Below are 72,089 nucleotides of genomic sequence, written 5' to 3' on the forward strand. Positions count from 1 at the left end.
TAAGCCGGTGAAGCTTCTGTATTCCCGGTACGCTACCCCCCTCGGCTCGAGCTGTCCGCTCGGGTAAGCCAGGTCTAGAACAAACACCCAGGTTCTGAACCTAGTATAACAAAGCCACATGCCGGATCCCTAGTAGGAACGTTTGTTTGCATCACGTGCATCTGACTTTGGAGGCTCAACACAGGGGTTGGGTCTGTCTAGGACAGGTGCACCAAAAATGAAAATGACCATCCTGATGCATCTTACTTGTTACTACTTGCGCATTAATTTGATTCGGACTTGTGTGTTGACTGACTTGTGAATATCAGGAATAATATTTTGAAATTGAAAAAAAAGAAATAGCGGTTAGGGAATTGATTGTTTATTTTTGAAAAGAAAACAAATGCCCAAATACTGTCAAAACTCTGCCGAAATTTTGAGAAAATAAAAAAAAATGTCTTATTAGTTTGTTTTATTAAAAGAAGAAAAGAAAAAGAGTCGTTGTTCTATTTTGTTTTTCAAAAATAAAAATAGAAAAAAATATATAGTTTGTCTTGCCATGAAAATGAAAATGAAAAAGAGTCTTATTTTTTTAAAATGGTTTTTTTTATTATTTGTTTGCTTATGAAAATGCAAAAAATAAAAAAATAAAAAAAAGTCTTTCATTATTTGTCGCAAATATATATATATATATATATATATATATATATATATATAAATCCGAAAAGTTTTTTTTTATTTCCAAAAAATATATATATCTTTATTGGTTGCAAAGAGTATTTGTCTTGCCAAGAAAATTCAAAGTAAAATTCCAAAAAATATATGTCTTGCAAAAAATAATATAAATATCTTTATTTTCCTTTGTTGATAAAACAAAAAATAATAAAAATGTTTTTTTTAAAAAGAAAAATCCGAAAATATTTTGATACTTCTTTCAAAATTGAAAAGAAAATTCAAAATTCAAAAAATATTTTTTAGAAGCATTTCTTTTATCAAAAGTAAAATTCCAAAAATATTTTCTTTTTTCTTTAGAATAAGAAAAAAAAACAAATGGAAATTCAAAAAAAAACTTCCTTTTACTTTTGAAATTCTCAAAGTTCAAATCAAAAGAAAAGGAATTTTTACAAGTCTTTCTTTCAAAAAGAAATCAATCAAAAAAAATATATATATACTTCCTTTCTTCTTTTGAAACAGTTCTTTCACAGTTCCAATTAAAAAAAAATATATTAGTTCATTTACTTATTCGCGAGGCCCGAACTACGCGGGTTTGATTCTCACCGGATGTGAGATACGTAGGCAACCCTCATCGGGTCCAACCCCCTTTTTTGCTAAAATAGTCAAAAACCAAAAAAATAAATAAAAAACGTGTCAAAATTTTTTATTTTGTCATAAATAAGTCTAGTGGTGTCCAACCTCCCCTTTTGCTAAAAATAGCCAATAAAAAACATGTCAAATTTTAATTTTGTCATAAAGAAGTAGGGTGACGCTGTTTTATCAAGACATAGCCGAATGTTCCCGAAAGGGACGCCGGAAGGCTGACTTTGCATAAACTGCCACCTTTTGGGTCATGTTTAGGATTTTTGATCTAGTTGACCCACACAGCCTTAAAAATCTTCGTCCCCGAGGTGCTGAAGGGCCGTGTTTACAACACCCGGCTTTTATTGTAATTTGAAAAAAAAAACAACAAAGAGTCAGCGGTTAGGTGAATACCATTTGAATTTTTGGTCAAAATAAAGCCGAGCCAGCTTCGGCCGCGTCTTAAAACCGTTCTTGCCGAAATAGCCTTAGAGTATCTTTCAATCGTCAAAAGGTTATTTTCGTAAAAGAACGGACAAGTTTGTAAAGTGTCAAAATAATCCTCCCCGGCCTCAAAATTCATGTGAGATTGGGAAGGGGGCACATTTGCAAAAATAGCCGTTTGGTTGCATTTGTCAAACGGGGAAAGGAAGCTGGCCTTTTTGTTTTGAGGTTATAAATCTTTTGGCTAGAATATATGGGTTGTTTGATTTTTGAGTTTGTTGGTCATCTTTCAACCTTTGAAACCCAGTTTATTTTATTATGAAAATTGATAAAAAAATGTGTCTCATTGTTGTTACCTTTCATTTGGTCCGAACTACGCAAGGTCTGATTCATGCGGGGTCATGATACGTAGGCAATCTCCATAAGATTCGACCACCACTGAAAAAGAAAAAAAAAGGGAAGAAAGAAAAATAAAGGAAAGCGCAAGTGCATCGCATCTCTGATAGAACGGTTTAACTGCTTAGGTGCATTGCATCTCTAATATATGATTATCTGTCAAATGCCCTGACACTAACGTGATGGCTTCCCTTTGCTGTGTTCATATATAGAAAAGTGGTTGGTTGTGGTAACTCCTCCCTGCAAAGCAAATGACACAGAACCTCAGAACAGGGTGGGTCGGTACTGATGACCGACAACAATTGGTCGAACAGAACAACGGGTTGGTAGAAGAAGTGAAAATGCTGAGACAACATGTGGCAGACATGTATCAGGCATGGATAACTGGGAAAGCACCACCCCCACCACCGCCAAGCTTTTCAAACTCTGGCATTACCCATCCCCCATACTCTCCATCCCAACCCACTTATGACAGCTTTCCTAGCTACCCGAGTAGCTCCATCACTCGTCCACGCTACTCCCCTCCCCAATGCTACTTCTCTCCACGAGATTCCCAAAGACGGGCTTCACTTTCCAAATACCCAGCTCCACAGAAGGCCTATCCACCCTCACAAGCCTACCGGAAGCCCCCTGGATCAGGTTTCCGGCCCAATCAAGCATTTAGGAACGAAAGGTTGCTGAAACGAGGAAAGGCTCTCACCCCTATCGGAGTATCTTATGCAAGTCTGTTTGAAAGGCTAAAGCATGCTGGCTCGATTGAGCCACTCCCCGCATGTACTCCAAATCCACTTGCAAGGAGCTTTGATCCGGCAGCGCGATGCGCCTACCACTCCAATGTCATAGGGCACAACATTGAGAGCTGTCATAGTTGGAGAAGGGAAGTAGAGAAAATGATCCAAGAAGGGCGGGTTGTGATTAATAACAGTGACATGGTGCACTCGAGCCCCCTCGAGAACTTGCCAACGGATGTTGATGATATTGAAGCTGGTAATGGTCTTGGCAGTATCGATGCAAAGCTCAGTGGCTAAGATGCCAGTCTTGATAAAGTGGAAGGACGCTCTGTTCCTTGGTTAACAAGAGAGAAGCTTGTGGTGGCTTATTTTGTTGACATTTATGTTGTTCGGATTATTAGGGTTATAAGTCGGATATTGTCTTGTCCAGTTTGTTTTAGGATTTTGTTCTGGATTGTTTTGTTTGTTTTGTTATTTAAACCATTTCACCGGTAGTCTAATACAAAATCCGGTCTTTCTTTATTTCCAGTCATCTCTTTGTTTAGGCCTTTTATCATTTTTGTTCAGTGCCGATTCTAGTGACATGACATGCGCACACAGTTTGGGCCAAACCTTAAAAGTTAATCGTAAAACCCTGGAAAGGCGATCAGACCATTTAAAGGAAATAAGAACGGTTTGGGATTATTTGAAGCCCGAGTCATGTGGAACTGGGGCAAGTTAAACACAAAGAAAACCGTTAAAATCAAGAGGGTCATTCATGATAATGAGAGTGTCACCCAACGATGTTTTAGAAATAACAAAGGGAAAAGCAAATGTTTAACATAATTGTCAAGCCCAGCACCGTCGGAAGAGACTATAAATCTATTGTTTGTTGTGTTGTTTGCATTTGGCATGTTTTGAAGACTGGAATGACGAAGACATTTTGTTCTGCTACCTAAACACTTTATCCTTCGTTATCCCTTTTGAGCCTTACTTATTTTTCTTTCATACCCCTCGTTCGGAATCAGTAAAAATGACTAGAAAACGCGAGCAAGGCAAAGAAAACAACAAAACGAAAAAGAAAAGAAAAGAAAAATGATAACAAAAAAAAACAAAAGAAAGTCAAATGAAAAAAAGAGGAATTGGGAACTACGTTTGACCTGATTCCTCAAAGAGGATACGTAGGCGCTTTACGGCTCGGTCATAGTTTTGAAAAATGAAAAAAAAATCAATTAAATTATCCCCAAGCAAGAAACTGGGGCAAAGGTTGCGTTTGTTGTAAATAAATCTAATTCCGAAGGTTGTAACTAATAACCCAAAATTAATGCATTTTTTGAGCCTTTAATACCCTTTTTTTTCCTAGCCCTATCCAAAAACCCACATTACGGTCCAAAGAAAGACCTTTTGATCAGTCTTCAAAAGATGCCAAGACAGACAAATGAAGAGTCTTACCGGTGAACATAACATTCCGTTCCACAGCAGAAAGGACTCTAATCCCCAGCAGAAAGAGTCATACCGGCGACACTCCAAATCCCCAGCTGGAAAGTGATACAAATGAGAGAGTCTTATCGGTGAAAACCTTCACAGGCACCATAAGGCGATGAAAGCTGAGAGAAAACCCAAAAATGAGAGAGACTTGATAGTGAAAACCCTTCGAGCACTACAAGTCGAATAAGATTAAGAATCAGATGGGGAATCGCCAATTGAAGATCTTGAAAGATGATTGACGGTAGAGGATAGGCCACATACGCATGTCATAGCCATTAGAGTCGGTATCTGTGTTTGATAGATTTTTATTTATAGTTTCTTTTGTAAAAGAGTCATCATTTCCTTTGTCTTTTATTTTGTTTCTTTTATCTTTCTCCTTTCATAAAAAAATTCCCCAATAGAGTCTGTCTGGTCAGAACAAGTATGAAATGACTTCAAAATATGCCATCAGCTTTCCAATTAGGCAAGATAAGTTCTGACTAGTACATCCAAGTGGTATAGTCAGCGAGGAACAAGCGCGAGGCCAGTGTCAAGAAAGATATCCCCAGCAAAAGGGAATTGACAAAAGAATTGACAAGTGTCGAGAGGGATATCCTTGCCAAAACCAAGGTTATAAACCTCAAGGCCAAGGCCCATGAACAGAGCAAGGAGAGCAGTGAGCATAATTTGGCGAAATCCATACTAGACTAAAAGGTCGAGGAAATGCCAGTTTCCGAGCTATGCCACAAAAGAAGAGGGATAGCCCCAGCAGAAAGGGATAAATAATATCATCCCCAACAAGTTGTGGAGCACAGAGCAAGGAAGGAGAAAGGGAAAGCCATCTCAGTAGGAATATCACAACCAACCACCATGTTTTAAACTAACAAATTTTGTTTGAAACAGGTAAAGAAAATGGCATTGATGCCAGAATGCACGCCGCAAGGGATATTATCAAACTGGGGCAGAAAATTTTCCTTCCGCTTAGAAAATTTTCTGGAAGTCGGGTACCCATGCGGGGAAGAATAAAGATAACGCCAATCTCAAGGGAAGTGGTCTTAGAACCAGTGTTGCCCCCAACATAATAAGTTTCTATGGAGGAAGTTGTTCCCCAGCAAAGGGATGAAACTTGAGCTCAGTGAAGCACTAGTTCTGAAAGAATCAGAATCCCCCAACAGTGTTATCCTCGACAGCGTTATCCCCAGCTGATAACATTTTACCCCCCAACAGGTAAGTAAATAATTCCCCAACAGTGTTATCCCCAGCAAGTATTTGAGGTAAGACATTTTCAAGTCTTAAGGATATTTTGGGTTCATCCGCCCTCGAATAGGATATTTTGGGTTCGTCCGCCCTCGAATAGGATATTTTGGGTTCGTCCGCCCTCGAATAGGATATTTTGGGTTCGTCCGCCCTCGAATAGGATATTTTGGGTTCGTCCGCCCTCGAATAGGATATTTTGGGTTCGTCCGCCCTCGAATAGGATATTTTGGGTTCGTCCGCCCTCGAATAGGATATTTTGGGTTCGTCCGCCCTCGAATAGGATATTTTGGGTTCGTCCGCCCTCGAATAGGATATTTTGGGTTCGTCCGCCCTCGAATAGGATATTTTGGGTTCGTCCGCCCTCGAATAGGATATTTTGGGTTCATCCGCCCTCGAATAGGATATTTTGGGTTCATCCGCCCTCGAATAGGATATTTCGGGTTCATACGCCCTCGAATAGGATATTTTGGGTTCATATGCCCTCGAATAGGATATTTTGGGTTCATACGACCTCGAATAGGATATTGTTGGGTTCATCCGCCCTTGAATAGGATATTTTGGGTTCATCCGCCCTCGAATAGGATATTTCGGGTTCATCCGCCCTCGAATAGGATATAATGGGTTCATCCGCCCTCGAATAGGATATAATGGGATCATCCGCCCTCGAATAGGATTTTATTTTCAAAGATGTTGTTGAAGTCAGGAGCCTGCCTGAAGAGAGGAATGACGCTTATTTTTAAAGTTGTTGTTGATGTTGGGAGCCCGCCCAGATAACAGAGGCATACATTTCAAGATCAAGTCAGAGGACAATAAAACAGAGGGTTACAATAGGAATCCCTAGCAGGAAACAATAAAAATCCCCAGCACCGGAAACAGAAGGTTGCAACAAGAGGTCACAGTACAAACTCAAGTACATGTGTCAAAAGAAGAAAAGCACCGGAAGAAATGCAAGCAGACAAGGAAGCAAGGCAACAAAAACAAATTGTACTCTAGCCTAGCTTCTTGTTTTCTTTTAAGCATGGTGTAACAAGGAGATCGGTAAGCAGTGGTAATAGCATGCAACAACAGTAACAATGCAGTCCCACGGTAGTCCCAGCTACCAAAATTTCCCGAACTACATTGACCTGATTCCTGTTTAGCCCAGGATATGTAGGAAACCTTTGAAGCAAAGGTTCGGTCAAATCTTTTTCAAAAAATGCTTCAACGGAGTACTCGGATGGGCAAAAATCGCTCGCTTTATCTTTGCACGAAAACCCTTCGTGTCTCCGGGCAAAGAGGGGCAGCTGTAAGCACGTGATTTTTGCCCAATATGAGAATTACTCCCAAAAAAAAAATTCAAAAATAAAATGATTTTTCTTTGGTGTGCAATTTTGTGATATTTTGAAGAATTATTTGTATTTGTCTGTGCGTGTTTATTCGCTAAATTAATAAAAAAATACAAAAATATGTCGCATTTTGCATGTAGGATTTAATTCTACAATTGTTAGTAATTAAAATTGTTTTACAAAAATTAAAAATTACAAAAATAGGCATCGTTTGCATTTTTAGCATTTAATGTCCAAATATACAATTTTATGCTTAATTAATACTTAATTGTGCGTTAATTGTTATTGGGAGTTAATTTGCGCCTTTATAACTTAATTTAGTTCTTAATAATAGTTTAAGTATTTTTATAATTTAGTTTTAGAAAAATAAAAGAAGAAAAGAGAGCGAAAATATAAAGAAAGTCGGAATTGGGCCTCTTCTTCAATTTCAAGCTATAGGCCCAAAAAATGGCCCAATCTTCCCTACGACCCAGTCCATTTCGAACTGGGTCGACCCAGTCCATAACCCAAAAGACCCAAACCCCTTTGTCTTACATTTTACAACACAAAACAAAAGAAAAAAGAAGAAAAAACCCTAAAAAAATTTCTAAACCATCCCCCCCCTCCTATCTTCTTCTTCTTCCTCAAGCTTCAAGAAAGCCAACAATGGCCACCCTATCTTCTTCCTCTCCAAAACCTCTCTGGCGATCCTCCATTAAATCCGACCACCCATGGATACATCGTCTTCATCTCCTTCTTCTTCGTCCGAAATTCCTAGCCCTATCCGCCATTGACGAAGTTCGTCGAGCTCAAGCTTGAGCTCGACGTCCATGGCTGACCATGTTGCTTCTTTTCCTCCTTCCGAGCACGTCGAGCTGCTGCTGTGGTTGCTTAGATTTTTTTTCCGTCCAAACACCACCTCTGAACGACCCCCAGCCACGCCGGAACAACACAAAACGAACCAAGATGCCATGGCTGTCCGCTCACGCATCTGCTACTGCTGCTCCATCGACGCTGCCGCTGCTCCTCCTTCCTCCGCCGCTGCTTCTGATTTTCGACGTCGTGCTGCTGCTCGCCGCTTCGTACTGTTGTTGACGACGCAAGGCAGTCCGGTTAAAGTCCGGCAAAGGTCGAGGGTTTTTCGTCAAGTGAAGATCCTGTACGTCGTGAGTTCATCGTCAAGTTCGTTGTTTGTTTGGTCGTTGTTCGTCTTTCGATCCGGTTAGTAGTTTTTGAGTTTTATTTTGTCCATATTTTGTTTTGATATTTTCGAATCTAAAATCAACAAATGTTTGTTTTGTTTATCGTTTGAATTAATTTTTAGTTCATGTTCATGTGTTATTTGTTAAATTAATTTTCAGATTTTAAAATGGAAGTTTAATTAGTTGTTTTCATATTCATGTCATGTTTGTATTATTGTTTAAGTGAATATTTGTTAGTTTGATGTTTGTTAGATACAAATTGAAATTTAATTAAATATTTCTTCAATTTGTTTCATGTGTTTATGTATTGTTAGAAATTGTTAATATTGTTAAGTTCAAGTTTAAGTTCATAATTGTTTCTTCGTCGATCTTGTTATTTGTTTAAAGAATTTAGTTGTGTTAAAGGAATATATTGATTTAATCGTTTAATCCGTCATGTTTGTTGTGTTAAAATAGATTCATTCATGTTCATACTTTGTTTGGATGATCTTGAATCCGAATTTTGTATAGTTTGATTTCTTGTTTACCATTTATGATTATTGCTTGAATTGTTCTCATAATCTTGTTTAAAGTTTAATATAAGAATTGTTTGTTGTAATGTTGTTAGAGTTGATTTTAAGTTCAATATTATTGAATTTAATCTAAATGTACTTGTTTGATTGTTGTTGTTGTTTAAATCCGAAAATAGGTTTTGTTGCTAAAATATTGTTCAATCAAATTTTAGTTGTTCTTTGTTGTTCAATTTGTGTTCATGTGATTTGTTGTTGAAATGTTGTTAAAATCGTGTTCATGTGATATTGTTGTTATGATGTTCATCCGTGTTCATATTGTTGTTTGAACATTGTTAGAAATTGATCATATTGTCTATATTTTGGTTAAGTTTGATTAATTGATGTGTTATAGCTGATGGGTAGTTTGGTAATTTATAGTACTTTCGGGGGTAAAATAGTAATTTGCAATAGGGTCAGAGGGGTAGTTTAGGAATTGTACATTTTGTAATTGTTTATATGAAGCATGGGGGACAAAATGAAATGGGGTGGGTTGTGATATAGTTGTTTAATCTAAAGGGGGGACAAGATTTAATTTAAAGGGGAATCTTGCATTATTTTAAATGAAGCATGAGGGACAAAATATAATGGGGTGGTGTGATATGTTTATTTAATGTAATAGGGATGAGTGGAAAGATAATAGGTTGGGTAGAGAAAAAGTATGGATTTTAATTAATTGAAAGGTTTATGGGATGGGTTATAAAAAGAAGTCTTGAAATCAGATATAGAGAAAAAACAGACAGAAAAACATACACAGATAGAAAAAAAACGGGAGAGAGAAACAAATCTGAAAATAAGAGAGAGAAAAGGGCTGAACATTTAAGAGATAGAAAATTCCGAAAAATATTTAAGCTTTCAAATAAATAAAGAAATCAGAATTAATTGTTGTTTCATAAAAGCTGGAAGCTTTTGTTTTTTTTTGGATTACTACTCCACCGGTCTGTTACTGGGTTGTTACTGTTGCTGGGCTATTGTTGCTGTGTTGTACTGATTTTACTGCTGTTGCTGATTCTCATATTCATTTTCTTTTGCTTCCAATATCAGGTACACAACTGAAAAGCTGTTTATTGTAATCCGAAATATGAAGCGTGAATACATATGAAGAATGAAAATTTGAAGTTTTAATTTCGTTTTTATTTCTTTGTTCCTTTTGTTGATTGTATTTAAGCTATTTCATGAATTACTAAATAATAACTGGAATAAGAAAATAATATCATAAGTTAGTCTGTAATAAATCAGTTCGGCAAAATAGGTTAATTCACTAGTTATGAAGGCTTCAAGATTATAGGTTGATCATGAACAAGTAGCTAAATTTAGCTAAGACACGAATTTAAATTAAACATCGTAAATTAGGCATTAAGGCATGACTTGAGCTTAAGCAAGATTAAAAGAACGTTTAAGTCTAATAAACTTTCTAATAAGCTTTAGTAATTATGGTTAAATCTAGTTTTCAAATGATTGTGAATAATTAATCTCAATAATATTTTTTTAAAAAAAATAACAATGCTGAGTTTTAATCTAGCTATATTTGTTTATTTTGAATATTAGTTGTTGAATTTTTATTTTATTTATAATTTCGAAATTAAGAGTAAAATTCCTTTTTCATCAATATTTGTATTAATCAAGCAATTAGCATGTCATGTCTTCTTAAAATAATAAAAAGCTAGTAATTAATTAGGATTTTCTTTCTTTATTTTAGAGACTAATTTTTATAGAAAAATGTAGTCGTTTTAAAGATTTGTCCATTTAAAATAAATGAGATGAGCCTCGCTTAATGAAATGTATAGATTGCGGGGCCCTCAATAAATGTACATTTAATCGCTTAGAATTAGGGAGGAGCCGTTTTAGCAAATTTCACGGCCCTACCCAAAATAATGATACGCTAGTCGCTCTAGGCGCGTATTTAATAATGTTATTTTCTTAAATACGGGTGTGCATTTATGTAACCCAAATCTAAATCTCAACGGAGTCGAAATGTGTCAATAATCACGGGTGCATTGATTGCGACGTGATTTGAAATATGTTTTCACAATGTTGCAATTCTTCGTAAAATAATAACAATAAATAATAATAATAATAATAATAATAATAATAAAAGCGGCTAAGGGATAAATTTGCACATAAGTTTATAATACGTATTATATCAGATAATCAAGCCAAATATAACAGTTGAGCGACCGTGCTAGAACCACGGAACTCGGGAATGCCTAACACCTTCTCCCGGGTTAACAGAATTCCTTATCCGGATTTCTGGTTCGCGGACTGTAATACAGAGTCATTCTTTTCCTCGATTCAGTATTAAACTGGTGACTTGGGACACCCTAAATCTCCCGAGTGGCGACTCTGAAATACATAAATAAATCCCGTTTCAATTGTCCTTTAATTGGAAAAACTCCCTTGCACCCCTCGCGGGGGCGGAAAAAGGAGGTGTGACAATAGCTGGCTGACCTCCCCTTACCTGGCCTCAACCTCTAGGATGGCCCCTACCTGCTTCCCTTCGCCTCTGGGCGGCCGGACAGCCGGTGCTGAAATCATGGGCTGCTGACCTTATTGCACTGCCTTGCCCCGAAGCCTAGGGCAGAATCTCCTCATGTGACCAAGATCTCCGCACTCGAAATAGCCCCTCGGTGCAGTGATCTGCTGCCCTAATGTTTGATCTTGATGACCTGTAAGCCTATTGGAAGAAGCCTGAATAGCCGGTGGGCAGTATGAACTCTTCGATATGGCACTAAAATAGGAGCTGGAAGAACCTTGGTGGACTGAGTACCCACTAGAAGAACCCTGAATGGCTGGTGGGCGATAAGAACTCTCTAGTATGGTGCTGAAATAGGGTCGCGCCGGAGCACCTCGAGGAGGTGGTGTTGCTGAATATGGGGGCCTAATAGGCTGACCCCTCCCAAACTGACCTCTGCATTGCATAGGCTGATGTATAGCCAATTTATCCAAAGGCGTCATAGTCCGAAGGCATCATCCTCATAGCCTGAAGACATCATATCATGGCCTGAGGATCCCTTAATATTGCGCATCATTATTCAAAGGCGTCATGGTTCAAAGGCACCATTCTCATGGCCCGAGGACATCATTTCATGGCCTGTGAATCTCTTATCTCTTGATTCATGGCCCGGGACGTCATGGTCTGAGGACGTCATCTTTACCGTCCAAAGACAACCTTCATGGTCCAAAGGAAATTTGCATTATGTTTAAATTCTCGCAATACTCTATATACTCGCATGCATTGTGTTTTAAGTTTTGCAGGTAATCTAGGAAGTAATCGTTCTTTAAACAGGATCCACCTTCGGTCCGGTTTCCGCTCATACCCTCCCGGTTTCCATTTGTGCCTTACCATTATTTCAAATGTAATCGCCTCCCATCAATTACTCGCCTTTACCCCACGACCATTCAGATACCTACCCTGTGATACATCCAGATTCATAATCATAATTCCGCATAAACCCGTCCGATACTACCCTTCACAAAAGAACCTTTTCTGAAACTTGATACCATTCCTATAACAAATCCATCGGCCTCGTTCACCGTTGGGTCCAGAACTATACATGACCTGATTCCTATAAAACTGGGGATATGTAGGCAGCTCAGAGACCAGGTTTCGGCCTCTATTTTTCAAAACATCTCATTCGGTCAAAATCGGTCATCATTTCTTTATCTGAAAACTCTTTCACCCTTTCCGGATAAAGAGGGATAGTTGTTGATACCCAATTTTTTCCTCATATATTTTAAAACTAGTGAGGGTATGCCCGGGCCTAATGACTATTTAGTTTTGTTGTTAATATTATTTTTAGATATCACTCGCTAAAGTATTTAAATCCGCCATGTTGGTTCTGCATATGGGGATATATTATACCTTCAAGAGCTATTTACAAGGTTGGCCATTCTTTTTGGTGAATTAATGAGCAACCCTATCTATAGGTATTACAACATCCAGATTAGACCATAAATCCATACAACCTCTTATTTTCTTCGTCTCTATTTATTCACTTTTGCTAAAGGTATGTCTTCCCAATTTTTTGATTTTACTAGCTAAAGTGACATATATTGTTTATTTTAATTATTGTATATCCCTGATTATCCATAGCACTGAGATTTTAAATTCAATTTACTTTTGAAAATTTGATTTTATGGTTAAATTATTCATGAGTTTTGAGCGCCTCTATTCTCTCTATACTCCACCACTGTGACCGGATATCTTTACTGCAAATATCTTATCTATCTCTGTAAGGCTTAAGCTAATTAATTTTCCTTACTTTTTCTTTAGTATGTCTTGAATATCAAAATATTTCTTGGCTATTGAAGGTCTAGTCAGAAAAAAAAAAATTGTTGCTGCCATGATTTGCCTTAATAGCTTTCTGGGTTAGTTTAGTTCGTATACCATTTTTTCCCTTTTTTCTTTTGCTGTGTTTAATTTTTGTTATTAAAGAGTTGATTTAAGTCTAATGCTATGAAGAAATAGTTGATTTAGGATGAAGTTGAAGGGCATACTGGAGGAGGAACTTCTTGCTCAAGCTTCATCCTCACGAAACTCATCAATATAGTCAAAAGAATCGAAATAATACCTTCCAAATCTCTCCCCTATGTTCTTTATATGCTGAATTTTGCGTTTCTTGGTATTATATACTGGAAATGTTATGGATATGGTTCTCCACTGGAAGAGTTGCTTCACATCGAATGCTCAAAATGGAATCTTTAGCCTCATTCCAATGTCTATGCTCACAAATTCAATATTTTGCTCATGACTCTCAAAGTTCTTTTTCCTCTAGACATTACCAGAAGTTTCCAAATAGTTCCATTGAATGCTTTTCTGATGACCCACAAAGTTACTTTTCCTCAAGAATCATTCTTACCCCTAGAATTGTACATAAAACTATATCAAATTGCCGTTCTGACATTCTTGCATTTTCATTTTTCTTATGGCGTGGAAAACAACATAACTACTTTCATGATAGAGCCACATTGACCCATATGATTAGTATTGTTTCTCGGTTGACGCAGAGGTTTAGAACAGTGAAAGGGATAGTTAAGGAATTGGAGGAGGTTAGTTGTGTAATAAAGCCACAAACTTTGATGTTTTTGTTGAGAATTTACTAGTTTGGTGGAATGTATGATAGGGTCTTCGAGGCGTTTAAGGAAATATTGAGTTGTGGTTATACTCCAAATACTTTTTCGAGGAACATTGTAATGGATGTATTGTTCAAGATTGAGCGTGTGGAGGTGGCACTTAGAGTTTTGAAAATAACCCAGGTTCCAATTTTTTTAACTTATAGCATTGATGTGTATAACTTGTGTAAGCTCAATGATTTGGTTAATCTTCAGGATGTGCTTAAGATTATGTTGAGGAAAAGCTATTATCCTAATGAGGAGACATTTTCTGTGATTTTGAGTAGTTACTGTAAAGGAGGTCGGATAACAGAGGCAAAACAAATATTAGGTCTAATGATAGTTTTCGGTGTTCCTGTATCGGATAGAGTTTGGGGTATATTAATAGATGGATACTGTAAAGATGGCAACATGGATGCTGCGACTCACTTGCTTGAGAAGATGGTAGAGAGTGGGTATTCGCCAAATGTTGTAACTTGCACGTCGTTGATCAAGGGATTTTTTGAGTCCCAGATGCCAAGCAAGGCATTTGGGATCTTGGATACCATGGAATCAAGAGGATGCTTCCCTGATTTGGTTCTTTGTAAGGTGTTAATAGATAACCTCTATAAAATGGGGAGGTATGAAGATGCAGTTAATGCTTTCTTCCTTTGCGGGAGCAAGGACTAACACCTGATTCTTATACTCTTTGTTCTTTGATTACAACTGTCTATCTCTCTAAGAAATATGTTGAATTACCTCTGCTCATAACTGGCTTCGAGATTCAACCTGGTTTAGTTGCATGTAACTCTTTTCTTAGCTATTTATGCAAAGCTGGTTATCCTGATGGTGCTATTGAGTTTTACAATGACATGATAGATAGAGGTTTCGTAGCAGATAAGTATACCTTTGCCGGATTACTAACTGGATTATGCAGCTCAGGTAGGATAAGAGAGGCAGTCAAGGTGTACCGTGGACTTGTTAGAGATCACAGTGGGCTTGATTCTCATATAATTACTGTGATAATAAATGGGCTAATAAAATCTGGTAAATTTCACAAAGCTGTTAGCTTAATCAAGAAAACTGCTTCAGAAAAATCCCAACTAGATGATGTTTCTTACACTATTGCCATTAGTGGACTACTTACTGGTGGTCAAGTTGGAGAAGCATATACCTTGTTTAGCCAAATGAAGGAGGTTGGCCTAGCACCAAGTAAGCAGACCTATAATCAGATTCTCTCAGGTTTCTGTAAAAGAAGTGATGTTTGCATGGTTAAAGAGATCCTACTTGAAATGCTTGATGCTAATACTGAAGTTGACCATTACAATCTGAGCTTGATGAAAAATCTCCTTTATAGATCCCACCGCCATTCTCCTTCACTCTTAACTCTATTAACTAACATTTCAAATTCCGGAATCCTTCCAAGGGAAGCATACAATGAAATGATCAATGAGCTGGTTCATCATGTAAATGTCAGAAGTGTGCATGCGGGCACGTTTAATAACCTTGATGTTTGCACATCCAGCTCAAATGAAACTCAGGAGTTGGTTGTTGCAGTCGGTTGAGATGACTTGATTTGGCAGTTTATTCTATCTATAGCAAAGTCATCTACTTTAGTTCATCAAGAATCAGAGCTTACTCTCTCGGAATATCAAAGATGACGAGTGATCTGAGAATGAGGATTCTGTATAGGTACCTCCTAAACTCCATCTAAATGACAGACATGTTCAAATGGACTACTGTTATGTTGGGTTGCTAGTTTTAGCGTTTTCTTTACAGTTTTTTTTCCTCCCCCCCCCCTTTTCTGGGTCACTCAATTTGGTTCTAAAGGAGTGGTCACTGTTTATAGGATTTGAAATGAAGTGGGGAGGAGAGGGGGTTTCCGGGGGATTGTGTTCTGTGTGAGTAAAATATTGCAATTCTTACAAATATAAAATTAATCTCAAGTTTTGGAGATTTTTCTTCTACTTTTGAACAGTAATTTGGCCTTTTCTATTCTTATTGATCTGAGATGAAATAGGTTGCTGAACTCCTACGAGCTAGGTATCTCCTTTTTAATGTGCGATACAGAGCGTATACTTTGGTTGTTATAGAGATCCATAAATAAAGAAGGCTTTAAAAGGAGCTTATAAGCCAAATTTTTTGTGAATAGACTCTTGGAAGTTTGAACTCACGACACTGCACTATGTTGTCTCACTGATCCTGTTGATTTGTCTGTTGATAGATTTTTTATGAGCGAGTGTTTTAATCATAGGTGTTGATACAAGGGATAAGATCATTATATGAGCTTAGAACTTCACATTTGCAATAGAAGTATTGAAAAACTGCAAAAGGGACCTAGAATTAATCTCAACTACAACATTCTGTTTGGGCTGTATATTGTGTCATTACTACATTGAAAAAGATCAATATGTAGAAAATTTTAAACTTCATAGATCAAATAAGCTTCATTTTGGAAATTCTTTCTTGTTAGGAGTCCGTCTGACTTTCTGTGAAGTGATTTCAACTATAATATTTACCGTTGACATAATTTGTAGTGATAGGTATCTGATGAAAGCACCAGAGATATGACTACGAGTGTTGTGAGCACGTGATTTTTGCTCTCACGACAATTACTCCAAAAGAAATCAAAAAAATAAAATAAATTGTCTTTGTGTATAATCTTTAGAATCTGCATGGCGTTTCAGATAGTTATTTATAGTTTTGTCTGTGATTGTTTATTTTTAATTAAAAATACAAAAAATATGTTGCATGAATTTAGGATTTTATTCTGCTATTAGGAATTAATTAAATCATATTTGGAATGAAAATCACAAAAAAATATTATTTTTGGTAATTTTGTCAAATTGTTTAATGTTGTGATTTTGTTTAATTAATATTTGATATATGTGTTAACTATTGCTAAGAATCAATTAATGTCTGTGTAATATAATTGTTGTTTTATAACTTATTTTTAGGATTTTGGTAAATTCGGAATTAAAAAGGAAAAGAACAAAAAATAGAAAAGAAAATTGGTCTGGGCCATTTCATTTTTGGGCCAAAATCAGTCCCAAACGAGACCTATACCCGGTCCAAACCTTCAGCTCTCAAAGACGCATTAGACGATGTCGTTTCGAGATCAACGAATCTTGACCGTTCATCCATCCTCATCCAACGGTCCAAGACCTCACCCCATAACTCGGCCCGTTTTCCCTGGATCGACCCAGTCCCCCACTAAGACCAAAACGACCCTGTTTTATATAAGTGAAGTGATCCAAACCGTTGATCTCATCAGATCTAACGGCTTGGATTTACTCACCCATCACATATATATATTTTCAAACACACCCCACACCCCCCTAAGCTACCCCCTCTCTTCGTCTCTCTCAACAAACCAGACGACCCCAAGAACCCTAGCCGGCGGCCACCCCTCCCCTTTGCCTGAAACCCGGCGGCGGCAACGCCGGTGACCACCAAAATGACACCCCTGAACCATCTCCCCAACCACAACACGAATCCATGAACCATTTGCTTCGAATCACCCCACATCTTCTCAAATCTTCAACCGAAGTTTCGAGCTGACCATGAAACCACCCCAATCCACCCCTAATTAACACCACACCACCACTAGGCTTCCCTCATCCCTAAACCATCAACAGATTCCCTCGAATCTTCGATCAAAGATCTCCCCTCCAAGCCCTAGCCTGTCCCCTTGATCCCAGACTAACACCCAATAATCTCCTTTACCTCCTCGTCCTTAATCCCTAACCAAATTGGCTCGAACATGAGTAAAAACCGTCGAATGACGGATCTAGGGTTTCAACGGTTCAAGACGTGTCAAAGCTTCAGGGTCGATTGGTTTCTATTCAGTATTGTAGGCCTATTTCTCACGAAATAGACGTATAATACTGACTAGGACTCAAGTTCGAAAGGGCATACTGTTGAAATCCGAGAAAAGAACAGTAAGTTCTTCATAATTTCTTTTGTTTCCTTTTATAGTTTTGTTTGTCTGTTTTAAATTGTATCTTTGTTTTGATTTGTTTCTTGTCACTTGTTCAGTACTTCTCTCCTTCTTATCAGACCGTTTATTGGGTCCAAGTTCTCTAATTGTTGGTTATATGCTGTAAACTGTTTGGTCAATTTATTGATTAGTTCATTATGTGTGAGTTAGTTTAACATGATAGTAGTTTTAATCCTAGCCTTGATTTCATAGTCCATTTCAGTAGGTTTCTTTTGTTGTTTTGTTAAAATAATGTATGTTAGACTTTCTGGCATTGGTTCAGGTTTGTCCCATATATGTGATGTGTGGCTTTTTGTTCTTTGATATTCATCAATCTTCGTTAAGTTCAGTATATCGCAGGATTTCCTTCACTCTATTTAGCTTAATTTGGAATTATGAATTAATCATTCCCATAATGTGCCACTGGTGATTGGAAGTTTGACCTGGATAGTTCAATAGGTTTGTGTTCTGATTCAGGGTAATGCTGTTATTGGGTTTTCTGTTAAGTATCAATGAATTTTGATTTCAGCTTCAATGTTTTGGTAAGCTCCTTTGTTTGTTGATGTGATTTTGGTTTGAAGTTCAGTCCAGAATTTAGGAAGTTTGAATTGGTTATAACTGCAGTTTTAATGTAGATTTCAGAGTTTAGTTTGAGATTTAAAAACCTAGAAAAGGGGGTTTAGAGTGAGTGGACTGTCAATTGAGTATGTAGTGAATCATTAAATTAATGAATAATTTAATCAAAAGAGGGAATCTTAGTGCAAATACATCATGGCTGACATCTTTAAAGGTGGGAAGTCAGATGTAGGATGACTTAAAATAATAAAAGCTGAGAATGCACATGGAAATAGGTAGTGAAACCTGTTGTACAGTAGGATAGACATTACTTTTTTGAACTTTAGGAAATTTTTAAATAAGAAAACCCATGCCTAGACAACAAAAGGTGGAAAGGACAGATTAGGAAATATACTTTAAGTCTGGGCAGCCTGTTTATTTTGAAGGAGGAGGGCTATAAAATCAAACGAGAGGAAGAAGGAGAGGGGGACTGAAAAAATTGAAAAGGGAAAAAAGTTCAGATTGAGAGAAATTTTTCAGGGGTCAAAAAACACAAAGAATATTAGTGATTCTTAATCAGTCTGTGAGAGTTTGAGTTTGAAGTTTGGTCTTTGAAGTCAAATTCAGGAATCAAACTCAAAGGGTTTATTCTTAGACATATAAGAGTTCACTTTCAGTGTTTTTTTGGGGTCAATGTATGAGAGATTGCTGCTTGTTTTCAATTGGGGTCCATTGGTTGATGTTCAGTTGAGTTTGGGTTTTTATTCGAGTAGTGTTGTTCGATTTTCAAAACACTCCTGGTTTTTATATGTGTTTCTGGGTTCAAGCTTGACATAGTTGGGGTTGTTGAGTTCAAATTGCTGCTGTTAATCTTCCCTGCCTCGACTGACTCTTTTTCTTCATTGTAATCTCGAATCCAGGTACACTTTTGTCTCCAGTTGAATGTGGAATCTTGTTTCAAGTGTATAAATGATCCAGAAAGTCAATGACAAGAAACTTTTGTTAATCTGCATCTATTGAGAATTGTTGTAGTTTTAATATTCCAATTAGATTACTTATGTTGTCAAGAACTATATTGAACTACTAGACTGATTTTGGTTGTTTTTGGCTGATGTTAAGTTAAGTTAACGATTAGCTTGGTTTAGTTCACATCGATAGTCTAATGCATGATTTTAGTAGGCTCCTGGGTGTATTCGAATGAACTGTATGAGACTGTATTTGGACCAAAAAAATGGATTTCGAGTTAACTAGATCATGTGAATTATTGGATTGTTAAGTATTAGATCCTCTTTTGTCGTTCGTCATTAAACGATTGCATGTTTAGTAATAAATCAGCAGGCAGTTAGAACAGCGTGAAGTAATTGATTATGTTATCATACGTCAAGCCCAAGTTAAGTATTAGACTAGTAAGTTTAGTTCGAGCTAGTATCAAACTAGTTAGCTTGTGCGGAGTAATCAATCTCCAGTAGGAATAAATAAATACACATCATTATTCCATGCGTTCAATTATCAAGTGCATATTGCAATAGCGTGAAATAACTGAGCATGCCGTCATTTTTTTTTTAAATTTGAAATCTGTTTGGTAAGAATCAAGGATCAGTAGCTAATTAAAAGTCTTGAAGTGGGCCTATTAAATACCTTTCTCGTTTGGGCAAATTTTAAGGCCCGTGCTCGAACAGTCTTCGTTAATGGATCGTTGTTTCAATTTATATTCTTCGGGATTACTTTTGAGCCCAATGACACGTTTATTTTAAAACTATTGCTTGGCCCGTATTAGACCTGAAACATTTTAATTAGGATATTTTCTTTTTTTTTAGAGACAAAAAAAAATATAAAAAAATCATAGTTTGCTTTAGGCTTGCCCCTTTTAAAAATAAAATGAGTCGAGCCTCGCCCAATAAAATGCACAAACTGCGGGGGCCCTCATAAATGTATATATTAAAAATACTTAGAATACGGGATGAGTCGTCTAGCGAACTTCACGGCTTTCCCCAAAGATAATAACGCGTTAGACTCTTTAGGCGCGATTTTAATTAAATTACATCCTTAAATTCGGGTGCACATTTATGTGACCCAAATCCAAATCTCAACGGAGTCGGAATGTATTAACAACCACGGGTGCATTGATTGCGACGTGGTTCGAGATGCATTTTCACGACGTTGCAATTCTATTACAAATAATAATAAAAGCGGTTTAAACTTAATAAAAGCACACAAGTTATAACATGTATTAAAATCAGATAATTAGCCATTATAACAATTTAAGCGACCGTGCTAGAACCACGGGATCCGTGGGTGCCTAACACCTTTCCTCGGGTCAACAGAATTCCTTACTTAGAATTTCTGGTTCGCAGACTTCATTTGGAAAGTCGAAAATTTCTTCGATTTGGGATTCAAGATAAACCGGTGACTTGGGACACCAAAAGCCAAACCTTTCCCAAGTGGCGACTCTGAAACAAATAAATAATCCCATTTTCGAATAATGTCACTTAAAAATGGAAAAACTCCCTCACACATTTATACTTCGGGGTAGGTGCACAAAAAGGAGGTGTGACAGCTCTGGCGACTCTGCTAGGGAACCAAACCCAGAACTTTGGTTCAGGGTTCAAGAATTCGAGCTTAGAATAACTGTTATAGTTGGCTTGTTTTATCTGATTTTTACATGTTGAGCCTAATGTGCTAAATGCCGTTTTTACCGCTTTGATTATTGTTTGGACTGTATATAAATTGCTACGAAACCCTCCTCTCTCTGAGTCTTCTAAATCATCTAGGAAGTGTGCACTTCGTGTGACTTCTTTTCTGTTAGAGTCTTATCCCAATTTTAGAACGAGGTTCGGACAAGTTGCAAAGCCGGTGAAGCTTATGTATTCCCGGTACGCTGCCCCCCTCGGCTCGAGCTGTCCGCTCGGGTAAGCCAGGTCTAGAACTGCCATGTTCTGTCAAAACTGGCGAACTACGCGGGTCTGATTCTCACCGGATGTGAGATACGTAGGCAAACCTCATCGGTTCCAGCCCATAATTTTCAAAAACAAAAATCAAAAAATATTTTCCTTTACTTCCTCTCTAGAAAAGTTTTTTTTAACCATAATTTTCAAAAAAAAAAATCAAAAATATTTTCCATTACTTGCTTCTTTAGACCCTAATTATTTTTTAAAAATAAATAAATAAATAAATAAATAAATAAATAAATATATATATATATATATATATATATATATATATATATATATATATACAAAACATATTTTCTTTTAGTTTCTTCCAAATATCCAAAAAAAATAAAAAATATTTCCATTCTTTCAAAATTGGAAAGAAAATTCAAAATTCAAAAATATGTCATTTTTAGAAGCATTTCTTTCATTAAGGAGGGTCCAACTTCATTTTTTGTAAAAGTAGCCCAAAAGAACAAAATTTCTTTTTTTTATTGTAAATAAGAAGGTGATGTCATTCTTGTCTAAAATAGTTGAATGTCCCCAAAAGGACGCCGGAAGGCCGTTTTTGCAAGAACAGCCATTTTTAGTAGTCATTTTTTTTGGCCGTTTAGCAAACACAGCCTTAAATCTTCTTCCCCAAAGTGCTGAAAGGCCGTATTTGCAAAGCCGGATTTTTATGAAATTTTGATAACTTTTTCTTGAGTCGAAATGAGTCATAACCTTTTAAATTAAATCACCCTAATAAATGTGCAGGATGAGCATAGATGAAAACGAACCCTTCGCAGCTCTTGAGGAGATCCCCTTATAGCTCCACATATGGTGGAATGACCTAGGGAAAGGTAGCCGAGGAACTGTGATAAAAGTTTTGGGTGGTCTTGTCGGACTTTTTAACATCAAGCCAAGATTGGACGTGATTGAAGCTCTGATACCTTTTTGGGATCCGACTCTGAATGTGTTTCGCTTTTCTGTTTTTGAGCTCACACCCACACTAGAGGAACTTGCAGGTTACGCCGGCCTTAGCGGAAACCTTAGAAGTCGGTACCCGGTATCAGTGAGACCAGTATCTCCTCACAAGTTTTTGGATATGTTGAGTATTAGCCGAGATATTCAAGATGGGAATTTATCTGGAGGGTTTTGCACTTTCCAGTTCCTGTACCAACGCTATGGCAATCCCCAAGGTTTCGAATCACCGAATACTGGTCTGACCCATGTCGGAAATAAAGATAAATGGGAGACAAGGCGGGGTTTGATTTTTATAGTAGCATTCTTGGGTGTTGTAATATGTCCGCGGAAAGATGGCAACATAGAATTGGGCCTCGTGGGAATGGTGGATGTCGCAATTAAGAAAGCTAATGGCACATTAGTTCCCCTGATCTTATCTGAGATTTACCGAGCTTTGACCATCTGTCGAGAAGGGGGAAAATTCTTCCAGGGCTGCAACTTACTACTAAAACTGTGGATACTGGAACATCTCTACCACCGTGTCGGGTATATGAACTACGACATGACCGGTTTGGATTACATCGAAGAATTTGAAAGCCGAGTGGCGGGGGTTGAATTTCCAGAGGGTACCGAAGCTTGTTTTGCCCACTTGAGTTCTTTAACTTCGGATAAAATTGAGTAGACGTTTGGATGGCTCCCTGCCACCGAAGTCATATACATGTCAGCTAAAATGTGCTACTTTCTTCTAATGGGCATCCAGAGCATTCAGCCATATGCTCCTCACAGGGTTTTGCGCCAACTAGGAAGATTTCAAACCGTCCCCCATGACGAAGATTTGAGTATACATGTTGTCGAATTGGGCCCAAAGGCTGTATTTCCAGAAGGAAGAGTTCGCCAAGTTTGGAAAGAGTGCAGATTTCTCGAACCCAAGACTATGGTGCGGGATCTAGCTAGTGGTGAGGTGGACACCAATTATATGGTTTGGTTTGACAAAAGATTTCAAATTCCTCAAGAGCCCGAGAGACCTGCTAAGAGACCTCATGTCCAACAATTCACTAGCGACTCGCAGGAGCTGTGGGGCTGGTTGGCAAAAGAAGAAAGCTATAGGGATAAGATAGGTAAATTAGAGGGACAAATCAGGGACCTCAAATTTGGCCACAGTATCCAAGCTGCCGCAGATGAAGGGGAAAAGAAAAAGCTAACTCAGGAAAACGAAGCTCTCAAAGATCAAATCCATAAAATGAGAATAGCTGCTAGAAACACGGAAAGAAGCCGGGCAGATGAAAGGCTTATAAGCGGTCTGAGAAGGAAAGTACTTGAGTGTCAAGATGACCTAGAAAAATCTAAGGCTAGTCTAGTAAAAGTACGAGCACAATTGGCAGAGAATGCAGAAGGGAGGGCAGAGTTTGTGCGACAAATGAAAAGAAAATATGAGGGGAACATCGCCAATTTAAAGAGAAAGCTAATCACCTTTGAAAGTGAGGCGAACAAACAGGCCAGGAATTTTAAAGCCGATAGGGAACATTGTTATGCTTTGATGGCCCAAATGGATAAAGATATACAACAATTGCGGAATCAAAATCATCATGATACTCAAGTGTTGGAAGCCCGGAATCAGCAAATCGGGCGTTTACTTCAGGAAAAGGGTATTGTCCGAGAGAGGGTTAGGGTCATTGCCGACTACATCATCATGAAATGCCATGCATGTGAGGATATGACTCAGACCACTTTCTTCGCTGTTGTAATGACATTTGTCCACCAGATAATGAGTAATTTGAAGCGGCTTCAAGGGGATCTTGCACGTAGGCCCGTGAGACCGAATGATGTCCCACGGGCCCTAGGAGTCGAAGCATTGATGTATTCATGATTTTTCACTTATTGAGTCTGTATTTTGGAAATTATTTTTTTAGTCTGTTGGTAGTTTCAAAATTCCAAGAAAATGAGTGGTTTGAGGTCTTTTGTAATAGAAAGTGTAGGAGTTTTTATTAATGAAAATTTGAAAATTCCCAAAATTGTTTCATTATTTTCGCACTTGTTTCTCTTGAACTACGTAATGATCTGATTCACGCGGCGTCATGATACGTAGGCAATCCTCATCGGATCCAGTCACGTAAATAACTTCAAATAAGAGAGGGATGTGAAAAAGAGAGCCAAAGAAAAACCAAAAGAAAAATGAAAAAAGGGGGGCAAGGAAAAAGAGGAAAAAAAGAGAAAAGAAAATTGGGAAAATAAGCATAGCCGGGATGAAACATGCAGCCGTTGCGAAACATGTAGAAACACATTTAACTGTATAGGTGCATCACACCCCAACGTGCGATTTCCTATGTGTTAATTGCTTCAAACTAAACTGGTTTGTTGTCCACTTTTTTCAGAGTTTCTATAGTAAGGTGTTTGGTTTTGTGGTAGTCTGGCTTCACATTCATACTTCACAAGGTCAAAAGGAAGTGTTGAAATGTCTTTGGAAATTCCTTTGCCAACAGTTCCTATTCCAGAGGATAGTCCGATCTCGGCCATCCAAACTTCTGAGTCAGCAACGACTAAGGAAAATAGAATTCTGCGTCTCCGCATGATGGAAATGTGGGACGCCTGGGCCAATGGAAAAAAACCGCGAAGTGCGATCCCTGGATTCCCTGACCTTTTTCCCATGGCAAGTGGGGCCTCCAACATCCCCATAAGTTATCCAAATACCCCACTGGGATATCCTACCATTTCAGCCCACTTTGCTGGAACACCTTATGAGTCTCACCCCCAGGTGTTAGCTTCAAGTGCGGCTTCAAACATATTCACCGCGGCACCTTGTTCAGCCACGACACAACCTGCTTTACCTAGGCCTAACTTTGATTCATCTTCCTTCACATTTCAAGCACCATCTTTCCCAGTGGAACCTCATCAGTTTCCTACTTATACTTACCCTCAACCGCCCCAATTTGAGTTCACTGCGGGGCAAGAAAAGACCACCAAAACTCCTGAGCAAGAAGAGATTGTGAGGAAGATGAGGAGTATGGAACAGAGTCTCAAAAGCATACAAGGCTTGAGTGGACAAAAAAGTGCATCCTATGCCGACTTATGCATGTTCCCTCATGTGCACCTACCATTGGGATTCAAAACCCCAAAATTTGAGAAGTACAATGGGCATGGTGATCCTATTGCTCATCTCAAGAGATATTGCAATCAGTTGAGAGGAGCCGGTGGACAGGTAGAACTACTCATGGCCTATTTCGGAGAAAGTCTAGTTGGCATCGCATTTGAGTGGTACATGGACCAGGATATATCCCGCTGGTACATCTGGGATGATCTTGCTAGAGATTTCGTCAGGCAGTTCCAGTACAACATTGATATTGCTCCAGATAGGAACTCATTGACAAACTTGAAAAATAAATCCTCAGAAAGCTTCGGAGAGTACGCAGTTAAATGGCGTGAGCAGGCATCCAGGGTAAAACCTCTGATGGATGAGGTTGAAATGGTCACAGTTTTCCTTCAAGCTCAGGAAGCTGATTACTTCCAGAATATGATGTCCGCAATGGGTAAACCGTTCGCTGAAGCTATCAAGATTGGCGAAATGGTTGAAAATGGGCTAAAAACGGGTCAAATTCTAAGCCAATCCGCTATTAGAGCTACCTCCCAAGCCATTCAGGGTGGGTCTGGAGGAATAGCAAAGAGAAAGAAAAGGGAAGAAACATTTATGGCAGTGTCGGGTGCAAGGAGAAACTGTACTCCCAGATCCCTTTTCTCAGAAAGGGCCCCGCAGCACTATTACGCTCACCAAGATTTGGCCTATACTCTTCAGCCATACTCGGTCATGAATGCTCAGCCTTATGTCCGGCCACAACAACAAGCTAGCAGAAATCAAGCTCCATTTCCTAGAAACCAACCTCCTTACCAAACCCACTACAACCCCCGTCCTCCACAAAATAATTTCCACCCTCATGAACCGTCCAAGAGGCCAAATTTCACACCAATTGGCAAAACCTACTCCAGCCTGTTACCAAACCTTGTTCAAATGGGTTTGTTACAGCCTGTTCCTCAAACCAGACAAAACCCAGCATCACCCGCTTACAAAGCCGGTACCCGATGCGCTTATCACTCGGGGGTAGAAGGGCATGACACGTATGATTGCTGGACTCTAAAGAGAGTTGTGGATAACTTGATAGAACAAAGAAAGATAGTGCTAAGGGATGAAGATGTTCCCAATGTGACCAACAACCCACTGCCAGCCCACAACAACGGGCCGATAATTGGAATGATTTGTAAGGATAAGGAATTTGACCCAGCATTGAAGGCCATCAATGCCATTGCTGACAAAGAAAAGAAACAAAAAGCTGTCTCGAAGCAAGATAAAGGGGAGAAAAATAAAGAAACCACCCCTCCAAAGTCAGAGAAGAAAATTGAAGTTGAGACCGGGGCAACGCCTCCCAAAGATGTTGTTCTCTACATCCCTCAAGGTCGTAAAGAAAAGCAGATGACGTTGAGTCCTCCCAGGAGATTCGAGCTGAACAGAACAACCCAGATGTATGTGCCCAAGGGGGTTTATGTGATGCGGGGGCCAATTAAGTCATCAAGGCTGAATGAGCCCGTGGTTATTGGATGCGCACCTCAGAAGCCCATGAAAGATCCTACTGCTGTTCCCTGGAACTACAATAAAACGGTGGTGACCTATAAAGGCAAAGAAATCCCAGGAGAAGTTCAAGAAAATAACCCTGTTGAAAAGTATTCCAATTTGGAAGAGGTGAACAATGCTACTAGAAAGAGCTTCCCACTTAAGAAGCCCGTGAGTGCCGAAGAAACGGAGGCTTTCTTCCAAAACATGAAAACGGCAGATTATGAAGTGATTGACCAACTTCGAAAATTTCCCAAACAAGTCTCCTTGTTGGCTTTGTTGATGAATTCCACCGAACATCAAAAGGTATTGATCAAGACCCTTAACGAAGCATATGTGCCTGTTGACATTTCTGTAGAGCAGTTGAAGAGAATGGCAGAAAGATTTTTCGCAATCAATCAGATCACTTTCAGCAAAAATGATTTACCCTCAGAAGGGGCCGCACATAACAAATCTTTGCACCTAACAGTCAAATGCAAAGGGCACTACGTGAAAAGGGTGATGTTCGACGGAGGCTCTGGAGTAGACATTTGCCACTTTCAACTCTACAGCGCATGGAAATTGGGACCGAAATAATCCGACCCAACAATGTCTGTGTACGTGCCTTCGATGGCATCAAAAAGGGACACAATTGGAGAGATCGATCTAATTCTGACCATCGGCCCAGTAGACTTTGAAGTAACCTTCCAGGTTCTAGACATGGACACATCCTACAACTTTCTTTTGGGGAGGCCATGGATTCATGCAGCAGGGGCTGTACCCTCTACTCTTCATCAGATGGTGAAGTTCGAGCATAAGGACCAAGAGATCGTGGTCCACGGAGAAGATGAGCAATCAATTTATCGGGACCCATCAGTCCCATGTCTTGAAGCAAGAGTGGGGAGTGAGCACATAGTTTATCAGGCTTCTGAAATTGTGGTTGCAGACCAGTACAAAGAAGGAAAACCTTGCCCCCAACCTTTCCTTTCTAATGCATCAATAATGGTGGCCAAAGAAATGATCCAACATGGTTTCAAACTGGGGAAGGGACTTGGGAAATCATTGCAAGGGATAGTTGAACTTATCACCCTGCCCACCGTTGAAACGTCCTTCGGGGTAGGCTTCCGACCCACTCCAGCTGATATAAGATGGGCAAATGATAGAAAGAATGATGGTTGGGTTTTTCCTCATCCGGTTCCGCATCTTTACAGAACATTTGTCAAACAAAAATACCAGAAGAAAGAAGAAGATGAGGCCTTTACTGCCGAAGAGATTGAAGAGATCTGTGGGGCAATGAGGAAGATACTATATGAAACCCACATGGTCCAGTCAGGGGAGGGCTCAAGCACCGTTGAGGTGTTATATATGGGACCCAATGCCAAGCTGCAGAATTGGAAGGCTACGCCATTCCCAATCAGGCGGGAGTCCCGGTAGACCTGTCCTGCCACTTTTTCTGCATCACGAGTTATTTCAGGGTGTAACTCGGATGTTTTTCTTTTAGTTTCCTGTCTTTTAAGTACTAATGTGAACCCTGTTATCTTCAAAATTCAATGAAATGAAATTAATATTTCATCGTTCATCTCTCTTCATTCTTTCTGATTTTGTTAATTTTTCTTATTTCTTCATTCAGTTCTAATAATCCGGCTTTAAATAACATGACATGCTTGCGGACTTCATGTCCAGATCCAAACACGCTGTCTAATTGCGAAATAATGAACCAAGAACCAGAATATGATGAAGAAGAGGCTTTTAAGGAAATAAATTGAGAATTGGAACAATTTGAGAATAAACCTAAGCCAAACTTAAATGAAACCAAGCCAGTTAATTTGGGTAGCTCTGAAGAAGTCAAAGAAACCAAGATAAGTATTCATATAGATGAAAGAACCAGGGACGCATTGATCCAACTTTTGTTTGAATTCAAAGATGTGTTTGCTTGGTCATACGATGACATGCCAGGATTAAGTGTCGATTTAGTGGTCCATAAGTTGCCAACCTACCCCGATTATTCCCCTATCTAGCAAAAACAGAGGAAGTTCAAAGTTGATATCAGTGACAAGATTAAAGAAGAGGTCACAAAACAATTAAAGGCGGGAGTGATTCGAGTGGTCCGATACACCACATGGCTGGCTAATATAGTTCCTGTGCCAAAGAAAGATGGGAAAATCCGGGTGTGCGTTGACAGCCAAATGTGCGGCTGCGCAAATATGATTTGAAGCTGAACCCAGCCAAATGTGCATTTGGAGTACCATCCGGCAAACTCTTGGGATTCATAGTCAGTCGGAGGGGCATCGAGTTAGATCCAACAAAGATAAAGTCTATTCGGGATTTGCCTCCTCCAAGAACCAAGAAAGATGTTATGAGTTTTTTGGGAAGATTGAATTACATCAGTCGTTTCATCGCTCAGTTGACCTCCACGTGTGAACCCATCTTTAAGTTGTTAAAGAAAGATGCGGCAATCAAATGGACAGTTGAATGTCAAGAAGCTTTTGATAAAATCAAGGAATATCTATCAAATCCGCCAGTCTTGGTCCCACCTGAGCCAGGGAGGCCTCTGTTCTTGTACCTGACCATCTTGGAAAATTCTTTTGGCTGTGTCCTCGGGCAACATGACTTGACCGGAAAGAAGGAGCAGGCCATTTACTATCTGAGCAAGAAGTTTACTAGTTATGAAGCCAAGTACACTTTATTGGAAAGAACTTGTTGTGCTTTGACATGGGTCGCTCAGAAGCTGAGGCATTATTTGCAAGCTTACACCACCTACCTCATAACCAGGTTGGATCCTTTAAAGTACATATTTCAGAAACCAATGCCCACTGGGAGATTAGCAAAGTGGCAGATCTTGCTCACGGAGTTTGACATAGTCTATGTCACTCGCATGACAATGAAAGCCCAGGCATTAGCAGATCATTTGGCTAAGAACCCGATTGATGATGAGTACCAACCTTTGAGAACTTACTTCCCAGATGAAGAAGTAAATTCAGTTGTGGCAATATCTGAAGACACTCATGCTTGGAAAATGTTCTTTGATGGGGCGGTAAACGCAAAGGGTGTTGGAATTGGGGCAATTTTGATCTCACCCACTGGTCAGCACTATCCAACCACAGCTCGGCTTCGTTTCTTCTATACAAACAACACCGCCGAGTATGAAGCCTGCATTATGGGTATAAACATGGCAATCGATCAAAATGTCGAAGAATTATTGATCATGAGAGACTCAGATCTGATTATCCGGCAAGCCCAAGGAGAATGGGAAACCCGAGATGTTAAGCTTGTCCCTTACAAGAAGCATGTGGAAGACCTCAGCAAGCAATTCAAGTGAATAGAGTTCAGGTACATTCCTCGTTGTCACAACGAATTAGCCGACACACTTGCTATTTTGGCCTCAATGTTGCCGTATCCAGGCAATGCTCACGTAGATCCCTTGGAAATTCAAATTCGGGAAAGGCATGGTTATTGTAATACAATTGAAGCAACACCAAATACCCAACCATGGTACCATGACATCAGAAAGTTTCTGAAAACTCAAGAATACCCCGGGCAAACCAGTGGAGACCAAAAGAGAACCATTAGGCGGCACGCGAGTGTTTTCTTTTTGAGTGGGGATGTGTTATACAAGAGAACTCCGGACCTCAATTTGTTAAGATGTGTTGACACAGAAGAGGCTGGAAGAATCATGCATGAGGTACACGCGGGAGTATGCGGGCCCCACATGAATGGGTATGTTTTAGCAAAGAAAATCCTTCGAGCGGGTTATTACTGGATGACCATGGAAAAGGACTGTTTTAGTTTCGTTCGGAAGTGTCATCAGTGTCAGGTGCACGGTGATTTGATTCATGCACCTCCCACAAAACTGCATGTCTGCACCTTGGCCATTTGTTGCCTGGGGCATAGACGTCATTGGGCCAATCGAGCTGAAAGCCTCAAATGGACACAGATTCATACTAGTTGCCATTGACTACTTTACAAAATGGGTCGAAGCAATCACTCTCAAGTCTGTCACCAAGAAAGCCATGGTAGATTTCGTGCACTCCAATCTTATTTGCCGTTTTGGCATTCCTGCAACTATTAAAACAGACAATGCTGCAAACTTGAATAGTCATTTGATGGGGGAGATATGTGAGCAATTCAAGATAATGCACCGGAACTCTACTTCTTATCGGCCTAAAGGCAATGGTGCCGTTGAAGCAGCAAACAAAAACATCAAAAAGATTTTGAGAAAGATGATTCAAAGTTCCAGGCAGTGGCATGAAAAGCTGTCGTTTGCATTGTTGGGATATCGCACTACTGTGCGTACATCAATTGGAGCCACCCCGTATCTTTTGGTTTATGGCACGGAAGCCGTAATACCCACCGAGGTCGAAATCCCTTCTCTTCGAATCATTGTTGAAGCCGAAATTGAAGACAGTGAGTGGGTTAAAACCCGTCTGGAACAATTAACCTTGATCGATGAAAAGCGAATGTCTGCGGTCTGCCACGGGCAGTTGTACCAGCAAAGAATGGCTCGTGCCTATAACAAGAAAGTGCGACCTAGAAATTTTGAAGTGGGGCAAATCGTTTTAAGGCGTATTCTTCCCCATCACTAGGAAGCAAAAGGAAAATTCGCTCCTAATTGGAAGGGCCAATACGTCATCAGAAAGATATTGCCGAGAGGAGCATTGTATCTGGGCGATATCGAAGGAAATGATCTTGAAATAGTTGTAAATGCAGATGCGGTCAAAAGGTACTATGTCTAATCGTCCTACATCAATAACATTATCCGATTAGGATGACGAAGGCTTTCATTCTCGCTACCCCAAACACTCCAATCCTTTGCTAACCCTTTGAGTTGTTTACCTTTCTTTCATTACCCTCTTTGGAACCTGAAAGTGTCATTAAAAAAAGAAAAAGAAAAGAGAAAACAAAACAAAACAGAAAAACAAAAGAAAAATCAAAAACAATGTTCTCCTGAACTACGTTCGATTTGATTCCGAAAGGATACGTAGGCAGCCTCTCTATGGGGTTCAGTCACACCAAAATAAAAATCCAAATTCCCTCAAAAGTGAAACTAGGGCAGATGTTGTAATGGTCCTGCGATAATCCCGTTTGAATGGTTCCAAAGTTGTAATTTGATCCAAATCATTTTTACCAAAATCCTTTCAAGTCCTTTCGATCAATCAGTGAGAATGTTCAAGGATCAGAGGATACAGCTACTTGGATCCGATGCAATAAAAATGAGAGAAATAAAATGAGAGAGTCTTATTGGTGAAAACCCACACGGGCACCATAAGGCGACAGTGAGCAGAAAAATTGAAAATGAGAGAGCCTGGTTAGTGAAAACTCGTAAAGAGTACTATCAGGCGACGGTGAGAAGAGAAATGAGAGAGGTCGATTGGCGAAAACCCGTAAAGGGCGCCGTCGATCGAAAAGAAGACACCCCCACCACTGAAAGAGTCCTGGCCAGGTTTCTCGATTTGGAGATATGGTTCACAATGAGTTGGATAGTTGTGCATATCGGGTATCCAGTCCAAGAAGCATGTCATGTCTATTGAAGTCTGCATGCACCCCAGATAAGTCCTTCTTTCCCCCAAAAGGGACGCTTCTCCTTAAATTCATTTTTTTCTTGTCCTTTCTTTACTTTTCTTTGAATCCCTTTCGGTCTAATTCTGTTCCGAAACTAATACAAAGAAAAAGTGGCAAGATTGGTTTTACAGGGTTTTATTTAATAAAGCCAAGTCCAAAGAAAAGTACCCAGCCTCAGTGGATGCATCAAGTCGATCCCAACTGGCCATGATAGCCGATGCTCTGAAATCAGAGTTATTGAAAATGAAAAGAAATCCAAAGCCAAAGCCCCTAGAAGCAGATTAAATTGAAAGGGTTAAAGCCTTATACGGTTGAGCCGTCATGATAAATTTTGAAAAGTTGAGTTCCTCGGTTTTAGGAGAGAGACCAATCTTTAATAAAAGCTAGCAAGCGGCAGAGTTTCTCGCCAAAAGAGTTGGGACGAGATCGAGTGATCAAAAACAATGAAGGCCACAAAACCGACCACCGTTTCAAACTAACAATTGTTCTTTGTTTGAAAATTGAAACAGGTGCAATCCAAAGCAACAGTGCAAGAAGCAGGTGTAACCAAAATGGAAAAAGAAAATGTGCAAGCGCTAGAAATAGCTTAGCAACAATAATCAACTCAAAAGGGAAGTCTCCTCCAAATTCTTTCATGCATTTTTTTTTACTAAAAAATAAATTGAAAGAAAATAGATAAGAAGAAAATAATAAAAAAAGTAGTTTAGAAGCCCCAAAATCAATCTTTTACCTTTTTGCCAACATTAGGGCTCCAATCCCTGAGTTGAGATTTTAGACATAGGGTCTCCATTCCCTAGTCTACTCTTACCAACATTAGGGCTCCAATCCCTAAGATGAGATTTTTAGACATAGGGCCTCCATTCCTTAGTCGCCTTTACCAATATTAGGGCTCCAATCCCTAAGTTGAGATTTTTAGACATAGGGCCTCCATTCCCTAGTTGCCTTTACCAATATTAAGGCTCCAATCCCTAAGTTGAGATTTTTAGACATATGGTCTCCATCCCCTAGTCACCTTTGCCAACATTAGGGCTCCAATCCCTGAGTTGAGCGATTTTCCTTTAGCCGACATTAGGGCTCCAATCCCTGAGTTGAGCGGATTTCCTTAGCCAACATTAGGGCTCCAATCCCTGAGTTGAGCGATTTTCCTTAGCCGACATTAGGGCTCCCATCCCTGAGTTGAGCGGTTTTCCTTAGCCAACATTAGGGCTCCAATCCCTGAGTTGAGCGATTTTTCTTTAGCCGACATTAGGGCTTCCAATCCCTGAGTTGAGCATTTTCCTTTAGCCAACATTAGGGCTCCAATCCCTGAGTTGAGCAACTTTCTCTTAGCCAACATTAGGGCTCCAATCCCTGAGTTGAGCGTTCTTCCTTTAGCCAACATTAGGGCTCCAATCCCTGAGTTGAGCAACTTTCTCTTAGCCAACATTAGGGCTCCAATCCCTGAGTTGAGCGATTTTCCTTTAGCCGACATTAGGGCTCCAATCCCTGAGTTGAGCGTTTCCTTTAGCCGACATTAGGGCTTCAATCCCTGAGTTGAGTGTTTCCTTAGCGATATTAGGGCTCCATTCCCTAAGTTGAGCAATTTTCCTTAGCCGACATTAGGGCTCCAATCCCTGAGTTGAGCGTTTCCTTTAGCCAACAATAGGGCTCCAATCTCTGAGTTGAGCAACTTTCTCTTAGCCAACATTAGGGCTCCAATCCCTGAGTTGAGCGTTCTTCCTTTAGCCAACATTAGGGCTTCAATCCCTGAGTTGAGCGACTTTTCTTAGCCAACATTAGGGCTCCAATCCCTGAGCAGTTTACATTAGGGCTCCAATCCCTGAGTTGAGCATTTTCATTTTGCGAACATTAGGGCTCCAATCCCTGAGTTGCGCCTTTTAGACTTGGGGTTTCCAATCCCCTTATCGATTCCGCGAATTTTTATTGCAAATAACTCATGAAAATTTCCTAGTAAAACTAGGGCAGAAAAATTTCGTTTGGTTGTTTGTTTTGATGCTTGAGCAGGTTTGACCTTGAGGCACAGGGATCGAGATGACCTGCGGAGTGAGTCTCAATCCAGAATAAAGAAAAAAAAAGAACAAAAAAAAAGAAATGAGCTCAAATATTGGAGAAAACAAAGGTGCGGATTGCTCAAAATCTGATAGAAGTCACAAGCTCCGCCAATCCTGTCTTACTCAATGCTGCAGAAATAAACAAGCACCTACAACTTGCGAGCATCAAGATTCAGATCGAAGTCTACAACGAAATCAGCTAAGACTCAAGATCAAGTTTCAAGAGAATTATAGATAGGAATCTTGTAACTCATAGTTGATTGAAATAGCTAGCTTAGCTTCGATTTTTCCCCTTTGGTGTAATAAGGAGGTCAGCAAGCAGTAACAGCAAAATTGCAGTCCCATGGTAGTCCCAGCTACCAAAACTTCCCGAACTACATTAACCTGATTCCTGTTTAGCCCAGGATATGTAGGAAACCTTTGAAGCAAAGGTTCGGTCAAATATTTCAAAAAAATGCTTCACACGGAGTACTCGAACGTGCAAAAATTGCTCGTATTCGCTCACTTTATCTTTGCACGAAAACCCTGCATATTTTCGAACAAAGAGGGGCAACTGTGAGCACGTGATTTTTGCTCTCACGACAATTACTCCAAAAGAAATCAAAAAAATAAAATAAATTGTCTTTGTGTATAATCTTTAGAATTTGCGTGGCGTTTCGGATACTTATTTGTAGTTTTGTCTGTGATTGTTTATTTTTAATTAAAAATACAAAAAATATGTTGCATGAATTTAGGATTTTATTCTGCTATTAGGAATTAATTAAATCATATTTGGAATGAAAATCACAAAAAAATATTATTTTTGATAATTTTGTCATTTTTATTGTTTAATGGTGTGATTTTGTTTAATTAATATTTGATATTGTGTGTTAACTATTGCTAAGAATCAATTAATGTCTATGTAATATAATTGTTGTTTTGTAATTTATTTTTAGGATTTTGGTAAATTCGAAATTAAATTAGGAATTAAAAAGGAAAAGAACAAAAAATAGAAAAGAAAATTGGACTGGGCTATTTCATTTTTGGGCCAAAATCAGGCCCAAATGAGACCTATACCCGGTCCAAACCTTCAACTCTCAAAGACGCATCAGACGACGTCGTTTCGAGATCAGCGAATCTCGACCGTTTATCCATCCTCATCCAACGGTCCAAGACCTCACCCCATAACCCGGCCCGTTTTCTCTGGATCGACCCAGTCCCCCACTAAGACCAAAACGACGCTATTTTATATAAGTGAAGTGATCCAAACCGTTGATCTCATCAGATCTAACGGCTTGGATTCACTCACCCATCACATATATATATATATTTTAAAACACACCCCACACCCCCTAAGCTACCCCCTCTCTCTTCGTCTCTCTCAACAAACCAGACGACCCCAAGAACCCTAGCCAGCCACCACCCCTCCCCTTCGCCTAAAACCCGGTGGCGGCAACGTCGGTGACCACCAAAATGACACCCCTGAGCCATCTCCCTATCCACAATACGAATCCATGAACCATTTGCTTCGAATCATCCCACATCTTCTCGAATCTTCAATTGAAGTTTCGAGCTGACCATGAAACCACCCCAATCCACCCCTAATTAACACCACACCACCACTAGGCTTCCCTCATCCCTAAACCATCAACAATTCCCTCGAATCTCGTTGGATCTCCTCGAATCTTCGATCAAAGATCTCCCCTTCAAGCCCTAGCCTGTCCCCTTGACCCCAGACTAACACCCAATAATCCCCTTTACCTCCTCGTTCTTAATCCCTAACCAAATTGGCTCGAACATGAGTAAAAACCATCGAATGACGGATCTAGGGTTTCAACGGTTCAAGACGTATCAAAGCTTCAGGGTCGATTGGTTTCTATTCAGTATTGTAGGCCTATTTCTCACGAAATAGACGTATAATACTGACTAGGACTCAAGTTCGAAAGGGCATACTATTGAAATCTGAGAAAAGAACAGTAAGTTCTTCATAATTTCTTTTGTTTCCTTCTATAGTTTTGTTTGTCTGTTTTAAATTGTATTTTTGTTTTGATTTGTTTCTTGTCATTTGTTCAGTACTTCTCTCCTTCTCATCAGAACGTTTATTGGGTCCAAGTTCTCTAATTGTTGGTTATATGCTGTAAACTGTTTGGTCAATTTATTGATTAGTTCGTTATGTGTGAGTTAGTTTAACCTGATAGTAGTTTTAATCCTGGCCTTGATTTCATAGTCCATTTCAGTAGGTTTCTTTTGTTGTTTTGTTTAAATAATGTATGTTAGACTTTCTGGAATTGGTTCAGGTTTGTCCCATATATGTGATGTGTGGCTTTTTGTTCTTTGATATTCATCAATCTTCGTTAAGTTCAGTATATCGCAGGATTTCCTTCACTCTATTTAGCTTAATTTGGAATTATGAATTAATCATTCCCATAATGTGCCACTGGTGATTGGAAGTTTGACCTGGATAGTTCAATAGGTTTGTGTTCTGATTCAGGGTAATGCTGTTATTGAGTTTTCTGTTAAGTATCAATGAATTTTGATTTCAGCTTCAATGTTCTGCTAAGCTCCTTTGTTTGTTGATGTGATTTTGGTTTGAAGTTCAGTCCAGAATTTAGGAAGTTTGAATTGGTTATAGCTGCAGTTTTAATGTAGATTTCAGAGTTTAGTTTGGGATTTGAAAACCTAAAAAAAGGGGTTTAGAGTGAGTGTACTGCTAGTTGAGTATGTAGTGAATCATTAAATTAATGAATAATTTAATTAAAAGAGGGAATCTTAGTGCAAATACATCCTGGCTGACATCTTTAAAGGTGGGAACTCAGATGTAGGATGACTTAAAATAATAAAAGCTGAGAATGCACATGGAAATAGGTAGTGAAACCTGTTGTACAGTAGGATAGACATTACTTTTTTGAACTTCAGGAGATTTTTAAATAAGAAAACCCATGCCTAGACAACAAAAGGTGGAAAGGACAGATTAGGAAATATACTTTAAGCCTGAGCAGCCTGTTTATTTTGAAGGAGGAGGGCTATAAAATCAAACGAGAGGAAGAAGGAGAGGGGGACTGAAAAAATTGAAAAGGGGAAAAAGTTCAGATTGAGAGAAATTTTTCAGGGGTCAAAAAACACAAAGAATATTAGTGATTCTTAATCAGTCTGTGAGAGTTTGTGTTTGAAGTTTGGTCTTTGAAGTCAAATTCAGGAATCAAACTCAAAGGGTTTATTCTTAAACATATAAGAGTTCACTTTCAGTGTTTTTTTGGGGTCAATGTATGAGAGATTGCTGCTTGTTTTCAATTGGGGTCCATTGGTTGATGTTCAGTTGAGTTTGGGTTTTTATTCGAGTAGTGTTGTTCGATTTTCAAAACACTCCTGGTTTCTATATGTGTTTCTGGGTTCAAGCTTGACATAGTTGGGGTTGTTGAGTTCAAATTGCTGCTGTTAATCTTCCCTGACTCGACTGACTCTTTTTCTTCATTGTAATCTCGAATCCAGGTACACTTTTGTCTCCAGTTGAATGTGGAATCTTGTTTCAAGTGTATAAATGATCCAGAAAGTCAATGACAAGGAACTTTTGTTAATCTGCATCTATTGAGAATTGTTGTAGTTTTAATATTCCAATTAGATTACTTATGTTGTCAAGAACTATATTGAACTACTAGACTGATTTTGGTTGTTTTTGGCTGATGTTAGGTTAAGTTAACGATTAGCTTGGTTTAGTTCACATCGATAGTCTAATGCATGATTTTAGTAGGCTCCTGGGTGTATTCGAATGAACTGTATGAGACTGTATTTGGACCAAAAAAATGGATTTCGAGTTAGCTAGATCATGTGAATTATTGGATTGTTAAGTATTAGATCCTCTTTTGTCGTTCGCCATTAAACGATTGCATGTTTAGTAATAAATCAACAGGCAGTTAGAACAGCGTGAAGTAATTGATTATGTTATCATACGTCAAGCCCAAGTTAAGTATTAGACTAGTAAGTTTAGTTCGAGCTAGTATCAAACTAGTTAGCCTGTGCGGAGTAATCAATCTCCAGTAGGAATAAATAAATACACATCATTATTCCATGCGTTCAATTATCAAGTGCATATTGCAATAGCGTGAAATAACTGAGCATGCCGTCATTTGTTTTTTAAAATTTGAAATTTGTTTGGTAAGAATCAAGGATCAGTGGCTAATTAAAAGTCTTGAAGTGGGCCTATTAAGTACCTTTCTCGTTTGGGCAAATTTTAAGGCCCGCGCTCGAACAGTCTTCGTTAATGGCACGTTTATTTTAAAACTATTGCTTGGCCCGTATTAGACCTGAAACATTTTAATTAGGATATTTTCTTTTTTTTTAGAGACAAAAAAAAATATAAAAAAAATTATAGTTCGCTTTAGGCTTGCCCCTTTTAAAAATAAAATGAGTCGAGCCTCGCCCAATAAAACGCACAAACTGCAGGGGCCCTCATAAATGTATATATTAAAAATACTTAGAATACGGGATGAGTCGTCTAGCGAACTTCACGGCTTTCCCCAAAGATAATAACGCGTTAGACTCTTTAGGCGTGATTTTAATTAAATTACATCCTTAAATTCGGGTGTGCATTTATGTGACCCAAATCCAAATCTCAACGGAGTTGGAATGTATTAACAACCACAGGTGCATTGATTGCGATGTGGTTCGAGATGCATTTTCACGACGTTGCAATTCTATTAAAAATAATAATAAAAGCGGTTTAAACTTAATAAAAGCACACAAGTTATAACATGTATTAAAATCAGATATTTAGCCATTATAACAATTTAAGCGACCGTGCTATAACCACGGGATCCGTGGGTGCCTAACACCTTCCCTCGGGTCAACAGAATTCCTTACTTAGAATTTCTAGTTCGCAGACTTCATTTGGAAAGTCAAAAATTTCCTCGATTTGGGATTCAAGATAAACCGGTGACTTGGGACACCAAAAGCCAAACCTTTCCCAAGTGGCGACTCTGAAACAAATAAATAATCCCATTTTCGAATAATGTCACTTAAAAATGGAAAAACTCCCTCACGCATTTATCCTTCGGGGTAGGTGCGCAAAAAGAAGGTGTGACAAGTGTAAAGCTGGATTAGGTCACTAGGCGGATGCTTCTTTTGTCTTCCTGGTAAGTGCCCGAAAGAATAAACTATCTTTTTGAGCTATATATGCTCTCAGGTGGTGGCGTAGCAATGTCATTTTTCCTTTACTGAGTGTAGGAGGAGGATATCGAACCATGGAAGAGTTGCTGGAAGTGATAATACAGGAACATGAATCTACAAAATATGGTATGTATAGTGTTACCTCCATATAACATGATTGATTTTCAAGGATTTTGATTAATTCACTCTCTCGTGCAGGTTGGTCTTGCTAATTGCTGAGTGATACTATAATACCTTGCTTGTGTTATTTGTCAAATGGTATTGAAGAAGATTTCATGTAGCCTGTTACTCAGTCCGATTATTCTTGCTGCTCTGACGAGGTACCAAATTTACCTAACTGAATGCTTTTGTCTATTATGTTTCTATAAAGCTTGGACCGTCAACATATCAAGTTGCTTTCTTTTGTGTGATTATCACTAGGTGGAGCCTAATCTAGATCCTCAGTGGAGAAGCCTTTGATTGACTTAAGGAATACAGAAAATTATGGTTATTTGATAGCAAACTCTGAACATTTCAGCCACCGATATTGTTAGGCCAACTGAGCTTTTCCATGATTTACCTATTACAAGCAAAATTTAACATAAATACCTGCTATTTGCTGCAGTGTTGGAAATTTCTGTAGCTAAAGCAGATGCATATGCAGGACTTCAGGAGGATGGGTGCACTGCTAGAGGAGAGATGAATATTTTATTTTTTTAGAATTTTGAAAATCCAAGAATGAACCAAAAAAAAAAAAAGAATAACAACAATTACGCCTCAGTCCCAAACAAGTTGGGGTCGGCAATATGAATCCTCATTCCTTTCATTAAGCTCAACTCATGTCGTCATCATTAGCAAAATAAAATAAAATAAAAAAAGAAAAGAAGGAAGGCAAAAAAAAAAAACAGAAAAGAAAAAACAAACAGAAAAATGGGAAATCAACTGAACGATAGGTCAAAGAGTAAACGAAAAAAGAAAAAACAGCAAAGAAAGAAGAAGAAAAAGAGATGCAAAAAAACTGGATTTTAATTGAAAGGTGGATTGTATAGAACTTTGAAATATGTGTACTGAAATTGCTAAATATATAGTTTTTTCAACGCATTAGTGTGACAAAGTTTCCATCTGTAGTTTTTTTCATGAAACCATTATTTTCTCCTAGCTCTTACTTACATCATAACAAACATGTTTGTTACATTTTTTTACCTTTTGGGATAAGTTTCGAATATCTCAATAAATGACAGTTAAGATAAATAAATACTCTAAAAATAAATAATACAGAACAAATAACCACATCATGTGTAATGTAACAAATTATAATCTAAAGGGATTTTCTTTGCTAAACAACTTAAATGAATATGGTGGTTTTCTTTTAAAATTGTCCTATTTTAGAGAGTGATTGGCTAAGTTTTTATGAAAAAATAGCTTTTAAGTATTAGCATAAGTAATTTTTCAGAAGCTGAAAAATAGCTTTTCCCTCTAAACACTTCTGAAACCTAGGTCGAGCATAAATTGTTGTTCTAATATTGAGAATTTTTTTGAAAAACAATTGAATACCCAAACAAAAATTGTAGTAACTCTCTAGTAGTACTTTTTCTGAAATAGTTTTGACAAAAGGATCTTTTCAAAATAAATAAATTTAGGAGGTTTGGCCAAACTACATGTTAAATTGGGTAAAACTATTACTATAACTTAATTAGCGTCACAGCTTCTTACAAAATATATTATCGGATAACTTCGTTGAAAACCCAATTGGAGCTCCACAGAATTGTTTTCGTTATATTTCCTAAAAAATATCAAATGTTTACATTTACAAAAATAAATTTAGTGATGTAGAGACAATTTTTCAAACTAAAACAAATAATATTCCCTAATTGTTGGAGCTCATGCTTAACTTACTAATGAATCGACCTTTGCGAGTATCCCGATTTTCTATAATTAACTTTCAAGATATGGCTAACCTATTATATTAGTCTATTACCTTTTTTTTAAAAGTTGCATTGCAAATACCAGTGTATTATTGTTTTGGGTTCGATTTTTTTGACTATATTTGTTAACTTTATATTTGTTATGATCACTATTTTAAATTTAAAATTAATGTATTTGTGTCTTTGACCAATTTGTAAAGATAATAATCTACGGAAGAAGTTAAGTCAAGCTATTATAAAAGTTATTTTTAAGGAGGAGGGTCGACATATATAGGTAAAAAGACTGCAACGCACGTGTAGCCGAAAAAATTGATTGGGCCCCAACATTGCAGTGCTATTAATGACGGATGTTATGGATATTTTGTCCAAATAAGGAAACGCACAATACACAAGGCAATCTAGTACTACAAGATTAAAGCACAGTTGAGCGCGAAATGCCAAAATTGTCCCTGGTCGGCAAGCTGACATGACGACCTTCAGTTGCTTCTCTCGATGTTTGTTACATTTTTTACCTTTTGGGATAAGTTTTGAATACCTCAATAAATGACAGTTAAGATAAATAAATACTCTAAAAATAAATAATACAGAACAAATAACCACATCATGTGTAAAGTAACAAATTATAATCTAAATGGATTTTCTTTGCTAAACAACTTAAATGAATATGGTGGTTTTCTTTTAAAATTGTCCTATTTTAGAGAGTGTTTGGCCAAGCTTTTATGAAAAAATAGCTTTTAAGTATTAGCATAAGTAATTTTTCAGAAGCTGAAAAATAGTTTTTCCCTCTAAACACTTCTGAAACCTAGGTCGAACATAAATTGTTGTTCTAATATTGAGAATTTTTTTGAAAAACAATTGAATACCCAAACATAAATTGTAGTAACTCTCTAGTAGTACTTTTTCTGAAATAGTTTTGACAAAAGGATCTTTTCAAAATAAATAAATTTAGAAGGTTTGGCCAAACTGCCTGTTAAATTGGGTAAAACTATTACTATAACTTAATTAGCGTCACAGCTTCTTACAAAATATATTATCGGATAACTTCGTTGAAAACCCAATTGGAGCTCCATAGAATTGTTTTTGTTATATTTCCTAATAAATATCAAATGTTTACATTTACAAAAATAAATTTAGTGATGTAGAGACAATTTTTCAAATTAAAACAAATAATATTCCCTAATTGTTGGAGCTCATGCTTAACTTACTAATGAATCGACCTTTGCGAGTATCCCGATTTTCTATAATTAACTTTCAAGATATGGCTAACTATTATATTAGTCTATTACCTTTTTTTTTTTAAAGTTGCATTGCAAATACCAGTGTATTATTGTTTTGGGGTCGATTTTTTTGACTATATTTGTTAACTTTATATTTGTTATGATCACTATTTTTAATTTAAAATTAATGTATTTGTGTCTTTGACCAATTTGTAAAGATAATAATCTACGGAAGAAGTTAAGTCAAGCTATTATAAAAGTTATTTCTAAGGAGTAGGGTCGACATATATAGGTAAAAAGACTGCAACGCACGTGTAGCCGAAAAAGTCGATTGGGCCCCAACGTTGCAGTGCTATTAATGACGGATGTTATGAATATTTTGTCCAAATAAGGAAACGCACAATACATAAGGCAATCTAGTACTACAAGATTAAAGCATAGTTGTGCGCAAAATGCCAAAATTGTCCCCGGTCGGCAAGCTGACATGACGACCTTCAGTTGCTCCTCTCTCGCTCTTCTATATATTAGTAAAGTAATACAAAAACTCTATCCGTCAAATTAATACGCGAGTTTCTGCCTTTTCATACAACTTTGTTTTAACAGTTATTCTCTTAATTCTCTATTACAATCCTAAGTCATATTTGGATATCCTAAACTATTACAATAATTATAAGAGTGTCTTAGTTTAATTCTTTCCTCTTTTTGTTCTACGACAACTAATCAAAAAGCAACAATTGCAAAAGGTAAGATTTTCGTCAAAAGAATTCAATATATATATATATGTATATATATATTGGAGGTATTTCAGAAATCAAATTTATATCCCCAGTACTATAGAATTCTATACCCACACTCTCTATAAAATATTCTCCTCTTATATTAAAATACAGGCAAAATACATAAACAGACATCATACTTGATTTATTTCGGAGGTATTTCAGAAATCAAGTACTTATATCCCGCGTTCTATAGAAATTCTATAGTTACACTCTCTATAAAATATATCTTATATTAAAATACAGCCAAAATATACAAACAGACATCAAATTTGGTTTCAACTTTCAGCTGAACACTTAAACTTACCCAATGATCAACTAGACACCTTATGTTGGATTAAACGGGCTTCGTTCACACTTCAATCCGGGGAGAAATTAAAAAATAGCCAGATTTACTAGTGGTCATTCAAAAATAGTCATTGTTTAAAAGTAATCGAAATTTAGCCATTTTTCATGTAAAGATAAATCTAAACGAAAACACTGTTCAAAATCTGGAAAATACACCAGCATAATATACTGGAATTTGAGCATAAGTATACTGGAACTCCAGTATAATATACTGGAGTTCCAGCAACGTATACTGTAGTGGAGTTCCAGTATAATATACTGGAGTTCCAGCAACGTATACTGTAGTGGAGTTCCAGTATAATATACTGGACTTCCAGCATATTATACTGGAGTTCCGGTATAATATACCGGTCCAACATAATATGTTGGAAGTTTATACACAAGTGCACCGATCTCCAGTATAATATTCTGGAACTTTTCGTGTTGCAGCAAAATAGTAGTTATTTTTCAATGACTTTGCAAAAGTTAGCTATTTTTGAATGATCAATCCGAAAACTAGTTAGTCCGTGCTATTTTTACCATAATCTGATGTGTATGCGTGAAATATAGTTGCATTTCAGCACGTTGGACGTATATATATACAACTGGAACAGTTAAAAAGCCCGTGAATTTAATTAATTGCCCTTAATTACTACCCATATTCCCTCCCGCCCACAGCCATCATTTGATCATCGCATCTTCAACATCTTTAGGGCATCTTCAACCTTAATCATTATTTTTACACAAAAATAGTATAAATACCAAAATGATAAAAATTAACTCCAACTCATTACACTAATTTTAACACACAAAAAAAAATCCCTTTTATATTCTTCTATCTCTTCTATATTATATTATATTATTTTATTTTTTTACATTTTATCTTTTTATTTTCATAAAATAAATTTCTTTTTTACATATTCATCCCATATAATTCATATTCATTTTTTAACCATTTACTATAAATTTATTTTATATCATAAATTTTCAAAATAATCTAAATTGTAGTATATTATTAAGGTATTCAAATAAAAGTGAAATTATTTATAAAATATAATTAAATAAATATTACATTATGGTAAAATTTATTTTAATTTCTACATAAATATTCAACTTTCAATTTAATATATTAAAAGCTAATAAAAATAATAATAAAATATTGATGAATAGTGTTACACCAAATTTGGTGCAACACTATTCACACACCAAAATAATGTAAGAAGTGGTGTTGAGTTGGAGCACCAAAACACCAAATATTACACCATAGATTTTGGCAGCTTGTTTTGATTTTTTTTTTTAAAAAACAATAGTTCTTCATGGAATATGGTTAGCTTTTGAACCCAAAAACTGGTTTAAGGAGGTTTTTAGGTGAAAAGTTTCCTTTCACTCACGAAATTTCTAACGCTTTTCAAATAAAATTCATGTTCAAATACAATGTCAATTTCAAAAAATTATTTTTCAACATAATTTTAAAAATTCATTTTTCAAGTTTCAGCTAAATCTATATCCAAATACTAGCTAAATGGGAAAAGATCTTTTCAATGGAAATTTCCAAAGCCACAAGTTTCAAACGTGGAGGTTTGACAGAAACGTTGGAAAAAAGAAAAGTAGAAAACAGACAAGGACGTCGCACACGCTTATGGACGTATGCCACTTATAGCCCGTTGGCCGGAATTCTATAATCTGCTTATTTTAATAAATGTTTTTTTCATAATTACTTTTTAAAAAATTATTTTTGGTGAAAATTACTTTGTGTTTGGCTAATTAATTTAAAAAATACTTTTGAACAGTAATTAGTGTTTGGCCAAACTGTTGATAACTGCTTCAAAGTGTATTTTTTTCAAAAGTGTTTCTCAGAAAAGTGCTTTTGAAGAGAAGCTACATTTTTTCCCCCTCGACACCACATCATTGTAATCATCATTTTCAGTCATCAATAAAATCATCATCAGCATTCAAAACTCAATTCTCTCTCAGCTTCCGCAATTGCCCACGACATTGGTTTTCCCGCACGGCACTGACAATCTAGTCTAGCGTGCGGCGAGGACCTCATTGGCGGACAGCAACCGCACTGACATCGGTTGCTTAGCCTTACGTTGCCCTTCCAAAGATCATCAGGAAGGCGTTGCGTAACAGTTGGTATCAGAGCCTAGGCTCGACATCGGACGAGGGAAAACATTTGCCATCATCACCATTTCTGACCATGGTGAATCATGGGGAGCGTCTAGCATCCCTAGAAGAGACGGTTGACCGATTACGACCCATCGTAGAAACGGTGCCTGATCAAAGCAACAACCTAGTGCAAAGGTTGGACGACCTGGACCGCCGAATGCGGCAGGCCGAAAATGACATTGCAAACATCAGTCGTGACTCCGACGAGGACCGACAAACGATTTACTAAATTTCTATAAATATTTAGCTATTAATTAACTTAATTTTTATTACATATCAACCTTGATATCGCTGTAGGAACCCATAAATTTTAAATTATGAATACGCCTATATCTATGCGTTAATATTGATAAGAAATTTTTGCACAGCTAGATCACTTGTAACACAATTATTTTTATACTTATACTAAGCATAATAGATAATCTGAGAAAATAAATAATTAACCTATTGCAACTAGCATAACATTGATGGCATAAAAATCTTCATATGTTATCACTGTTAATACTTAGATCCACAAAGTATTATCTTTGGCTCTCAATTACTCCCAGCTTTAATCTTGCTCAAGCATGCACGCATCAGATTATCAATATAATTATTAAAGATGAATTTTCAGAAACCACTATTGTTTAGTAGCTATTAATTTCCTATAGTTATCATATGTATAATTACTTCCTATAGCTACTATTCAGTTGTTACAGTAGTGTATTCACTGTATTCGCGCTACTGTATTCATGAGCACAACAGCAAAAAGCACCTAAAATCAGGGCAGTCTAGTTGTACGTGGATGTATTCACATGTATTCGTGCCATGTATTCATGAATACAACAACAAAAAGTGCCTAAAATCAAGGCAATCCAGCTGTGCACACATGTATTCACTTGTATTCGCGTCATGTATTCATGAATACAACAACAAAAAGCACCTAAAATCAGGGCAATCCAACCGTATGCACATGTATTCACATGTATTCACGCCATGTATTCATGAATACAATAAAGACAATCACTTTAAAAATAGGTATGTCCAGGTGTCTAAGAGAAAGGAAAACATAAATGGCATATTTCATGCCTCAATAGTAGTATTATACTATAAATACTTATTTTGCTATTAAATATAAAAAATAATATTTTAAAATAATTTTAGTTTATAATAAATAGGACACCTTTGCGTAAAATTTCCTTTATTAAATAGTTCTAAGTGGATATGTGGATGGCATGTTGAACTTACACCCGCTATTGAAGGACCAACTACCATTATTATATGAGGTGAAATTATTGAAATATTATATATTTTGAAATAGTGGTATAATTAAATAAGAGTTTTTATTCAAAAGTAACTATTCATTGTACAAGAGAAAATTGGGGCTTGTAATATTTTCTGCGTAAATTTTAATAATTATTATTAGTTTTCAATAAAAGAAAATAATTTTAGGCCAATTTAACTTTGATATTCATTAGATTGACTTCGATCAAGTGAAATGTTTTGGTAAATTGGAACAAAGGGATTAACAAATGCCAAGATAATGAAGCTATGCATACGAACCTCAAACTCCAGGTCATGATTCTATCATGTTTTTTTTTGGTAACCACCATCCAAACAAGTTGTTAGTTGCCATGTAGACCAAAAATAGTTGTTCTCAAATACTACTTATCATTTTAAAAGATCAACAGGGAATTATTTTTTATTTTCAAATTTACTGTTAGCATTAGTTATTATAGAATTAAGAGGTACGAAATAAATAAAAATAAAAGAATTAATAAAATTACTTTCTTCATTAATATTTTTTAATGGGCGTGTAACACCTTATCATGACAAACAAATGGGAATGGAGGGAGTACTACTACATAAGTTCGACTTGGAGAGAATCAAACTTATTAGAATCCAAAATATTAATTCACTTAATACTCCATATTTTATTAGTGACAATGAAAATAATACTTATAGCGAATACGAAAAAGTAGTTTAACATTTAAGAAATTTCCCTTTGTCAAAATATTTTGTTGCTTGTGATATAAAATAAGTCATAGACACTTATGTTATTACAAAGTAAATATTTTAAAATTAAATTATTTTTAAATATGAAGGAAAGATGTCATTCTCTATTAAAAGTGTACAAATAAAAGAATGTTAGAGGGTGTTTGGATTGACTTTTAAGCTCTTTTTAGCTTTTCTCAATGTTTGGCAACGTCAAAAAGTGCTTAAAACAAGTTTAAGAGGGTGTTTGGCTAAGCTTATAAGCTGGTCAAACTAGCTTATAAGCACTTTTCGCCTTATCTACGCATTTGGTAAAGTTAAAAACGCTTATAAGCCAAGTACTTATAAGTAAAAAATAAGCCAAAAGCCATAAGCTGGTCACCCCCAGCTTATGAATTTTTAACTTATAAACACTTTAAGTTTGACCAAATTTTTTCTATTTTATCCTTAAAATATTTATTTTTAAAACAAAACTCTTATTGACTATTTTTGCCTCAAGTATTCAACGTAGACATCTCCCCCCCCCCCCCCACTTCCTGCCTCTTCAAGTCTGCAATTCTCATTGACTATTTAACATAAGCAAATTCTCTATTCCTTTGCATACCTATATCTATGTGATTGTGTATTAATTTTTGAATTGTATGTAATAAATGAGGACATATCAAATTTTTGGTGTATTGCTTTTAAGTGTTGTGGTGATGAAGATAATGTTTGTTTCTCTTCAAATAATTTGTCCCATTTAGATTTATTTTTTACTGATAAACTTTAGCCACTTTATTAATTATTATAACTTACGATTATATGCTTATCATAAAATAAATTATATTTATCATAAAAAATTATCTTATCTAAGCACAGTTGTATTTAAAATGAAATGACAAATAAAATATTTTGTATTTGAATTGATCTGGAATCTAAAATTTTGAAGAAATTACGCCTTTATAAGTGTAAACAGTTCCAAGGTTATTTAAGTCATTTTAACAGAAAAAGAGTTTATCAGCACTTCTTTATCAAATACTGCAGCAACTTATTATCAATTTCAACACTTGTACCCAAACACGTAACTGTTTATTTATTAAATCAGTTTCAGCACTTAAAAGTTCTTTTCAGCAACTAATGCTTATTAGCTAATCCAAACGGGTTCTAAAATTGCTTAAAACAAACCAAAAACAATAAGCTTGGCAATCCCAACTTCTTCTTTTTTTTAGCTTAAAAGCTATTCTATTGAAAACCCACTTTTTTGAAATCAATCCAAACGGGCTCTTAGTATTTTTTTTGTATTTAAGAGAAAATAAAAATGAATAATCTATATCTATCTATATTATATTAAAAGGAGAGTAGTGAAACATGTGGTTAAGTCAAGTGGCAAGCTAAAATAAAGTCACTTGGCAATTTTAAGACAACATTAAAAATTTGAATTATAAATGAAAATATATTTAATGGAAGTAGTAGTACAAGATTTTCTATATGTATTTTTAATTAAATTTATGTATAATTCAGTTATGGTCGGTATTCTTTTTTGAGCAAGAATCTTGAAATAATAATTCTTTATTTAGTACAAGTTTTGTATCTAACCTTATTTATGAACAATATACATTATTATAGGTATCTTTAATTAAATTTTGTGTATAATTCAGTTATGATAAATATTCTTTTTTAAGAAAAAAATATTTAAATAAACATTTTGTATCTTACAAAATCAATAGTTCATATCCAACGATCCCTTACTATTGAAAAAATATTTATTATAAATTTTACTTTAGAGCTAAAAACATTTTTTTTTAGAAATATGTGATGTAATTAAATTATTGAATTCCAAATGTTTGTTAATGCAGACTCTATATGATGAGGTTTAAATTTATTGAAATGAATCTTGCAAATGTTTTGAAAAATAATTTTTAAGGAAAAAAGACTCCTAAACTACCATATCTCTTGCATATCTTTTAGACTATTATCCTTAACGAAAAATAGAGTTAAATAAATTACTCAGATAATTAATTAAGAATAACAAGGTAATCAACCACGTCAAGTGGTGTGATAAGAAAAAGTTAAAGTAAAATTTAATAAATATTATAATAAAAATATTGAATTTAGATTAAAACATATTTAAATTGAAGGATAAAAGTTTTTGATTTGAAATCTTAAATCTTGAGATTCAAAAATCAAGTTTGATTGAAAGAAGCATTATGATACTATTAAAAAAAATTGCAGATCTTATTGATTTTTCTTCGTGCTTTATTGTTGTTGGATTTTCTTTTATGAATCAAGATCTGTAAATGTGTAAATATAGTATTTATATTGTGTATCCATATTTGTTAGAGATGTGATACTATATGATATATTATAGGAATATGATGTTATTAGAATATTCTTAGGAGATATTTTAGGAAGTATGGACTTAAACTCATGTATATATAATCTTCTTTCCGGGAAAGAGAAAGCAAGTCCGATCCATCTAAAAGTTGTGCAATCTCTAATGTATTATTTTTCCCATTGAAGCAGTGGTAGTACGGTGAATTCTCCTTTTCTTTCTTATTTATGAAGCTTTGAAAAAATTCTATAACCATGATATGATATTGTTCTTAATGTTTAATTCATTCATTTTCTAGAAGTATATCATCATTTCTTAAAAGTAATTAGTATGGTTTTCTGGTGAATTTGAATATTATAAGGTTCGTCAAGTTGATATAAAATGAAGGCATTATGCGTTGTTCATAATTGGATAATGTGTATGCGCTATATGTAATTACAGATAATTATTGCATTTAAATTTTCAGTCAAATATTTTATAATATCATCTATTATTTATTTTGACTATTTTTGGTTAAAGAACATAGAAAATACTCTTTAAAATATCTACAAATAAATAATAATAGCTACAACTGTTAAATTTTAGAGAACCCGTGATCTTTGTATGGTAATTATCTCAATTGATTGGATCCATTTGATGCATTGTTCTTTAAAATAGAGCACCAAGGACCGAGAACAACTTCTTTGTAATATAAGATGGTATCGATTATCTCTTGAGTTATTTTCTCATTAGTGTACGCATTGAAAGAACATGATTTGAAATGGTATATATGTCTAGAAATAATGTCGAATTGAATTGTACTTTGTCTTTACTATGACTTAATTCTCATTTGCTTATTTTCAAACCCTTTTATGCACTTTTGTTTTTTGCTTTTGCAAATAATAGAAGATGTTATTTGTATGGTATGCCAGGAATACAATTATGCAGATTTTTTTACTACTTTTATTTATTTAAATAGTAGTAATTTAATAGTTACAAAAAATTGAACATTTAGAAAAAAAAAAGATTAAATTACTTTTAAACAAAAATTATGTTGTGTTTTCTGTCATGGCTAAACTTAATTTTATTCTTCTTTTTACCATTTTTTTGCCTTCTCAACCGATTGAATTTTACTGAATCAATGAATTCCTAGCTATAAAATAAGAGTGTGAAAATAAATTAAATTTAAGAGTTAGACTAAGTATTGCATAATGCAACAACGAACTAACATAATTTAAAAGGTTGAAAGAATAATACTTATTTTAGTTTGAGATAAGGAGTTATTTTTGATTTGTGAAGAGTAACGATATAAAATAAATAATGTTACATATCTCGAATCTCATTAAGTAAAGTCAATAATAAAAATATGTAATAATAAAAGTCCTCTGAGCAACATAGTGAAATGTTAAAAATAGAAAGAAATTTCTCATATAGAAAGTTTTCAATAATTAAAATAAAATAGAAAAAATATCGTTAATTGACGTAATACAAAATAAAAAATATTAAAACATTAGATAAAAAAATAAATGAGGAAAACTAATCAAAACATCATAGTATAAAAAATATACAAAATAGGGCACAAAAATGTTAAAAATAAAACAAAGTAGGAAATACAAAATTATTATTTATATATTAAATATTCGAAAAAACTGTTAACAATATAAGAAACAAAAAAATTTAAAAAGTAGGAGAAATAAAAATGTAGATCGATATATAAAATGGAGTAATGGACAAGGATACTAACCCATTAGTAAAAGCTTTTATATCTATGTAATAATACGAAATAGCTGATAACGTAATAAATTAAAATAATAAATAGAAAAGTTAATTAAAGCTATATAATTAGTTTCCTTTAATTTTATTATTTTATTTTTGGTTACACTGCATTAAAGATACAAAATAACAGTTGAAATTTTATTAATATAATATGATTAATATTTTTTTAATGTTATTCGTGCATCGCGCGGGTTCTAATACTAGTTATATTAAAAGGAGAGTAGTATGCATTGTGGTTAAGCCAAGTGGCAAGCTAAAATAAAGTCACTTGGCAATTTTAGGACAACATTAATAACTAGAAATTATATATAGAAACATAATTAATGGAAGTAGTTTAATAAATCTTATACATAATCTAAATAGATCTTAGACAAATCTAATTTATATATCTATAATTAAATTTATATGTATATTTGTATCTATATCTATATCTATATCTATAATTCTATATTTATATTTATATATTGATCTACTCATAGATTTTTTCTATATTAGTTAGAAATATGGAGGTGAAAATTAATTAAAAACTATAATAGAAAAAAATAAAAATATATAAAGACGTAAATTGAGATAACCTATAACTATTTATACTTTGGAGTAAGTTAAAATATAAAATAAAACTAAAATTTACTTAAGATATTAAGGATTTATTGAGTTTAACAATTAAATAATTTCAAGCAGCGAAATAAGATTTTACATAAAGTATACAAATTATTTATAAGGTAAGAGAAAAATAAATAATTAACAAAAGATATTTTAATAACAAGAATAATAAATTCATATTAATACTGATAGATCGTGCAAACGAATATTTTATATGTAAATATTACTAAAACATTTAAACATAATGTGTTTGAACAATTAAGAAAATATTTTTCTATGATTATATTTGAATTAAGTTCAGTTAGTTTAAATTTGAAAGCATAACATAATTATTTTGAAAATATAGTCCAATTAAGAAAATAGAATGATAAAAATTATTTGAATTTGAGATGAGAAAGTTTTAAATTTTTTATATATATTATATTAGAATGAGTGTGGTAAAAATAGATACTAAATTCAAACAGGCTAATAAAAATTCACATGACAATGTAATAATATTAGGTATTGAATAATATAAAATCATAAATAAAGAATAAATAGAGAAAAACTAAAAATTCAGATTATTTATCATAGGAAAAAGGGTAAAACTTATTTAAATTTGAGATGAGAAATTTTTTTATATTATACTAAGAAAAGTCATAATATAAGTCCACATAACTCAAGTCTAATAAGCAGTTAAAATCAAAAATTAAGAAAATTGAACAATAAAAATAAATTAGAGATAATGTAAGGACATTTATAAATCATAAGTTTAGAAAATAAAATAAAATAAATATACAATACTTAAAAATATTATTAAATTTTAAATAATTTAAAATTTTCGTGTAATAAAAACAAAATCATAATTAAAAAATTATATATTATCTTATACTATTAAAGAAAATTAGTTGATAATGATATTAAATAAATTTACAAGTTAACGAAAAGCCACATAAAATGTAGTAAGACTATATATTAGATTAAAAAAATAGCAAAATTATGTTAAATTATCAGAATTTACTATTAGAAATTAAAAGAAAACACTATTTGAATTTGAGATTAGAAAGTTCTTAAAACTATGATGTGAATGCTCAAATTATGGATATACCACGAAATTGAAGTCTTACTTATGAAAAATAAAATAATAACAAAAAATCAAAATTTTAAATTACAAAATAAATTTCTAATATAGGTAATTTTACAAAAATTAAATTTGTATCTTAAAACTAAAAAAGAAAGAAGCTTTATGTAAAGATATAAAATGGCAGTGAAAATATTATTACAACATTTAGATATAATATGTTCAAACAATTAAGAAAATATTTTTCTATGATTAATATCTGAATCGAGTGTAGTTAGTTTGAGTTTGAATGCATAGCATAATTTTTTTTAAAATGCAGTCCATTTTAGAAAATAGAATGATAAGAATTATTTGAATTTGAGATGAGATTATTTTTTTGTTTTTTAAAATATTACTTAAAGAACTAAAATGACAGTAAAAATATTACTACAATATTTAAAAATAGTGTGTTCAAACAATTAAGAAATTTTTTTCTATGATTAAATACAATTTTAAAAATACAAATAAATTTATAATATTGGTAATCTTACTAATAAAAATTAAAAATTAAATTGTATCTTATAGCTAAAAAAGAAAGAATATTTAACTGCATCTAATACAAAATTAATTATAAGAGAACTCAATATATTTGGAACATGATAATCAAATAACTTTTGTATTAATATTTTAGACTAATTAAAAGTTACAATTTAAAATAAAATATGACATTATTTTGGCTCTAAGTAAAACATTAATATAAAAACTAATTAACATTTATAGTAGGGAAGAGAATGTACATAAAAAAAATAGAGGTAGTGCGAGGATACTTATACTTTAAATTAATTTAAAAATATATAAAATAAAATAATTAAATTATATTTAAAAATATTACTGATAAATTTAAATAATTAAAATATTATGATTAAATATTAAATAATACAATAACTATAAGAAAAGAACAAAAAAAGAATTTATGTAAATGTGATGTGATGAATAAGATATATTGACTTCCAGATAAAAATAAAGTGATAATAAGAATTTTGTTAAGATAATATGATCTAATGTGCTCGAACAAGATATATCATAATATGGCATGTTTAGTATTCTTTAATATCGATAGTAGAACGAAATACAAGTACCAAAATCAAGGGGTTAAGTTGCTACAAATATATATTAAAAAGATTGGTTGTTCACTACGAGATTTGAACAATAATTTCATATCATGTTTCATAATTAAATTCTCATGTTATATAATTTTTATCTGAGAGGTTTATATTTTAAGGTTATTTGTACATGATTCAAACAACCTACATCGCAATTTGAAATGATTTGTCCGCGCATCGCGCGGGTACTGGTACTAGTTATATTAAAAGGAGAGTAGTATGCATTGTGGTTAAGCCAAGTGACAAGCTAAAATGAAGCCACTTGGCAATTTTAAGACAACATTAATAATTAAAAATTATAGATGGAAACATAATTAATGGAAGTAGTTGAATTAATCTTATACATAATCTAAATAGATCTTAGACAAATTTTATTTATATATCTATAGTTATATTTATATGTATATTGATATCTACATCTATATCTATATTTTGTATCTATATATTGATCCACACATAAATTTTCTTTATTAGCTGGAAATATGGAGGTGAAAAATTAATTGAAAAGCTATAATAGAAACTAAATAAAAAATATAAAAAGACGTAATTGAGACAATTTATGACTATTTATACTTTGGAGTGTGTTAAAATATAAAATAAAGTGGCGTCTTAAGAATAAGACACATAGCAAAGTAAGACAAAATAAATAATAATTTAGGAAAGACTTAGGATAAAGTTAAAAGGATAAGAAGAAAATATAATGTATTAGTTTTGTATCACATTCGAAGATTTGAAAAATCTTCATTTTTAATTGGACTAATAAATGCTTAAAGTTATGGGATATTGCAAATCCTATTAAAACTACTTTGTCACTTTAATTTTAGGCATTTAAAAGGGTTATTTGCAAGAAATATATATATTTGAAAGGGTAACATCGAAAGTTTTTTTTTTTTTGAAGACTACATTCTTTTTCCTAATTTGACATTGAGTTTTTGTAATATTGTTAACTTCTGGAAAAATCAAAAAATTTATAAACTAAATTCCAAGAGAATATATGTGTGTATAAATTATTAAAAGAAATTAAAAGAAAAGAGAATATATATATATATATTATTTCAATGTAGAAATATATGGAAGGATAAGAATTATTTGATTTTTGAAAAGAGAAAGTGTGTGTGTGAGTGTTTATATATATTATATTAAGCCAAGTGACAAACTATTATAGAGCCACTTGGCAATTTAGGATAGTATTAATACTAATACTTAATTTAAATTAACACATATTTTTCCGAATCTCAATGAAAAGAAAGTAAATATTTTTGTAAAGATATTGTCTGACGTATCTTAATTAATAAATTTTTTAAAAAAATTACACTGGAAGATTAAAAAAACGCCTCTATCTTAATTAATTATAAAGATAAAAATATAGGTATTATAAAAAATATGATAAATTTAAACATTAATATGGACAACATAATTTAAAAAATTAAAAGAAAAAGAGAAAAATATGTATAAATAAATAATTTTAACGTAGAAATATTTGGAAGAATAAGACTTATTTGAATTTTGAGAAGAGAAAGTATTTTAAACAATAATGAATAAAATTTGCATTGTGGTTAAGCCACGTGACAAACTACTATAAAATCACTTGGCAATTTAGATAATATTAATACTAATACTTTTTTTTTTTGAATCTGAATGAAAAGAAAGTGAATATTTTTGTAAAAATATTGTCTGCCCTATCTTAATTAATAAAATCTAAAAAATAAATAAATTGAAAGATAAAAATAACGCCTTTATCTTAATTAATTATAAAGATAAGAATATAGGTATTATAAAAAATATGATAAATTTAAAAATTAATATGAACAATAGATCAAAAGAATAAAAGTAAATAAAACATTTTACTACAAGAAAAAAAACATATTTTTATTTATAATGTATTATAATGGAAGTAACGGACAAGACTATGATAATTTTAAGTTATGGGTAATGCATTATGGACAAGAAATTATGAGTAATTTTAAGAGATTTGAGAAATTTCTATTTTTTATTAATATTTGTTTAATAATTATATATAAATTTTATCTGAAAGATTAATATTTTAAAGTTATTTACACGTAAATCAAATAACTCAAATCAAAGGTTTGTACGCGGGTAATAATATAGCAGTGGATTAAAAAGAATAATAATGAGGGGAGTTCCTAGGTTCAAACTTCAAAGTCTCTGACTTAAAGGGAAATTTTTTGCTTTTCAACTTTTTGCTGCATACCACGTAGGAAAGCTTTTCAACTTGGGTTGGCAGATATTACGGCGGAGTTGGTGGTGCCACTGGCGGTTTCCGGCGATGTGAGAACCCTCAGAATGGAAAATAACTAATCTACCGTTCTTGAGATCTCTACATTCTTGAGCTTTCTCTCATCAAATATTATAATTTTTTCGCAACCCGTTTCTCAGGTACTTTTTTCTTCTTATTTCTCTTACCCCTATTTCAGACCCATTTTTGTTTTTTGTTGGTGTTTTCTTTCTGTTTTCTGTTTAAAGTTTTCATTCCGGATTTAAAGTTTTCATTTTTATGGCCTTTTTCTCCTTTTTTTTTTTTGTCTTTCTTCTCATTTCATGTTAAAGATCTGAGCCCCATTTTTCTATTTCTATTTTGTATTAAGTTGCCTTTGTGGGTGTATTATTATTGCTGAATTTGGAACAGGGAACAATTTAATTTCTAATAAAGTTTAATTTTTTATTTTTTCTATTCTTGAGCTGTGGTAGAAATTGTGCAAATATCTACTTGCCTTTGTGGAGATGGGTATTTTAAATTGTGAGTGTTTTATTTTTGCTCAATTTTTGTATTGGGATCAGTTGATTTCCTAATAAAGTTTTGATTTTTATTCTTGAGCTGTGCTAGAGATGGAGAAAATATCTATTTTTTCACTTAATTTCAATGCTCATCATGGGGTAATTATTTTATTCTAGAGCTGTGCTAGAAATTGAGCAAATAGACTCTTTCCCCTCATGTGCATTGGAGGGATTTGGACCCAAATAGAGCGAAACGGTGTAGACGATTCATCTAGCCGTCCCCAACTTTGTTTGGGATTAAGGCACAGTTGATCGTTGACTAATAGAGGCTAAACCTAGTAGTGTCAGATCTGCTAGTTAAAAACAGTGTATGTAGTCAAAAGGGATAAATTCTTGAAAGTTTTTCTTGATAAACAGGAACATGATCGTTGAACGGGGCCAAAGTAATTCTCATTTTCACCCTTCTAAATGTTGAAAGGGATCCTTGGCGTAACTGGTAAAATTGCTTACATGTGACCAGGAGGTCACTGGTTCGACCCGTGGAAATAGACTCTTGCAGAAATGCAGGGTAAGGCTGTGTACAATAGACCCTTGTGGTCCTGCCCTTCCTCGGACCTCGCTCATAGCGAGAGCTTAGTGCATCGGGCTGCCCTTTTTACTGTTCTAATTGTTTTTTGATTGTTCTAAACTTTTTGCCATTCCATTGTAGGAAACGCTTGTTAATGTGATAAATAGAGATGTCGTTTAAGAGCATTTTCCGTGAGCTGAGGGAGATGAAAGATGGGATAGGGAGTATATCAAGGAGGGGAATGGACGGAAGGCGTTGGCGAAACAGAACCCGATCACATATAGCACCTGATGTGTCACATTTTGATCCCGATCAACAAGGCCAATGGGCAAATTTACCATCAGAATTGCTATTGGATATTATCCGCAGGGTTGAAGAGAGTGAGACATCGTGGCCTGCTCGGACCGTTGTAGTCTTTTGTGCTTCTGTTTGTAAGTCATGGAGGGAAGTTACTAAAGAAATTGTCAAGACTCCCGAGGAATGTGGTAGGCTTACTTTCCCCATTTCACTGAAGCAGGTATTCTTTCGCCTTAATCTGTTCGACGATTATCTTATTCCTATTGCCAATTACAAAAAAGTAAAATCGAGAGATCATTCTTTTTCCTTTTCTTCTTTGGAACAGCCGGGTCCCCGTGAATCCCCAATTCATTGCTTTATTAAACGGGACAGAGCCAATTCTGTTTATCGCCTCTACTTTGGTTTGACTCCATGTAAGTCACACATTTCTGTTGACCTTGCTCCTTTTGTTCTTTGACACTTGAATATTACCAGATCATCTTCAATGATTGTGTGCCGTGGAATCAGCTTTAAGATCTACCTACATAGCTGATCAGTGAACGAAATTTGTCTTCTAAATTTACGAGTTTGTTCTATGCTTGTACTGCCTTGGAACCAGCTTCAAGATCCACCTTGTGAATTTAACCTATCAATGAAGCTAAGATTATAAGTTTCTATGACGTTTATGTTGTTGGATAACTTTTGATTGGTATTTTGATGGATAACTTTTCGGAAAAAGCCTCTCTACCCACTCCCCCCCCCAAACCAACCTTGGGGGGGTAAGGTTTGCGTACACTTTACCCTCTCCAGACTCCACAATGTGTGATTACACTGGATATGTTGTTGTTGTATTTTGATGGATAACTTATACTTAGGTTGATAGAAGACATTGTTCAAGTTAATATGCAGAACGAGAGCGGAACTTTTTTATAGCTTCTTCTTAGTGTTAGTGGTCTAATGTTCTCACATCCGATGTGTTACTTCATGACAGCTGAGGATGAAAGCGATAAGCTATTGCTGGCTGCCAAAAGGACCAGAAGGGCAACAAGCACAGACTTTGTAATTTCATTGGTTGCGGATGATTTTTCTCGAGCTAGCAGTACATGTGTTGGAAAACTGAGGCGAGTATCCACAAACTGTTTTATATTTCCATAGCTTAAACCTTCAGAATGTCGAAAAAAGAAAAGCTTCTATTTCCTTTCATTTTGTCTTAATAGTTTACAAAATAATTTGACCAGATCTAACTTTCTTGGGACCAAGTTCACCGTATATGATAGCCAACCCCCAAGTGATGCAGCAATTCAACATCGCGGTCGACTTAGTCGACGATTCAACGTGAAGCAAGTATCCCCGACAGTACCTGCGTGCAACTACAGTGTCGCCGCCATTAACTATGAACTCAATGTTCTCCGAACAAGAGGACCTAGGAGAATGCATTGCGCCATGCATTCTATCCCTTTCTCCTCTATTCAAGAGGGAGGCAGCGCTCCAGCACCTAAATCATTCCCACAATCTTTTGACGAGAAATCATCTCCCCCATCAGTCTCAAAAACGAAGGAGCCAACTGTAGATATCAGCTCGCCTGGCTTTTCAACCTCAAAAGTGTCGGTGCCTTCTCGAGAGCCACTCGTGCTAAAAAACAAGGCCCCTAGATGGCATGAACAATTGCAGTGCTGGTGCCTAAATTTTAAAGGCCGTGTTACAGTGGCGTCTGTGAAAAATTTTCAGCTAGCGATAGCAGTTGATCCTTCTCAGAATATACCAGCTGCAGTACAAGAAACAGTAATATTGCAATTTGGCAAAATCGGAAAAGACATCTTCACCATGGATTACTGCTACCCGCTATCTGCCTTCCAAGCTTTCGCAATCTGCTTGAGCAGCTTTGACACGAAACCAGCATGCGAATGATTTCGTGCAGAATGTAAATCATGATAATTTTTGTTTCTTGGTTGCTGCATAATGTTATGAATTGATGTTTATATTTCTCTGAAAAGTCCTCGACGCACCGGCATATTTATAAGTGAGAATATCAATATATGCATGCAGTATATATCTAACAGTAGCTGCTAAGATAGTAGCATCTGTTCTGTAAGTTCTGTAACTTAATACTTTTGCTGGAAAGTAAATCTTTTCTTGTTATTTTGGGTCATTAAGATCAGGAACATATTTTGATGATATCCTGGTTTGAAATGAAGATAGGAAATCATCTAAATTCAGCTCACTCCAATTTGCATTTAATTGATTTCTAAAACAGGTTGATCAGGAAAAAAATAATTATAAAAAAGAAAAAAAAAAGATAAAAGGTTGACCAAGATTTCGTCAATCATTGTTGGATAAATTCACTGGCATTCTAGTATATTTATACAGCTTATTTTCAACTAGCTTGTCTTAGGTACTGACGCTTAAGCATGCCAAATGTATGGCTATCCAAAACCAAACAATAGCCGTGGTATCTGGCCTACTTATACGCACTTCGCCTAATTTCATAGGATACTTATTATTTACCAACAGTACGAGTATCTGGAGAACTTTGTTCATCAAGATTTGGACAAATGGAAAGAAAACACCTAGTGTTTTGCCTCAGCTGAATTTGAACGATTTTTTTTTTAACGGTTCTCAACTCATTTCATTGACCATTAGGCCACATCCTTGGATGCATAATCTGTGCTTATTTTAATTCATTCATCAACAACACAATAAGTCAATAACATTGCCATTTATATATTAATCATAAATATAACTGAATGCTAATCAACAACTGAGTACACCACGAAAGCAAGGATCTGAAGTGAGACACATGAACCACCTCAAAGATTAAACAGTACAATTGTCTTACTAATAATGTACTACAACTGAAAAAAATATCACCTACGGATAAGGAATGGGGCTAGTTCACCGCTAACCAGAGAAGTTAACTCAACCTCTGGTTTAAAAGGCAGAATTGGGACTCGCCCGGGGCTCGCTTTGGTGCGGAGCACTCGTAAAACGCCCCTGGGCTTATGTGTGTGGCTTAGTTCCGTGAGCTTTACGCCTCCGCCATCAGGGCTTATGCCCCAGACACGTCCAACGCCCAACGTATTGCGCTCGCCTAATAAAACTTTATGCAATTATATGTAACTAACCTTGTAAATCCTCAAATTTTCTTTATAAATCGTTGACTATTCAAAATTACTTTTTTATTAATTATAAATCATTGAGTTGCGAGTATTTTATGTCATAATTAAAATAAAAATTATTGCATGTTATCCACTAAGACTGCTATGATAGTTAATTTTAAATAAAATTTTCATTTAAAAAGTATATATTTATGAAATTTTGTTATGTCTTTACGATATAATAGTCCATAATTTTTTTTATAATATGAGATACAATACTTTTTACTTAATAGCTCAGTATTAGCCAGTAACTATTTACAAAAAATTAGTTATCATGGTATTGTATGGTGAATTATGTGTCACTTTATTAACTTGTTGAAACTTAAAAATAAACGATGCTAGAGAATCATATTTAAATTGTGAATTATATTTTTATATAAATTTTCTTTCAAATAGTAAGCATATTAAATAAAAGGAGTATTTTAAGAAAAATATCTAATTATATTATCGAAATCTTTCAAGATTCATTACTTCTTAGGCGATACATATAAGATTTAGTATTGAATACATTATTTTTTATGTTTGAGTTGTAACGACGTTGCAGCTAATTTGCATATTATGATATATGTCATACTTTTCGTATAGTTGAATTATAATTTATAAATATTTTAAATAGATTATTTGTCATAATTTTGTGATTTTAATGTAATTTTTATAATTATTTTTTATTTTATACTATCTTAAAATTCTTGAAATTAGTAAAATTTAAAGATTTGTGGGACTTACGCCCCATGTCTCAAGGCTTACGTCTCGCCTCGGCAGAGGCAAAACGCCTCCCCTCACGCCCCGCCTTTTAAAACACTGAACTTAACCCATCCTTCACCAGTATTGTGCTGTGATGAATATAAGATTTTTTCACCGTTAACTTAAAGGTCTAAGGTTCGAATCCTAAAAATACAAAAATACTACTTTGTAAAAAGTGTTATGAATAGAATTTTATTTATGGTAAATGTCTATATTTAGAGAGATTCTAGGGTTTATTACTTGGTGGCTAAGTCAACCTCTCCCTATAAATAAAGGGTTCTATTCCATTGTAAATCATCCCAAAATTCAATAAGAATTTCCTCTCTTTTTCTCTGCAATACTCTTCTTCTTTTATTGTTTCATAACACGTTATCAGCACGAGACTCTAACCAATTGAGTAGAAGCTTTGGGATTGAGCATAATGATTGTCAATTATTCTATGAACTTCCTTCATGATTAAATTCTGGATTTAAGGTAAGTATTTTACTTTTCTCTTTCAAATTCTTGACATTCTATAATTTGATTTTAAATACAAGCAAAGACGATATATTTTGATTGCAACTCTAATGGAGTTTGAAAGATATTATAACCACCCAAAGTGATAAAATTTCTATGCCTTGTCATGATCAAATTCATGTATGATTATGGGCAAAGAATTCAAAACCTGTCCCATTGAATTTGCTCCATTCTCATTCCCTTTAGAGAATGTGATAGCAGTATGTGATAAGTCTGAAAGAAGACAAAAATTATTACTATGAATGTATCAATGGATGTGGACGTGGCAATAGACGAAATTATAATCGTCATCATTGTGGTAATGAGAACAATAAGAATTCTCAAAATAATTATTCACTTTGTAAAAGTAATATTTGTCATCGATTTGACATGAGATTTTATAAAGCACATATAGATGATTATGGTCCATTCATGATGTAAATATGACAACATCTAATTTATGAATACATATTCATTCTTGGAAGAATATGAACGTGCTAGTGGTAGTGAATATACCACACTCACCTCTAGAAGGAGGTTTGAGATGATATAAGAAAATAATGTCATTATTATGGCATGAATGATCATTGGTTACGTACCTATTGCACACCAAAATATTTTGGTAATGTGATTATTAAAGAATAACATTAATGCAAGAAATATATCTTGCATATAATTTTGACCATTACCATAATGGTATAACTTTCTCTTTAAAATAGATATTCACCATATTGATGTTGATGAATATGTGGTAGTACAAAATTAATTGAGAACTCTGCAAGAGCCAATTATACTATTTTGGAGAAACACAATTGATTACCAATAAGGTATTGTGTTGTAGTAAGTCTCAAAGAAACTTATTCAGTTTCCAAAGTACACGCGAAAGCAGTTGATTATATTGAGACTATAAATAAAGGAAAGATTTAATATCTTCTATTACTACAGTTTGTAGCGGAGTAATATGTATGTGAAAATTTACCCGCTTTATTCTTCAGTTTGTACTACACAAATAAAAAAATGCCACAATAAAGTAGACCTTTATTGATATAATACTCATATCATAATAAACTTGAAATTTATTGATATCCAGTTGGCATAGCTGATTTAGTCATATTAATTTAAGTATGATGTGCAAAAGTAAAAGAGAATTCAAATGAGTAAACATTAAAGAACTAGAAAGTTCTTTACGAATTCTCCTAGGTTGCTTGTTCTCATTAATTAGTAGACCAACTAAAATTGGGATTGAATCTCATAAACGCTGGAAATATCAAAAGTGAATATGGTCTCATTCACTTGCCATGTATACCACATAAGATGCATCTATGAGATGGTTACATGTGCGATTATTATTAACCCGTAATATGATGTTTTGCAAGGTAACTTGCTCAATAATTTAATTTCGAGCATAATTTCCAGATTTTCTACTCAAGAATGTTTATCTTGATAAGTTGGTTTACATCACAGTTGATTTAGCAAAATAATTTATTGAGTGCCTCCACTTAATAGCTAAACTATTGCTTATAAGAATAAAGTTATATATATCAATTTGATATATGTTATATACGAAAGTATATTGCATTCTCCCCTCACAAGTGGATCAGGGTCAGGAGCCAAATAATTTTATCTTATTATTATTGATGTGTGGTGTATATTTTCATTAACACCATAATGCACAAAGATGGATTTCCAAAGTTGAGGAAGCAAGTTAGTTTTTCTAACATGAGGGAGAGACAAGATACAGCAGTTGAGAAAAATGTTACATGGAATGAATTATTATTTATACATATAGATCCTCGAATAGGATAATATGAACCTGAAGTTCATAAAAGGATAATTCATTTGCAATATATTGCAAAGCATTCCATACGCATTTGCTGACCCAAAGAAAGTAATTATATTCTCATTGCAAATGCTCATATTAAGTCCTAGAAGGACAAAGTCTGTGGTACGCTTAAAGCGTATAGACAAATCGGTTTTAAATAGAACTTCTTGATAAAGAAGATAAGCAAATGATCAAAGTGATTATAATAAGGAGGCAAGTGATCTAGAAAATCACATGACATAACACTTCATAAAATCTTATGGGAGATTCAGGTACCTGAATATATGAATGAAGAGATCTCTATGTTATGTCTTTATGAAAAAAATATTGGAATCGATATAAATTGTTCGTCGACGACATCTATCATAGCGCTAAGTATAGATGGGGATCTTAAGGCCGTCGAGACAGATACAAAAATATTGGCCAAATAGACGATACACAATTCGAATAGAATTGGTTTCATATAAAAGACATATAATTTTGTTTATGTTGTTCAAATACTTGAAAGTATAAAGTCAATGGTATGTGCAATCAGTTTTCGATATCTTATATGTCTAGCATGACATGAAAACTTGATATACATCTAAAGTCTCTTTAGATGGCTTATATGACTTAACTTATACGACAATCCATGAAGGATTTAAGTTGCTTAAAGCATATACAATTCTTGACATTAAGTACCACTTTCTCAGTGCAATTTGTGCATATTTGTATCTTGCTATAACTATAAGCATGATAATGTGATAGCGAGAATTTTCAAGGTGCAACATATTCATTGGAGTTAATATGGTTGATTTATTCACCAAATCTCTGCCGACATCAACCTTCAAGAAGCTAGTGCACAAGATTGGAATGCGAAGGCTCAAGGACGTGAATTGATGCTCTCATTAGGGGGAGTTAATATGCGTTGTACTCTTTTTTCCTCATAAGGTTTTGTCCCACTAGGTTTTCCTTACAAGATTTTTAATGAGGCAACCAAAAGGCGTATTGTTAGATATGTGTACTCTTTTTCCTTCTCTAGAAATTTTTTTCCCATTGGGTTTTATTTAGTTAAGGTTTTAACGAGGCACATTACATGTCGAGTAGATATTCAAGGGGAAGTGTTATAAATAGAATTTTATTTATGGTGAATGTCTATATTTAGAGAGATTCTAGGGTTTATTACTTGGTGGCTAAGTCAATCTCTCCCTATAAATAGAGGATTTTATTCCATTGTAAAATCATCCCAAAATTCAATAAGAATTTTCTCTATCTTTTTCTCTGCAATACTCTTCTTCTTTTATTGTTTCATAACAAAAAACATTTTCTCCTCTTAATAAGCCTTAGGCAATGCAAATTCATATAAGTCGGAACCTTCAATATGAGTGCCGAACATCACATCGGGTTGGAAAAGAAAGAAAGAAAAACACTCAAGTGAGTGACTCAACCTATCCGACCAACTATCGGGCTCTGAGTCAGCACCCGAATCTTGTTCACATATAAGTGAAAGAGTTCACCGGGCTCAGTACATGATAACCAAATCCATTATTGAAAGGGACAAGAAAGTTAGAAAACATGCCATGTAAATGCAATATGTCTTTCAAACAGAGGCGAATCCAGAATTTCAGGAGGATGGGTGTACTACTACCCGACCACCGTTTGATTTGGTTCTCTAAAACTTACCTTGGAGAACTATCAATAATGTCATCATTATTTATAATTACAAGTACTAAGCTCAATATATTAAAATTAAATAACTAATCAAAAAGAGAGTGGTAAATGAAAAAAGAGGAAACTTGAAATTGAAAAGATTCAAAATGATTTAATTTTCATTTTTTATAGCTTTTGAAACTCAATGATTTAACTAAAAAAGAGAATAAAGAAAACACGGAAAAGAATCCAATAAAAATGAAAATTTAATTTAAGGATATATCAAAGGGTGAACCCAAAAACAGAAAAATGTATGGGAAAAAACTGAAAAGAAAGATAGGGCATGGGATTTGAACTGAACAGAAAAGAAAAGAACGAAAAAGAGAAATAGAAAAGAAATAGAAAAATGGTTGATAGATGGAAGATAGGTAAGTGGGATTCGAACACTAGACCTAGGGGTCAATGGTGCACAAAGCTACCACTACATCAAATGCTCTTTTGACCATGGTTTCCCACGTGGAAAATTAAGCACTTTATCCGAAAAATATTCCTATGATACACAGCCTAAGGAGGGGATCATGGGTGCACGTGCCCCATGCCCCTCCACGTGGATCCGCCTCTGCTTTCAAACTATCAGTACAATAAACATGTTAAACTTCATATACCAAAACTATGAACAACGTTATATAGTTTAATCAAGCCCTTAGGTTCATAATTAACATTAAATCTGTCACTACCCAAATTCCATAATAGATTGTGTCGGCGTCCAATGATACTGCTAGGCAAGCCAACGCGTGAACCTCCACTTAGTTATCCATTTAATTTTTAAAAATTAAAATTTTTGCTTACTGGACAGAATTAAATCTAGCACTCATAGAAACATGTGCTTTTCTTTACCAAACTTCCGAGTTAAATAAATCATAAAGTGAAGTGATAATAATAGTATTAAATACAACTATGAACATTTACTAGAAATCTCCAATACCCGGTGTCACAAGCATACTATTACAATATATGTCTGGAATATAAAATAGACAGGATAAAACAAAGGGATATGATGGAGACTCTGTGTGCTGCAGATCGTAAAATGGAATAAAGCTCACCATAATAATACTGCTGAGGCGTTCAGCCCGATCCCATAGGAATAGTGAAGACGTGACAGGTCATTGGTCCTACTCACGAATATATGTGTGAGTTGTGAAATTCAAGAAACTTTCGGACAATTACGTACAACACGGGGGGAAATCCGTAAAAGGAAGTGCAATCTCTACTGCTAATCAAGTAGCTCGCCAATTATCTAAAATAGCAAGTCCGACACTTATGCAAGTCTAGTCTCAGTCAAAAATGTAATTTAAAGCATTTAAATAGGCAAGAATAACTCAAATAATACAATTAAGGCATGTCGTGAGTCTAAGTCAACTCGGGCCTAATCATGAATTCTAGCATACGCACAGACACTCATCACTTCATACGTGCATAACTCCCAAAATACGTAGCACATAACAAATATAACACCTACGAGGTAAATTCCTCCTTATAAGGTTAGACAAGAGACTTACCTCGCTATGAAATCCGATAACCGGCTTCAATGCCCCCTCTAACTCCTCAAACCAATGCCAAACAATCCGTAACTAGACAAACAACGTGCAAACCAATCAGAATATACTCAAAAACTCATAATTTAATCAATTTATAACAATTTTCAACTCTATTCGAAAAGTCAACAAAGTCAATCCTCTGGCCCACGTACCCGAATTTTAAATTTTATTGAAGATAAACATTACCCATAGCACCAAGAATCCGGATATATATTTTGTTCCTAGTCCCTTATACAATTTCGTGGTTAAAATCCAAAATTACCATTTATAGATTTTCTTCTGAAATCCCAAAATTTCTACGTTAAAATCCATATATAATCCATATGTTTAACTTACAAAAAGTGAGAATAATTTACATCATGATAGATGATGAAATGGCTCCTTTAGGTCACCCAAAAATCGCCCAAGCAAGAGAAAAAAGAGTTGGAATGAGCAAAAATCCCGACTTGCTAACTTATATATTGTCCAGGCGACCCTTCATCACGAACGCGACATGACCCTCGCAATCGCAAAGCACACCCACCTCTTGCTCCAAAAATCTTCTTCCCGAACGCGAGACACAACTCGTGAACATGATGCTCTACTAGGCTGCCCCTTCGCGAACGCGACTTTGCCTCCGCGAACGCAAAAGCCAAGACTCTTAGGTCCGGCTACTCCTTCGCGAACGTGACCTAGCTATCGCGAATGCGAAGCACCATCTGCCCATACCTTCGTGAACGCGATGCTCCAATCGCAAACGCAGAGCGCACCGACCTCCTACTCAAGTCCTTCTTCGCGAGCGCGTGCTTCCCACCGCGTTCATGAAGAACAAAACCAGAACCAGCAATCAACTGTTACAAAACACTCTGACATGGTACAAAACCATTCCGAAATACATTCGAGGCCCCCGGGACCCTGTCCTATCATATAAGCAAGTCCCAATACCTTATCCAAAGGCCTTAAATGCCACGAATAACATCAAAACAACGAATCGGCGATCAAAATCCTTTTTTAACTTCCAAACCTTCAAATTTCGACGAATGCATCCATCACACTTAAACATTTCGAAGTGACACCAAATTTTACGTACAAGTTACAAATCACAATACGAACCTATTCCAAGGCTCGAAATCTCAAACGGACATTGATAACACCAAACTCCACTTCAAATCCAACTTAGAAAATTATAAAACCTTCAAAATGCCACCTTTTGACAATAAGCGCTGAAACGCTCCTAGTCCACCCAAAACTGGATCCGAACATACGACCAAGTCCAAAATAATCATATGAACTTATTGGGACCTTCAAATCCCGATTCCGAGGTTATTTACTCAAAGATCAAACCTTTGTTAGTTCTTTCAACTTAAAGCTTCCGAATTTATAATTATTCTTCATAATCAACTTAGAACTTCTCGAAAATCGAAACCAACCACACGTACAAGTTATAATACATAAAGTGAAGTTATTCAAGACCTCAAACCGTTTAACGACATATTAGAGCTCAAAATGACAGGTCGAATAGTTACAAATTCCTTTTGTATCTTATCTAACTTTTCTTATGCAAGTATAAAAATCTAATACCTATAAAAGATGTTAAAACTCTATGATTTACAAGTTATGGATTCTAAGCTTATTGTAACAAGTATAATTTTTGTCCAAACTATTTTTAGACAATAAATTTGTGTCAAGAAAATAAAATCAAGACCGAAAATATTACAACAATCGTAGTATTTTATTTCAAATAATTGAGTGTTACAATCTCTATGATTCCTCTTATTCTACTTTCTAATATAAATTCAAGGGCCTTTGAGCTTGATCTTGAATTCTAATTTGATTTATTCGTCACGAACGCTTTGATTGTTGCCACAAATTGTATCACGAACAAGCGGCCTTGATCTTGAACGTTTTGTATTTGATCTGACTTCGTTCTTGATCTTGAATACTTCTTCGTTCTTGAGCTTGAACTTGATTTGTTCTTAGTTCTTGAACTTGAACTTGATTTCTTGAACTTGAACTTGGTTTCTTGAAGCCTGAAACTTGTAGAGAAATTTGTGGTGTTTGATCTACGAGTTCTCTCTTGCTTCTTGTTATAACTTCTGGTGTCTTTTTTGGGTTATGAAGATCCCTATTTATAGTTGTGGGAGGGAAGAGTTATGATAAGAACAAACTCTTTTTGACCAATCAAATTGAAGTGTGACATGACCACATTTGATTGACTAGAATATGTCGCTTGCATACGTGGCGCGATTTTATTGGCCTTTTAGTGTGGCTTGGCATTCCTTGTCATTTTGACACGTGGCATGATCCTATTGACTCTTCTATGTGACTTGGAGCGCCACGTCATTTGACACGTGGCACCAAACTAGGCCTCTAGGAAGATGTCATCTTGGGCTTAATGAAATGGGCTCATCACTTTAGCCCAATTAAATGGGCTAGCACAATGGTTTAAGACTTATTTATTTAATCCATATATATTGGACTTATATAATTAATTCAATTATATTAGCCCATAGTATTTATTTGGACCAATATATCTTGAATTTAAAATATAATCCAAATTATTTTATGGATTTAATTTCAATAAAATTTATATGCCTACAAATGCCCCCTACTTCAAGATTTATTGAATATAACCTTTAACTTGAAGCGATAAATTCTTGAAGTACAAATGAAGCATTAAACATTGGCCTCGAGTTAAACGATGTTCCAGGGAAAAGAATCCAACCAATCAATTAGTTCATAAATTTTGCAATTTGACAGACATTTTGAAAAATAACAAGGCTAAATAACAATGATTGCACTTGCATTTTACATGTTGTCCCACTATATCTGCGTGGCTTTGTAATGCATAATGGATTTGGTTGGAAATATTTATTTGTGGCAAAGCAATCCTGTTTGTCTCAAATAAGGAAATGTTGTCGTGACTATTAAGCTTTTAGAAGGAAACTACAATTACTGATTCCCATTCCGTGTTGGGAACAAATTCTCGTTCCAGTCGCCTTAGCAGTTGATCCCACATCGGGAATAAATCTTCCATGCCATATTTTATAAACCTATATAAACTCATGTGATCGTATTTGTTAGGCATCAATTTGCAGTATTTGCAAGCCACTTGAGTCTACATTTGTGAATTTGGAAGCATTAACGGGGAGGTAATTTCTTCTTCTTTTCTTGTGTTTTTCTTCCTTCGTTGTTTTTTTTCTTTTTGTAGGCCAAGAAGAGAAAAGTCGTTGAGTGCTAAGTTGACGAGCAACTCCATGACTTCCCATATAAAGATAAATTCATCACGATATATAGATGATCAGATCTGCAACAACATATAGAAGGCCAAATCCCTTGCAACATATAGATGGGCAAATTCACATCAATATATAGGCGGATAAATTCATATCAACATATAGACGGACAAATCCTCATCACCATATAGACGGACAAATTCACATCAACATATAGATAGATAAATCCATATCAACATGTAGATGGACAAATCCCATTCACCATATAGACGGACAAATCCACATCAACATATAGACGGATAAATTCACACCAACATATAGATGGACAAATCCACATTAATATATATACGGACAAATCCACATCAATATACAGATGGATAGATCCACATTAACAAACAGACGGATAAATCTATATCAACATATAGGTGGACGAATCCCCATCACCATATAGACGGACAAATCTATATCAACATATAGACGGATAAATCCATACCAACATATATAAGTATCAAATCCATGAAGAGGCTGACTTAAGGTGCAAAGGGACTTAAACGTCCACCTTAAGATTGGAAAATTATAGTTACTTTTAAGGACAAACATACGAAGTGGTCAACTTGAGGTGCAAAGGGACTTCGACGTCCACCTTAAGATTGGAAAATTAGAAAACTTCAACTTGAAGGCTTGTCGGACTTTGAAGATTTCAACTTGAAGACCAACAAATTTGAATATTTGACGGGATTGAAAATTTGGGAGAATTTGATGCTTCAACTTGAAGAGAGACATACTTGAAGATTTGGAGGGCTTATATAATTCAACTTGAAGACTGGCGAACTTGAGGACTTCAAATTGACCACCGACAGACTTGGAGGGCTTGAATACTTTGACTTGAAGACTAGCGGACATGCAGACTTTAACTTGAAGGATGGTGGACTTTGTAAATTTTAACTTGAAGGATGGCTTAAGGACTTAGTCAATTACAAGTTGAAATCGCAAATCGAATTCTAGATTTGCACAGTCTCACCAAATAATTTATATCTTGGGGTAGGAACGTCGAAATTACGGACCGTTTCATTTCTTGAAAACTAGACTTCAAGATCTAGAACATATCCAAAATTCTCAATCAAACAACTTCAGAATCGTCCTAGATAATATTTTGAAATCAACTTTATATTGCACCACGCT

At 35.1% G+C, this 72,089-nt stretch overlaps 5 protein-coding genes and 1 long non-coding RNA gene across 7 annotated transcripts; all 6 read left to right on the forward strand.

Annotated features, from left to right (window-relative positions):
• Positions 1-7,824: 7,824 nt before the first annotated feature.
• On the forward strand, positions 7,825-14,341 carry LOC138878567 (putative pentatricopeptide repeat-containing protein At1g16830). The gene is made up of 4 exons (XM_070158257.1): positions 7,825-8,012; positions 13,379-13,652; positions 13,707-14,291; positions 14,336-14,341. The coding sequence occupies exons 1-4, from the start codon at positions 7,825-7,827 to the stop codon at positions 14,339-14,341; spliced, it is 1,053 nt and encodes a 350-aa protein (XP_070014358.1).
• Positions 14,342-14,373: 32 nt separating this feature from the next.
• On the forward strand, positions 14,374-19,480 carry LOC104230927 (putative pentatricopeptide repeat-containing protein At1g16830). The gene is made up of 2 exons (XM_070156513.1): positions 14,374-15,386; positions 19,149-19,480. The coding sequence occupies exon 1, from the start codon at positions 14,567-14,569 to the stop codon at positions 15,257-15,259; it is 693 nt and encodes a 230-aa protein (XP_070012614.1). The 5' UTR covers positions 14,374-14,566; the 3' UTR covers positions 15,260-15,386; positions 19,149-19,480.
• Positions 19,481-24,672: 5,192 nt separating this feature from the next.
• On the forward strand, positions 24,673-27,276 carry LOC138878568 (uncharacterized). Its single transcript, XM_070158258.1, has 2 exons — positions 24,673-25,665; positions 25,738-27,276. The coding sequence occupies exons 1-2, from the start codon at positions 24,673-24,675 to the stop codon at positions 27,274-27,276; spliced, it is 2,532 nt and encodes an 843-aa protein (XP_070014359.1).
• Positions 27,277-29,560: 2,284 nt separating this feature from the next.
• LOC138878569 (uncharacterized) lies at positions 29,561-29,998 on the forward strand. Its single transcript, XM_070158259.1, has one exon. It carries the CDS (start codon positions 29,561-29,563, stop codon positions 29,996-29,998), a length of 438 nt encoding a protein of 145 aa, XP_070014360.1.
• Positions 29,999-39,354: 9,356 nt separating this feature from the next.
• Positions 39,355-40,511, forward strand: LOC138877056 (uncharacterized). The gene is made up of 4 exons (XR_011402368.1): positions 39,355-39,397; positions 39,489-39,557; positions 39,630-39,751; positions 40,036-40,511. It is a non-coding gene; the product is annotated as an uncharacterized lncRNA (long non-coding RNA).
• A 16,285-nt stretch (positions 40,512-56,796) lies between these two features.
• Positions 56,797-60,388, forward strand: LOC104249246 (tubby-like F-box protein 5). 2 transcript variants are annotated; one of them, XM_009805633.2, is made up of 6 exons: positions 56,828-57,066; positions 57,823-57,973; positions 58,115-58,490; positions 58,596-58,683; positions 59,241-59,370; positions 59,488-60,388. In XM_009805633.2, exons 3-6 carry the CDS (start codon positions 58,143-58,145, stop codon positions 60,155-60,157), a joined length of 1,236 nt encoding a protein of 411 aa, XP_009803935.1. In that variant the 5' UTR covers positions 56,828-57,066; positions 57,823-57,973; positions 58,115-58,142; the 3' UTR covers positions 60,158-60,388. The 2 variants fall into 2 exon arrangements, with proteins under 2 accessions (XP_009803929.1, XP_009803935.1); XM_009805627.2 differs by lacking the exon at positions 57,823-57,973 and having other exon boundaries at positions 56,797-57,066.
• Positions 60,389-72,089: the final 11,701 nt, after the last annotated feature.

The sequence above is a fragment of the Nicotiana sylvestris genome, chromosome 9, assembly GCF_000393655.2.
Source record: "Nicotiana sylvestris chromosome 9, ASM39365v2, whole genome shotgun sequence".
Lineage (NCBI taxonomy): Eukaryota > Viridiplantae > Streptophyta > Magnoliopsida > Solanales > Solanaceae > Nicotiana > Nicotiana sylvestris.

Excerpts from the sequence above, each read along its gene's own strand:
- LOC138878567 (XM_070158257.1), top strand. The coding sequence starts at position 7,825 with ATGGCTGTCCGCTCACGCATCTGCTACTGCTGCTCCATCGACGCTGCC. Across the intron at positions 8,013-13,378 it reads TTTCGTCAAGTGAAGATCCT|ACATTACCAGAAGTTTCCAA; the intron begins GTACGTCGTGAG and ends TTTTTCCTCTAG. Across the intron at positions 13,653-13,706 it reads TAGTTAAGGAATTGGAGGAG|TTTGGTGGAATGTATGATAG; the intron begins GTTAGTTGTGTA and ends AGAATTTACTAG.
- LOC104230927 (XM_070156513.1), top strand. The coding sequence starts at position 14,567 with ATGATAGATAGAGGTTTCGTAGCAGATAAGTATACCTTTGCCGGATTA.
- LOC138878568 (XM_070158258.1), top strand. The coding sequence starts at position 24,673 with ATGGAAATGTGGGACGCCTGGGCCAATGGAAAAAAACCGCGAAGTGCG. Across the intron at positions 25,666-25,737 it reads CTATCAAGATTGGCGAAATG|GGTGGGTCTGGAGGAATAGC; the intron begins GTTGAAAATGGG and ends CAAGCCATTCAG.
- LOC138878569 (XM_070158259.1), top strand. The coding sequence starts at position 29,561 with ATGAAAGCCCAGGCATTAGCAGATCATTTGGCTAAGAACCCGATTGAT.
- LOC104249246 (XM_009805627.2), top strand. The coding sequence starts at position 58,143 with ATGTCGTTTAAGAGCATTTTCCGTGAGCTGAGGGAGATGAAAGATGGG. Across the intron at positions 58,491-58,595 it reads TCCCCATTTCACTGAAGCAG|CCGGGTCCCCGTGAATCCCC; the intron begins GTATTCTTTCGC and ends TCTTTGGAACAG. Across the intron at positions 59,371-59,487 it reads ACATGTGTTGGAAAACTGAG|ATCTAACTTTCTTGGGACCA; the intron begins GCGAGTATCCAC and ends TAATTTGACCAG.